The sequence below is a fragment of the Vigna unguiculata genome, chromosome 3 (genome assembly GCF_037176805.1).
Source record: "Vigna unguiculata cultivar grain cowpea cultivar isolate G323 ecotype 2 chromosome 3, ASM3717680v1, whole genome shotgun sequence".
NCBI classification, from domain to species: domain Eukaryota; kingdom Viridiplantae; phylum Streptophyta; class Magnoliopsida; order Fabales; family Fabaceae; genus Vigna; species Vigna unguiculata.
Window position 1 is genome coordinate 42,256,944 of NC_140794.1, and position 72,089 is coordinate 42,329,032.

Here is a 72,089-nt window from a genome sequence, read left to right on the forward strand (position 1 = left end):
GAAAAAAATCACTCTTGATATCATCCATACTATGAGAAAAAAAATAATTCATCAAATTGATATATATATATATATATATATATATATATATATATATATATATATATATATATATATATATATTATTTACACAAAATATAGTTATATATAATAGCAAAACATATTAATAAACTAAACAGAAAAAAAACATAATAAATAATTATATATAACATTTATAATATCTAAAATATTTAAAAACTAAATAACTTATTATATTTAAAAACTAAATCACCCACTTGAACGAAAATAAACTCAACATCATTTGAGTTTCCTTTTGTACTTGTTTGACATATAATATTATCATCAAACATCTTCTATTCTCTTAACCAATTACCATATGTTCAATTGTAGCTTTTGGCAGAAGAAAATATGTGAAATAAAGTCAAAATCCTATCAAATTTTTAATAAAAAAATTAAGAAAATTCTAAAGTTTTGGATTGAATTGAATAACTAAAATTGAAGTAATAACTGGTAATGAGACCCGTGCCTACGCACGGGTATATGTGTATTTTTTTTAATTATGTTTTTGGATATGTATTTGTTTGTGTCATTATATAATTTATATAAATGTATAGAAAAATAATAGTGTTATATGATTAAAATTTATAATTAAATTTTTAAGATATATATCATATTAAAATGAAAGCATGCAAGTAAATTATGTAATTTGATCATGTAGAAAATAAATGTATGAAATTAAATTATGATATGATCATGTAAAAAATAAATGTATGAAATTGATGTTAAAATATTTTTAAATAGAAACACAATTCAATATATACAACTTGAAAGATAAAGGAATATTCACATGTATTTACTAGTGTAGAAATGCATTTTTACCTCGCCTTATAGGTCTCGGTTGGCGAGGAACCGAAGCATATAATGGCGTGACAATTTTGCAATTATAGGCAACTTTTATGTCTCGGTTCACATAAAACCCGAAGCCAAAAGCGGTTATAGGCCTCGGTTCAAAAAAAACCAGTGCCAAAAGAAGTTATAGGCCTCGGTTAAGGAGGCCCGAAGCCAAAAAGGTTGCCAGAAATTTCAAAAATGTCATTGACGTTCAGACTTATAGGCTTCGGTTGGGGAAAAGCCAATGCCAAAAGGGGTTTTAGGCCTCGGGTGTTAGGGAACCGGGGCCAAAAGGGGTTATATGCCTCGGTTCTAAATTGAACTGAGGCCATATAGTTTAATTAGGGCTAAAGATGCTACGTTGCAGAAAGCTTCGGAGTACAAGGATTATACTGCTGAGAAGGCTAAGGAAGGGAAGGACACTGCAACGGGGAAGGTTGGGGAGTTGAAGGACTCTGCTGCTGATGCTGCTAAAAGAGCTATGGGCTACTTCTCCGGCACCAGAGATGAAACAAAGGTTAACTTCAACTTCCAAGAGCTGTTCTGTTGAGTTATTTAGTTGGTTACTATTTTTTCATTGTTTCTTCCTTGAACAGGTGAGTGGAACGACACGCTCATGTGCCCACGCCACCGGCACTTTCCCTCTGCGTAACGCCGTCGGCACCCCCGTTCTCCACTCCCTGCTCTCCCTCCGTAATGCCGTAATCCGCAACCGTTTCGAATGGAACAACAAAACGAACCCTCTCCTTCGTGCCCCCAATGACATTACCCTTTCAAAGCCCCTCTCTAAACGCAGACTCCAAGCCGCTATCAAATCCGACGCGTCCTGCTTCCAGGACCGCGTTGTTCAGGAGGTGCTACTCATGATTCTCGAACCGGTTTTTGAACCCCGGTTCTCCCCCAAATCGCACGCTTTTCGACCTGGTCGAAATGCCCACACGGTTATTCGCACCATTCGGAGTAACTTCGCAGGGTACTTGTGGTTCCTCAAAGGGGATTTGTCTGAGATTTTGAACCACGTGGATCCAGAAGTTGTAATGTGCTCCCTTGAAAAGGGTACTAGGGATAACAAAATTCTGGCGCGGTGGTGAAAGTGGAGGAGAGTTTGTTTCCCGTTCCCTTTCTCTTTCCCTTCACCTCCACGGTGGCGCTCGCAACCACGGGAGGCAGCGTAAGCCATTTCTCCTCCCATTTCTCTGTAGAAGCCTCTCGAGGAAGCTGTTGAGTAGAAGCTTCTGGAGAAAAGCAGCAGCGGTGAGGGAAGAGGGAAGCCAAGGCGTGTCATGGTGCTGCTGCCATGAGTGGTGCCGCAAAAAATTTAATTAAAAAAAATATTTTTACCCTATGGCTCCGGTTCATTTAGAACTGAGGCATAAAATGGACTCTATGACTTCGGGTAACAACCGAGGCCAAAAGGTACCTTTTGACCTCACCCCAATATGCCTCGGTTCCAGACCCGAGACAAAATGAAAAAAATAACCGGGGCAAGAAGCCCTTACTGCATTGGTGATTGACATATGAAATAAAGAAAATAAGTTAAACTTAAAATATTTGTTTTTAAACAAATAGTAACATACATATATGAATAAATGCAAATAAGTTGTGATTTGTAGTAAAAGAATATTGTTATATATATATATATATATATATATATATATATATATATATATATATATATATATATATATATATATATATTAAACATATTTTAAATTTTTTAGTTGGCATTTCTTTTAAAGAAACCATCTTTTCTCATCTTTAAAATTTGATTCTCAATGACTCTATTATATTTGATATTTTCATTTTTTTAAATTTAAATTTAAGTAATGTAAAAATAATGTTAGTATTTTTTTTCTTGAATGTCATAAACGTGCTTTCTTACAAGAATAAGTATTTTTAGATGTAGTATTTGTGCTATTATAAGATGTAATAAAATTACAATTATTTATTTTATAAAAAAGTCAAAGGATACAACAAACAAAATTCTTTAATAAGATTACCACCAACAATCTTCAAGTGAAACATCTTTTATATAAAAAATTGATGTTTAAGAAAAGTGATCAATAAATCACAGTAGACCAATGAACATTGGAGTAAGAGAAATTTATACAAGGCCAATAACTATTATAAATGTTAAGAATTGGATTAAGTCTAATTCAATTTCACAAAATCAACTTATAATATAAAATTTGCAATCCACTTATATATTATAAATTCACTTTATCTCTAATCCTAATCAATGTGGGATCTCCAACAAAAAATAACAAAATGATCGGATATCAGAAATGTTTTATCAGTAATATATATATATATATATATATATATATATATATATATATATATATATATATATATATATATATATATATAAAGATTGAAAACATAACATAGAGTGATATGAGTCCTCACACAGTAATCAATTCCATTAACCTTTAAAGATGTAATTGATGAAAATAGTAGAAAAAGTCCAAGGACTAGAAAAAAATAATACTAGTATTTAGAATAAACATAATCATACCACTGTTACCAAAAACAATGAGTATTAGAGTTTTCATGACATCCATGAAAGAAAATAAAAAATTATTAGAATGAATGAGAAAAAAAAATCTTAATATCATATTAGGAGAGAAAAAAAAAATAAAACAATTCATTAAATTGAGATATATTATTTACATAAAAATGATAGTTATACATAATAACAAAACATACTAACAAACTAGACAAAATAAAAAAAACCATAATAAATAATTATATATAATATAAAAAATATTTAAAAACTAAATAATCAATTATATATAATATTTATAATATCTTATTTATTTTATTTTATTTTATTAATTTTCATATGAGTTAGATCGATCAACTCGCTTAAAATGAAAGTAAAGTAGAAATGTAACTCCAAAAATGATTCAAATGAAAACTTTAACCTACTCAACATCATTTGAGTTTCCTTATCTACCTGTTTGATGTATAATAATATTATTATCATCAAACATCTTCTATTTGCTCAACCAATTACCATATGTCCAATTGTAGCTTTGGTAGAAGAAAATATATGGAATAAAGTCAAAATCCTATAAAAAAAAATTAAGTTTTTATCTTTACCAATCTTTAAAATTTGATTCTCAAAAGACTCTATTAGATTTGATATTTTCATTTTTAAATTTAAATTAAGTATATAAGGAATGTAAAAATAAAGTTAGAATATTAAATATTATATATATTAATAGGAAAAAAATACTACTATAATTCATTTTATATTTGAATTACTTTGCAAAACTTGCATAATGTATGGATTTCATTTGTTTTACATTCATATTAAATAAAAGTTATGTCAAATTAGTTACCAAAGTAGATTTTATTAATATTGTGTAATTATAAGTCATCGGAAAGAATATTGTTAATACGGTGTTGTACTTGTATTTAAGAGGAAACAAAATAGTAAAAATATGTTCAAAATTGAAAAATAAAATCTAAGGATTATATAAGTAGATCTATTTGATGGTAAGTAAAAGGAGAAACAAAATAAAAAAATAAAAATAATAAGAATGTCTCCTATTTTTTAATGATTTTTTCTCTATTTTTTTCTTAATTTTTATATTTTCTTTCTATCAACATTCAACCAAACATAATAGAATACTACTTTTGTTTTAATACTTCATCTAATTTATAAATAAAATTAACTATTATTTTTATTTAAAAATATGTTGATCCTAAATCTTCAATTGCACCTCATTCAAAAAGGTAATCTTGAGTTGACTATAGGCAAATGCACATAAAGTGAACAAAAAAAACAGCATAGCTATCTAAATAAAAATAAAGAATATAAAAAAATGTGAAGAATATAATAAATTGTAGTTAGATAATGATTTATGTTTTGACATAAAGAAAGACATACAAGCTTTTAGTTTTGAATTGATGAAATAAAACTAAAGAAAGAGGGAGTGATAGTGTGGTAGTAATAATGAATTATTATGAAGATTTATAATATAATGAGTGAGCACAGAAATAGATAAAAAATAGAGATATAATAAAAGCTTAACGGTTGAAACTGTAAGAGAAGAGAGGTTTTGTACGTGTCCTTTACCTCTTCGAGATCCAAAAAAACCCAGGCAAACCCTATCACTCTAAACCATTCTGCCGCCAACCCATCACCAGCAAGTCCCTTCTTCCCTGTTCCGGTCTTCACTGCCTTGTGCAACGCGTGGTCGTACTATCACTGTGCACTCTGCATTTCCCTTTCATTATCATTATCTTTATGTTTATCTGTGATCCCATGAGGTGACATCCACCTTCTTCTGCTATTCTCTACGATGCATCTTCTTTCTCTCCACGTAACTCCACTACCTATGCACCTACATCATTCCATTTCTAATGCACCTGTTCTTCATCGAAAATCGTGAAAAGCATCCTAAACTTTTTATGTTTTAACCTTGTCAAATGGTTTCCTTCTGATGTTGTTCGGTGCATATAAAACCAAGAGTGTCGGATTTGATAGAAAACAAAAATCTTTGAGAAGAGACTGGTATTACTGGTATACTATAGTATAGTATAGTATAATATCGCATGTACTACAATATAAAACCAGTCTCATCAAATGTGAATGATGGACTTGCTTTTGCATGTACGTGCACCTTCTGCTACTTTTCCAGCTCATATTCATCGCTACCAAAAATATTCTGCCATACACGTACCCTAGTGAAATGCCTCTCCAACCATACAAATGTGCCACATATGCTATAATACAATCAATGTAGATGCAGTGTGGGAGATCTTTTATTTTTATTTTTTCTGAAAAAAGAAACTAATAAAAACTGTGCATACAAATGATACAATTAGTTATAAGCATGTGTTTGATTCACACGCCTTTAATGTTAATTTTCTTTCAATATTCTGAATATAGGCATAACCTAGGTTGGCAATGCTTTAGATGGTTCAGCTTAAAAACATAAGTTTCCTAAGATTGGTGATCTCAGTTATTGTTAGAATTATGAAATATAAATATAAATTTTAACTGTCTAGTATAAGTAGGTAAATAATAGAGATTAAAAATTAGCTTAAAATGACATGATAACTTGTAAGAGTGATGTTCCTCTAAGTTTTATTATTATCCTTCAGATTTGTATGTCTTATTGACATAATAATATTATTCAAATAGATGTAATGGGGAAGTGGTTCTGAAGAGTAAACAGCACTTTATCTATTATACATATCCTTTAAAATTTTAACATTTAAGAATATAAATAAATTATTACTTGTATTTTTTCGGTATACTTTTAACTTAATTTAATTCCGATCATAAATAAATTCTGGATTTTAAACTTTGACATTAATGAATAATATAAAATGAAAAAGTGTTTTAGAAAATATATTAAAAGTGTCTAACTAATATATAGTATTTATCCATTGAAAAACTAAAATTAAAATAGAATCAGCCATAGAAATTAGAAACATAAAATATTAACCTAAACATGAAGGGATTTGAAAGATAGTTGATTGTATAGAAGGAAGAAGAAATAGAGAGTCTGAAAGAAAGAAGTAGGCTGTGTTGATAGTTGAGTTGATTGGTTTGTGGTTTCAGAGTTTGAACACAAAACAAGTGTTAACTTCGTGCTTCACCCATTTTGAAGTGGCAGAGTTAAAGTGATGAAAAGGTATATGAGCATGTTTTGTAATTACTTAATGCGATGGGACACATTATACCTATTTCAAGAGTACGGACTCATCTTCATTCAAATTTACATTATTACATTTTTTTATCAATTTTGTAAACAAAAATGGACCAGAAAAATTATTAGACACAGGGGCTACTGATATTAATTAAATTAAGATGCTCTATCCTTTTTTATTAAAACAAAAGTCTCGTTATTATTTAGATGGGTATAAATATATTTCTTTTTTTTTTAATTTTAGGAATTAGTTTTTTTTTCCAATTAAATTTATTAATTATTTTTAATCAAATTTAATTTATTTGATATTTTAAATATTTTTTATGATAATATTTAAATTATTTATACCGTTTAATATATTCATAACACTTAAATCATTTATTTAACTTTTTGAATTTATTCGTAATAGTGTTGTTGGAGACTGTAATGATCATAAGTACACATCCAACAAAAGTGTCATAGGACGCATTATTTTTTTATAGAAATAATGAGGTTTCAATAAATAAATATATATATATATATATATATATATATATATATATATATATATATTTATTTATTTATTTATTTATTTATTGATGTCTTGAAGCTTGCATTACGTCGCCAAAAGCTTAACATATCCGTTTTGAAGTCATAGTTTGATTACCTGAATAGTTGTTTATGCTTTAAATAAGTTACTAATTAAAATGTTTGTGACATCATAAATTTCAGATGGGTTGATGCTCAAATATAAGTAAGTAATTACTTTCTGCACCTCCATATTTTCCTCTACATCTCCCTTTACATGAAATAATCATTTTGTCTTTGCAATGTATATATATCTCTTGCGCTTTTTTGGCTTCTTGCTTGTAGATGCATCAATGGTTTAACCATTCCTATTAAACAAAGATTCAACATGCACTTGTATTGAACCATTTCGTTAATCCGGACTAAACAAATATTTCGAATCAAAGAAAATAAACTTTCGAATTCAACAATTAAATGGTAATACATTCCGGATTAATACCCAATTTTGTGTCAACATAATTTATTTATTATCGATTTTTCTTAAAAATAAAATATAAATAATAAATTTCTTCGGGCGCAATAATTGAAAAGAATAAAAGAAAGGGAAAATGAAATAGGCTAACCAAAGCCAATACAGAAGCTCCACTCCAAAAAAAAAGCAGAGTGGAAAAATATTGTTTACTCCTCCACGAAGAAAACATTCGATCCTTCTGTTAAATCATCTACCAAAATCTATAGATTGGTGTAACATTTCACTCAAAATTACATTACTACTAATTAATATAAGATAAATAAATATTTATATTATTTTTTTAAGTTTTTAAATATTATATGCTCTTCGTGTAAAATCATATTATATTTATGTAATTAAAAAAAAACATAAACATGTAACTTCGAAAGAAAAGGAAAACTAAAACGTAAACATGTAACTTCAAAAGAAAGAAAATAAATAAAATATAAACACGCAAAATAAAGTAAACAAGTACTATGTGACAAATAATATATATATATATATATATATATATATATATATATATATATATATATATATATATATATATATATATATATATATATATATATATATATATATATATAGATTCAGTAATTTTTTTTATAAATTTATATGCAAATGATTATAACATTCGTACATTTTTAAGATACTATCTAATGTGAAATCTCTAAAGAAACAAAAAAACAAATGAACATGGGAAAAATATCATTCTTTGTTATTATTTTTGTAATTAATTACAAAGTCTTTTATAGATCGTGAAAAGTAACCTGATCGACTAAACAAATCCTGGTTAACAAACTATCAGTAAAGATAAGAAAGTGATGAGTAAAATATACAATGGTTAACATTCCCCGACATACCGGAATGAATGTTAATTATTCTAAGCTTGTGAACTGATGGAGGACTATCCTAAGATTCCATACAAGAAGAACTTTAAAATGAACTTTTACAATTTAAAGGACCTATAACAAGGGTAGGGAGCAAGAGATTGAAAGATCAAAACTATTCAAGGCTCCTAATGCTATAAACAATCTGAAATTCAAAGAATATAAAGATCATGGCTTGAAGCACATTTGAATATAGTTTTTAGGAAAATTGTTTATGTTTTTAGACTTTGGGTTTCCTCTTAGAAATTAGTTATGTTCTATATTTTTGGGCTTTGGGCTTTCTTTTATAAATTAGTTTATGTTTTGATGTTTTGGGCTTGGGCCATCTTGTAGGGTTCTCAGGTTTCCTTAAACTTATATGTTTATATATAGAGGTACCAAAAACAATGTAGAGACTTTTAGTCATATATTGAATTTGATTTCATTAAAGAGAGGATTCTCTTTGTTCTTGGCTTAGGCTTCCGGGTTCTTATCAAAGATTAACATCTTTGTGGCGAATCTTCACTTGACTTATCAATTTTCTAGATTGTGGCGTCCTCCATATCTGTCTTATCCCGCGCTCTTCTCTGATTTATTCGTGTCGTACCTATTGAGGATTCAAATTCAGAAACGATCATACTTTTTCCTGGATAGGATCATATCATCTAGTATCTAGAGCAAGGTTCTGGTTTGAATTTCTTTTACTATGTTATTTTTCTGTCATATTAAAAAGAAAAAACCTACAATTTTTCAATGTCTGCTTGTTTTGTGTTTTGTTTTAAATTTTGTTTGTTTCATTTGTAAGGATTAAAACCCCTAAGGTTGTTTCCAATTTGGTTGATTTTTTTTATTTGGCGTATTTTTTTTTCTTTTATGTTCTCTGTTTAAATTGTATATTTGTACATTTGATTCATGGAAATTATTTGTTTTTGTGTTTGGGATTTGCAAGTGCACTTACCTTGATTTACATGAGTATGAGGGTTTGAAGGATAAAATTGTTTAGTTTGTTTTTGTGTTGAAGTGGAATATATATATATATATATATATATATATATATATATATATATATATATATATATATATATATATATATATATATATATACACAAAAAATATTGTGGATCAAAGTCAAAAGAAAACAATATATATTGAAAAAAAAAAGGATAAAAAACAGGGGGGGAGTTCAACACAACTTTTTGTTACAATTTTATTTGTGGTTTATTGATATCTACTTGCAATCAGTCTTTCTCTTAGAGTCTCCGTGTTGTCTCCTTTAAATCTCTTTGGTAATCCTATTATTTTCTAATTTTAATTTTTTTGTTTTGTGTCTTTAAAATTCCTTGAAATTTTGTAGAGTTTTGAATTTTCTTTATCCTCTAAAGTCAAGATTTAGATCTCGCAACATTTTTCACATGGTTTGTTCACTATTTGCTTAAGTTACTAGAGTTCTTTGTCAAGCCCTAAAGGGAATTTGAGTGATAAAAGGTAAGAGAGTACATTCAAGAAAAAGCCTCTAAGTGTGATACACGAGTGGAAAATTGAGTGAAACACTTAGCGGAGTGGTGAGGTCCTAAATATATTTTATTATACTAACATTTTCTTGTAGGAATTAACAAATATTGAGTAATGAAACATGTTGTCACAGAAGCATCCTTCTGGAACTGGTTTAACATATGGTTTAAATTATCCTACTCCTAACCAAGATCATTTGGTTTAAGGACTTGAACGTACCAAGAGAGTGGCATGTAGAGATACACCTAGTGTTTATGAGGTCTTGGTAGCAGACGTTAATGCCTTGGAATCCATAATTATAAAGCTAAATGGCAAGATTGCTAGTATTAAACGGAAGAATAATCTTGATAGAAAATCATTGTCAAAGACAAGTACACTAAGATGTTTTAAATGTGAAGGCTATGGGCATGAAACTCATCAATGTCCTAATGGGGATGGAAGTCCCATGACTCATGAAGACCTCAAGAACTACATTTCATACTTGAGAGAGGAGGAAGAAAGGACAATGCAAAAATTAGATATATTGAAAAGAATGCAAGAGCGAAAACTAAAAAGAGCCCATGAGAAGGAAACACTTATAGAAAATGAAGTATAGGAAAAGAGAGAAAGAGACGAGAAAGAAAATAGAGAAAAAGAAGAGAAAGAAAAGAGCGAGAGAGAGGAGAAAGAAGAAGGAGAGAGAAAAGAGAAAGAAGAGCGAGAGAAAGTAAAGAAAGAAGAGAGTAGAAAAATAGAGAAGGAAGAAAAGAGAGAAAAAGAATAGAAAGAAAAAAGCGAGAGAGATGAGAAAGAAGGAGAGAGAAAAGAGAAATAAGAGCGAGAAAAAGTAAAAAAAGAAGAGAGTATAAAAAGAGAGAAGGAAGAAAAGAGAGAAAAAGAAAAAGAAATAAGAGAGTATTATGAATTGTCAATAAAAAAGGTACTAACATTCCTCTTATTGTTTTATTGCCTATGGACGATTTATTCATCAAAAAGCAATGGCATCAATAATGGAAAGATGAAAGGATACTTAGGGAAGACTTATTCATCAAGCAACAAGGAGATGAACAATGGGAAGACGAAATGATGATAAAAAAATACACAAGTTTAGAAATATATGCTCATGAATTAGCTTGCTTACCCATTTCTAATAAACCTATAGGTGATCAAAGTCATACCTATAATTGGGTTGTTTGTTTGAGCAATATTCTTTTTCTTTTCTTTGAGCATTTTATCTTTAATTTAAAATTGTTTGATGATTGGTGCAAGTGGGTATTTGATCTTGGAGGCAGAACTCCAAAATCTCTTATAATAAGAGATTGACCTCTTTCAGGATCCAAATATCATTTTAGTAGAATTTCTATTATTTTATTTTCGATTTGTGTCTTTGATTTATGTTTGTGTTTGTGCATAGGACCTTCTAGAATTCGGGTCAAATTCTTTCCAAACAGGAGAGAATGATAAAGAATCTTCAAGTGAGACAAATTTGAGGACAAATTCTCTTCAAGAAGGAGGGAATGATAGAGGACTATCCCAAGATTTCATACAAGAAGAACTTGAAGATGAACCTTTACAATTTAAAGGACCTATGACAAGGGCAAGGGGCAAGAGATTGAAAGATCAAAACTATTCAAGGCTCCTAATGCTACAAGCAATCTGAAATTCAAATAATATGAAGATCATGGCTTAAAGCACATTTGAAGATAGTTTTTAGGAAAATTAGTTTATGTTTTTAGACTTTGTGTTTCCTCTTAGAAATTAGTTATGTTCTATGTTTTTGGGCTTTGGGCTTTCTTTTATAAATTAGTTTATGTTTTGATGTTTTGGGCTTGGGCCATCTAGTAGGGTTCTCAGGTTTCCCTTAAACTTTTGTGCCTATATATAGAGGTACCAAAAACAATGTAGGGACTTTTAGTCATATATTGAATTTGATTTCAATAAAGAGAGGATTCTCTTTGTTCTTGGCTTAGGCTTCCAGGTTCTTATCAAAGATTAACATCTTTGTGGCGAATCTTCACTTTACTTATCAACCTGTTAGATTGTGGCGTCTTCCATCTTTGTCTTATTTTGCGTTCTTCTCTGATTTATTCGTGTCGTGCCTATTGAGTATTCAAATTCAAAAACGATCATACTCTTTTCTAGATAGGATCGTATCATCAACTAGATATTGAAAAGGTCCCATGCGAGTGATTTAGTGAATAAATTTACACTTTGATCTTTAGTGACAGATATTCGTGTATCAAGACATGCTCCCCAATTTGAATTAGAAAAATAGTATAGATGAAATGAAGATTGGGTAGAAAGAAAAAACTGTTTTGCAGGATTGCCTTTGATGTAATGAAGAGTGCGAAGAGTTGCTTGCAAGTGAATAGAGGTAAGATGGTTGGGAAACTGACTAAGCTTGTTTACGACAAGGCTAATGTCAGTTCTGAAATTTGTTAGATAAATCAGCCTGCCAATCAGTCTTCTATAACCAAAAGCATAGGAAGAGGTTTCTCAGTAGATTTGGACACCTTAAGGGAATATTTAATTGGTGTTGAAAAATGTTTGGATGCCAATACTCCAGCATCTTGCAAGAGATCTAAAGAATATTTTCTTTGATTAAGTAAAATACCTCTAGAAGACCCAGATATTTCAAATCCTAAGAAGAACTGTAGAGAATGAAGATCCTTAATGCCAAAATGTTGATTCAACAAAGATTTGACTTGAGTAATTTCATAAATCATCAATCAAGCACAATAGTAAAGCCATTGAGAGATTTCTTGGTGAATAAGAAATAATCAAACTTTTATTAAATAAAACCAGCGACAACAAGGGTTTAAGAAAGATTGAAACTTTATTGTCTACTAGCTTGGCAAAGGCCATATAAGGATTTGCCTAATTTCCAAACCAAGGTAGGATCAGAAAGATGCAACCCAACTGGTGGTTTCATATAAACTTCCTTATCCAAGTCCCCATGTAAAGTAGTTGTATTGACATCAAGTTGTTCTAGGTGCCAATGTTGAATAAAAGCAATTGAAAGAAGCGTTATGATGGTGGGCATCTTAACAACCAAACTAAAAGTATCAAAAAGATCAATGTCTTTGGTTTGAGTAAAGCCCTTTGCAACTAAATGGTCCTTATGCCTTTTGATAGACCCATCTGCTTTGTGTTTGACTTTAAACACCCATTTACAACCTGTGGTTTTCTTTCCCCTAGGAAGGTGCACCAACGTTCAAGTACGATTCTTATCCAAAGGATGTAATTCAATCCTAATTGCTTATTTCCAACAATCAAACTTAATGGCCTCTTGGTAGGTTGAGGGTTCAGAGACACAAGAAATAGATAAACATGAATGTTTGTAAGAATAAGAAAGACGATCATAAGAAAGATAATTGGAAACAACTCCTTCTTCCTCTTTGTATCTCCTTTCTCTTCCATTCTCCCCTTTGTAAGCTTGTGTTGTCCATGACAATGGAGAGCTAAACCCATTTTTGTTGGGGTTAGATGTAGCCACTAAACTCTTGTGTATTTCCAAATGTTTTGAATATATATATATATATATATATATATATATATATATATATATATATATATATATATATATATATATATATATATGTCTCTTTCATTAAATGCTAGTACTCTTATTTCTTCATTTAATGTTTGCATTGATTTGACTATTCATTGCATGATATTTGGTTCATTGGGTGTGAAAATATCTTTTGAAACCTTGATTTGGAACAAGAAAACTCAATGAAGCTTGTATCTATGAATGAGGCTTGACCTATTGGTTGTCTTAAACCCTAGCGCATAAAGCGGGTTTACTTATTAAGAGTTCAAGGATTGACTCTTAATAAGTAAACTTAGGCTCATTCCACTATGGAATTAGGGTTTGAGTAGATTTGTGGGTTGACATTAGCATATTGATGTAGAAGATGTAAAATTATATATGCATGAGAGCAAAGTAGGTGAATTCTAACCCCCGACAATACCAATTCATATAATTTCTAATCTCTTCCATTGTCTAAGTACCTTTAACTTCCAAAGTTTATCTTTAATCATTTATGCACAAATTTACTTTCTTATATGAAACTCAAAATTATGAATTCATTCTTTAGTTTAAATTAGTTATTAATTGTATGATTAATTAGTATTACACAAGTCTCTTGAAAAATGATATCTCGGTCTTATCGGTTACTTTTTGCTCGACCTGGTATGCTTGCCAAAGTCATAAGAAACCCTCGAGGAAAGAATTTTAGTCTTTTTCAATTAGTATTGGGTGTCTGTTAAAAATAATGAAGGTGCAGGAAGAAAACAATCACAAAAAGCCTACCGTTATTCCCTTTTGGGTCTACGAGGCCCATCTTTGATAGATATTGGTAATTTAAAGGTCAGTGTTCTGTTTACACCCTTTATTTTTAATTAGACTTAATAGTGTTTTTTTACTCAGTTATAGTTTTGTTTAACTTCATTATACTATTTGTCAACTTTCAATTTCATTCATAATTTTTTTTAAAACAAGTTAGAAAGTTATTTTTATCAAATTGATCATGACAACGCTAATATAATAACAAGTGACATGTATGTGATAATTTTAATAATGATGTGTTATTTGCTCTTAACAACATACATTACTGTGACAATATCTTTACCATGGTAAATTTGATACGAGAAACTTTGTTGAATCGTTTTTTAAAAATAGTGAAACTAAGTTAAGAATGTTCAAAATTGTAAAAAAAAAGTTTAATAAAATATGATAACAGCAGAGAAAGAGTTATTAGGACTTTTAATTACTAAATATAACTTATCATCTCTAGCCTTAATGAATTTAGTTAATAAAATTACAATAGACGTTCATCGTTACTGTAAGTTTATAAACTCAGTTTCTTTAATACTAATACAAAAATTATATTCCAATCAATTTTAGACTTAATTTAGGTTTTTTAATTAAATTTATAAATTTAGATTGATTTTGTAAGTAAGAAATTTGATTCTTTTTCTTTCATTTTAGCCGGCGAACCAGGCAATATGGCTCATGTGGAGTGGGTCAAGATTTATACCCATCATTAATTGGTCGGTTAACCTATTTTTAGTTGATTGGTATATTCAGATAAAACTCATTAAAATACAAAAATAATATTTTCAAAGAATTGTATTTCAATTTCAATAAATTAAGGGAAAAAAATACTCTTTAATGAATTTGTTGGACACCATTTCATTAAATTAGTTTTACTCTATTGTAATTGTTGGGTTTTAATAAAAAAATATTTATTTGTATATGTTATTGTTTATGTTTCGGGAAATGTTTTCTTTTTCAATAATACCCTTAATTTAATTAATATGAAAAAGAAATATCAGTCATATTAACATAATGAGAAAATGTAATAACACCTAGATATATACTAAACTAGAAAAAAAAATGATCCAAGAATAATATTATAATTACATTGAAATTAGAAAAGATAAATAAATTAAAAGAGACTAAATGGAATCACTAAACTGCAAAACAGAGCATGGTCTTAAGTGAATAAATTATGAGTTTTAATCTTAGAATATATTATTTGAAATTAGTTTTGTAACCATTTTATATTATTTGAAATAAATGATAACCGTTTGAGGGAAAAGTGTGGTTGCTTATGTCTTCATTGCCAACGTTGAATAATGAATATTGTAGAGACAATGCATCTTATCTATCAAGTTGTGAATACTTAACATGCATTCTAAAATGCAAGTTGAGTCCCACATCGAAGGTAAGATAATCCACCTCCACTCGAATGTCTGCCATCATGTGTGGGACCAGAAACCACTGGTGTGCATTGTTTAAAGGCCTAATTTCGCGTCACCATTCAATGCAACTCCCCAATAAAAAGAGAAACTCCATGACGGTGCATCTCTCTTACATGATCTCATGTTGCCACTGCTTCAAGCACATAACTATACCAAATCCTAAAGAGATCGAAATGTAGGTGGGGTCATTAATGCAATTAATTAACAAACCCGTGATATACAAACAAAAGCGTTGCATATTCATCCATATTTTATATCACATCTACTCCTTTCTCAGAAATTTCTTCCTCAGACTTCCCCTGCGATCTCTTCAACATCCTTCTCAAGCTGTGGTAACCAAATACATGTATTTGCTACATCTTATCTCACTAATTGGAACAGTCACCAACTTGGTCTGTAACAACAAATATTGTACCTTTTTTTTATGTTAGGTACGTAGTGAAGGAAATTGAAGAGCATGGAAAGTGACCAGGTGACAACCAAGGACATGAGAGTTCAAACGCCACCATCTAGGATTGAGGTCGTGTCAGGTGCTGCGGTGGAGCTTCAAGGCGCTTCTAATTTCGGACAAGCTGGCCTTCAGAGACAACCTAGCATGACCAAGACCAATTGTCTATGTTCTCCAACCACACATGCCGGTTCCTTTCGTTGCAGACTTCACCGCACCCCTAGTCTTCCCAGGACCAAAAGCATGGAATCAGAGGCATCCGCGGTTCATTCTGTTGCTGATGCTAACAAGGATCCACTTCATTGACTGTTCAATATTATTAATCTGTTATATACATATATATAGTTACTTGTTTGTTTGTGTTTACCTGAGTCATGTATTTTGCCACGCTATCTATTTATGATCGCCAATGTAAAGATGTTTGTCGTGGAAATGTATAATTAATTTTACTCTATTTAAATGTCATGTCAACGAGTTGGGATCATTTTCGTTCATGCTTCAATGTCCTTTCAAGTTCATGCTATTCTTCTAAGTTGAAATACCCTTTGTCAGTCACCTTTCTTACTTTAATCATCAAGTTTAGACTTTAGACTTTTAGGAAGTGCAGTAACTGAAGATTATTTGAATTCTGTCATTTCTCTTGTCTTTCTGCTATTTATAAAGCATGATAGCCTTGCGAAGATCCACACGCTTCGCTAATCGATGACAACAGGGGATGGTATAGTTTCTCAACTGGTCCTTCATCAACGAGAATCACTTTATTGATTCTGAAACTGAAATTTTGTAATTAAAATTGAAGTTTCTTTTCCCCTCAACAATTAGTACTGATTTTCATGCCAGTGAATTTTTTTATGCAGCAAATCACAGGTTAATGACGTTATGGACACCATTAAAAATCCTTAATACAAAAATTTAATCTATGGACATGTAACAGATGTAGCCAATTGAGTTAAACATGTACCGCAGTCTAGCAACACAAGTTTTACCCTGAGATCGTGATGATATATGAAATTTGAGTTATAACTACATAGAAGATACAACATTGTGAATCAATGAAACAACCACATACAAACATATATCTGTCACTTGCAGTTGATCAATGTAGGAACCAGTAAAATATTGAATTGCTTGTACAGAGAGACTAATGGTGTTGAGGTGTGTTATTTGAAGCAGGGAAGAAGCAAAGAAAATGAAAAGGAATGCATGAAACAGTAATGGGTGAAGTAAATTGTAGCAAAATATTTTGGTAATGCTAATCATAGGTAGTAGTGTGAGTGATTGGTGTCAGGAATATTCATGTAGGCATGCTCTTAAAATAGTTAGTCAAGGTCAAAGAAACTATGATGACTAGTGATCATGATTGCAACAATGATGATGACCACCACAAACACTCCGCCACTAAATGATTCCCATATGCTTTATGACTTCTTTTGAAACTATAAAATTATAATTCTTTCACCGCCTCCAAAACAGTGAGAGGTCCATATCAGTTTCTGAGATTGAATTGAAGTAAGTGGTTAGTTCTCTAGGGACACAACTCATCCTATCAATCCTACAAAATCCAAATTACTCGTAATAATTACAAATCTGAGAATAAAGGCGGTTGAAAGTGACTTCCATCAAAACCATCTACAGCAACTTACAAGTCAACTCAATAGCTGATGTTAAAGAAGTATATGAAAAAACTTGTTAGACATATTTCTGAGTTATGCTGAAAAGGTTTCGCTTTAAATGGAATACCCTTCGTCTGCTCTCGTTGATTTTTTGCTTCGAATAGTAAATGTGGATGCACGGAGTTTACGTAGGGATGGAACAAAGCTGAGTCATGGGTATTAAACACACCAAGTGGTTTTTAGTTCAACAGTTGTCGTTGTTTCAATAATACCATTTGGAAGCAAACATATCTTAGCGATGCTGGATCTTATTCTTTCTTGTTTATTTCTGCTACTTTTTGGTCGGCTACACATTACACATCATTTTGTTAATCGTACTAACACACTAGATTGTTCCAGCGCACGATACATTAATGACAAATCTGTGCTCACAAAACACCAAATGTCGACCCTTAATTATTTCCCACACCTCCTATCTATGATACTCTTCAATAAGGACGAGATTATCCGCGTGGATACAAATAGATGTGAGGAACATAATCTGATATTACAGTATTAATTGCTTTTTGTCAGATGCTTCAAAATGCCAATAATTACTTTTGTCAAAAAAATCAGGACCCGTTGAAGTGAACCTTCAAAGATGAACACAGCCACGTGTTACAGATTCGTGGAGAGACACGGCACCATTGGCCCTACAATTCGTCACTAACACCAAATATTCCTCATCCAGTTTTCACAAATGTGATGATCTACCAAAGAGATTTCCCCTCATGTGAAAAATCTCATTTCTTATTATTATAAGGTTACACGAACAATGCACATTTGGATTCGCTGATTTTCCCTACATGTTATAACTTACAGGACCTTATGCAAAAGAGAAAAATATAGTATATGTTACCCCCTAAATTTCCCTCCCCATCATGAAAAATCGAAAAAATTTACTCAATTCTTTTCCGTGGCAGTTCTGTTGGTAGGCCACAACTTGCTAAACATGCGTTTGGGCTGAGCAGGAAGAGCAAGTAGACCCTTAAATCTAGAAGTTCTCCCGATTTCATCACGAGGCACAACATTTGCATCCAAGTCATCCTCAGCTAGCTTCATTCTGAGAGTTGTGTTCTTTGTTGACTTTGGTGACTTGAATCCAGAAACACTCCAATTGTCATCAGCATGGATACTTGTTGTGGTGCTCAATGGTGCTGTGTGTTTTGATGGGTCAATGCCATGAGCGGTGAGTAATGCCTTGATGTTGCTTGGCATGTCAGTCACTTTGCCACCAGCTGCTGCTGCTCGTGCTTGCTCAAAGAAGAGAACTTGCACAACCACCCTTAGGGGAAGTAACTCATTCTGTGCTGCATGCATGCAAGCTTCCACAGACAACTTTTTGCAGTCTAGAATTCGACATAATCTCTTCCTTTCGTTCTTATTCAGCTCTGGATGTGCCTACATTTTCCAGTTAAGCAAAATACAGATTTGGTGAAATTCTAGCTTAGTGAAATGAACGCTTATATCATGTGAAGGGCTAAAGAACATTTGTCTCATTTTCTTTAATCCCTGTCTAATGAACAAACAGGTTGCAACAGAAACTCACTAAGGTAAGTCTAGTAGGGAGGTTTTATGTATTCTGTACGACACGCTAAGTTCAAACTTGTTGGTGCCAAAAAAACAAAAAGAAACTAGTGGCAATAAAACAAAACTCTTGTGTACAAAAGAAACAAAAAAGTTCTTTCATAGTTTTCACTGGCAATCTTATCTTTCTTGTTCTAACCAAGTGAAATGACTAACTGCCAGAATAGGAATTAGAAACTGCTAGTATGAGTCAGAAAGTGGCCACATTCAGGCCAAATTTCTGGTGGGTCAGCCTACACCTAAACCACGAAAAAATGATGGGTGAGACAAGATTTCAAGGTCGAGTTGTTTATCCACCAATTCTGTCCCACCAATGAAACATTTTCAACTTCAACCAGAGCCCCCCCCCCCCCCCCCCCCCCCCTCTTGGTGATTATTTATTTCTACCATTTACAGAAAACAGTAATTCTGAAAACACAATAGAAGTTGTTTTTCTAAATTTACCTTGAGATAAATGTCAATTGCTCTGTACAGGTCATCATGATCATGTCTTGCAAAATCTGGTATAGTTTCAGCAAGAGCAATGAATTTTGAGAGAGGCAAATTCACATCCCTGGCAACCTCCTGAAGGTACCTATCCACTAGCTTTGCCACCTTCAGTTTTGAGCTATGAGAAGCCGAGGAGGACCTCCTACTCTCTTGGAACTCGAAGTTGATGTTCTCTGCCGAACGAGACCTTCTCCTTTCAATGGTCAACCTTGATCTTGGAGGGCTGGTTGGTGGACTCTGACCTTGCAACATAAACTGTTCCAATATCGTCATAACCAAGTCCACTTCGTACATCATATTATTTGTCTTAGACACCGAGCGTATTAGAAGATCATTAACCGAGGCCTCCTCCAGTTGAAGTCCTACTCTTGTGGCCAATTCCACCTTCGAAGATGCCGAAGCTTTGAGAATATTGGCTGCCTTTAACAGTTTAAGAAGGAAGCTGCAAGAAACAGCACCTTTTTCTGCCGGAAGCAAGCTCACGATTGATTCCAAAAGCAGTCTATGCTTTGAAGTTACTTCACTCGCAGAATCTGAATCTGCATCCGAGTCAGATTCAGTCTCCCTCTTGACATGCACATTCTTCCTGATATTCGGTAGCCATCTAGATGCATAAATCTTCAATGCATCACCAATGAGATTTGAGGGTGTCTTGCCACCAGATTTGATAGCTATCATGGTTCTCCAGTACAGGTCTATACTCAAATCTGCTAAATCCTCAGCCCACCATCCCTTGCTTGATGATTTGTGTCTCAGACTTTCGGTTCCATTGCAGGAAGACACATCATCCCTTACCCTCCGGGAATGACTGTGTGATAAACTCACCTTTGAGGGGTGGCTTAAGACCTTCGAGGCAATGGCCTCAATGCATCTGCTGGTAATTGCCAAGTCCTCTGACCACAAAGGCAATGCTTTGGTGGTTTGTAGAGTCACAATGGAATCCTTCCAGCCATTAAGGATGCAAGAATTGAAGAAAACATCAAGCTTGTAAATCAAATTCCCCTTCTCAACATCCTCAATCATCTGCAAGTATTCCGCGGCGCAACGCGCACTTACAATGTTGTATGCGCTGAGAGTGATGGTTATGCCATAGCAGAACTTGGCACACACCTCAAATGCTTCCACCCCACCAGGAAATTCAGGGAGTTGGACTATTTGGTGCTGAGGAGAATCAGAACTCTCAGAGCACAGCCTTTGCAGGCGCAAACATTTCGACAACAGCGGAAACTGAACAATATCAACATTCGATATGTTACTAAACATTAAAAGAAATGAACAACAGAAGATAGAAAAAGAATTCCTTAAAAATCATAGATGGACAGAGAGTTTCTAACATTGGCAATTTGGTACCCTTAAGCATCAGAGTTTCAAGGAGCAAACCTTGTGAAGAAGATATCTCGTTCCTTTAACTTGAATTATGATGTCACTTGAAACTTCAGAAGAGATTGTCCTGCATAAAAAGAAAAGAAAGAACTCGTGTTACTCATCACCTGAAGCTGTTACATCATCTACGAATATAAACAATCAAATTGATCAATCTATTTTCCTTACCTTACAGACTCGGCAGTGTAAAAGGTATCTGGACGAGATCCCAGTTTCATAAACTTCATGACTGTTTCTCAATTTATTTTATGCTAAACCACTAATTACTCTGGACTAGTTCCTTGCATAATTCAGAACTGCAGAAAACACCAGAAGTTAATACAGCATCTACATGAAATGCTCTTCCATTGTAATCACCTTTGATAGATTTTCCCACTTCCCAAGTGAAAATGAACCAACAAAACTCAGAGTGTGAGGAGCCTGAATAGAAGACTTGAAAAACTCTTTAGACAGAAAGAAAAAGAAAAAAGAGAAGATGAAGAAGTTATGTTGGAGGAGAGAGAGAGTATGAAGTTCCAATGTAAAAGGAAAATCAAGAGGCTTGCTATGGGCAGAAATAATATAAAGCAGTTTAAATAAGTAGATGTCACTACAAATATGGTAAATAGGGACACAACTTTTCTTACATTCATTCAGAAGCAAAATTTTCGTTATTGATTGAAATTTGTAAAAAATATATGAAATTAGTCAAAAAATGATGATACCTACTTAATTTGGTGAGTACGTACAAATTATATTCAATCATTGATAGAAAGTGTATGTGAAAGATTATGCTAAGAAGAGTCTTTCTAAAGCTCTTCAATAACTAATCAACACACAAACCAGGAGCATCTAACACAATAAACAAACTTTTATACGTGAATTCAACCTTTTCTAAAGAAAGAATAAAAGAGAAATGCAATTTCCTCCTGATTTAGGCTAAGATATGAAATTTATATATAACAAGACAAAAATGATAATAAAAAAGAAAAAGGAGTAAAGTTTACTTCTTTCATATCAAATATAAAGAAAAATAATAATTTGAACTTAATAACTGTAAACAAATGTTATACTTTTATTCCAATTAATGATATCATCTCAAAATTACCCTTTAATTAAGTGAAATTCTGTTATTAATGATCTTTTTTTCTTATCCTTGACATCAAGTTCTAATGAAGGGTAATTTTACTTGTGATTAGTATAATTCAATGATATTAACTCATTTTTTTAATTAGCAAAAACAGACTGCTAATGTTACTTATATTTAAATTCCAAAAAAAATATTTATATTCTTAAGATTTTTCAATTACTTTAAATATTTTTCACTCATCTTTTACTTTCATCCAAATGTTGAATCCTCTTATTACATCCTTCCAATTCCTTTATAACATATTAAATGGTTTTTATATTTTTAAGACATTCTTGAGAGAGTGTTGTAAACATGAATTTTATATTAAATTTTATGGAGAATCCATCATAAACTAAACTCTCATTAAAATGTGTTTGGTTTTTGTTTGATATTTTTTAGAAAATAGGATTAAATTTATAAAAAAAATTGTAACAAGAACATAATTGTTCATTTATTAAATAAAGAAATATTTAATATGTAATCTAAAACACCCTTCAGTACTTAACATAAAAGAAAATAAAGTACTTTTTAGTTGAATATTTATCTCGTATTTTGAAGAAAAATAAATAGGGAAATAAACAAGGAAAAAATAGGTAAGAAATAAAATTATACGTATTCTTGATAAAATAAAAATATATTTTCTAGAAAAAAAAATTGTATATTTTGACTATTTTTTTTAGCTCTCATTATAGAGTTAACCATGTATTTTTTTTTTCTAACCAACTGGCTTCATTAACAATAAAGTGATTTTATATAAAAAATGAAAATAAGAAAAATAATATATATATATATTAAATCTTACTTCTTCTACCAAATATACTATTAATTTTCTCATTTTTCATCCTTCTCCCTCTCCTTTATCAACAAATGATTAGAATAATTAAAAAAACTATTAATTATCCGGAAATCCAAAACTAAAAGAAAGAATGGAATTGAGACAGAGAATGTTGCAAGCTGAGGTAAGAGCATGAAACTGAATCATTGATTGAGAAATTTGACCTAGGAAATTCTGCAACTCTATTATTTAAATTTTTTTTTTGTTTTGTGTTTTGTTACTTGGTAGAAGAATAGGGTTATGTAGATAATAATAAAAAGGAACACTGTTTTACTTTTTACTATGGAGACAAGCCATTGCCAGCGTGCAATTTTAAAGCCAATTTCATGTGCTTATCCTGCGCCCACTAGTGCCCTTCCTTCTCATCATTGCTACTGCAAAATTCCAATTTTCTTTTCCTTTCTTTTTTTTTTTTTTTACTTTGAACCACCCACTATTATTTTAGTCAAACATTATTTTATTTTCATCTGCAACACTTTCCAACTTTCTCCATACAAAACAGTTTGTCCATAATAACATATAAGAAGGGTTCTCAAATAGTTTTCTTAAGCTAAATTGAGAAAGAAACACACAACAAAGTTATGATATATGTTTTGAAGTTATGATATATGTTTTGAAATGGAGTTTAAATCTAACTTAATCTCACAAAATAAATGAAATTTAATTCTAATTCAATTTCACAAAATCAATTTGTAAGTAAGAATTTCAAAATCATACTGATATATATATATATATATATATATATATATATATATATATATATATATATATATATATATATATATATATATATATATATATATATATATATATATATATATATATATATATATATATATATATATATATATATATATATATATATATATATATATATATATATATATCGTACGTGAGTCTTATACCATGTTAGTAAGAAGAGTTTAAGACTAACTTAATCTTATGAAATTGACTAATAAGGTATATAATGAGGTTTACACTCACTTATATATTATAAGATTGTTTTATCTCTAATCGATGTAAAAAATTAGAGTTACTAAAATATTAACCAAGCCATTTAAATAATGTAGTTAATTAACTCCTAAAAAAGGAACTACTATTATTCAAGTTATTTGGCAGATACCTCATATTGGATATGATCAAAACTAAAACAGATGTTGTTCCAGTCATGTTGTTTGTGAAGATACTTTTAAAGAGAGAAAGCTGATTCTTTTGACAGTTTCTCTTCTTATTTAATTTTTTTCATATATATAGTAGATATTATAGGTGTTATTTTGGTTATTGAGATCTTTTATTTTGATGATTATAGATTTGGGTTGTGTGTAATTCTCTTTTAGTGTCTCAAACTTTTTCTTCTTCTCATATTATTCTCTGAAATCTTAGGAATAAAGGAAGGAAATGCATAAAGAATTGTGGTCAAATTTAAGATATTTCACTCTTTTTCAAGAAAATTATTATGTGGATAAACTTGTTAATTTTGAAATTGATAAAATATATATTAAATTTTTAAGTGGTTCAATTTTCTTCTTTTTATTATTAGTTTAGAGTTTTTTCTATAACAGATATCAATTTTCTTTATTTTTTTTATTTAAGGGAATTTATTTTGTATGTTTTTAGAGTGTGTTTGGTATTCATATTTTTGTTCTTATTCTTTTTAATGGATTCTTTCATATGATGAAGACATATGTGATTGTTGAAATATGAAATGTTAACTTAAATGTTAACATTTATAATACTGTCTAATTTGAGTTTTTAATAAAAAAAAATTATATAAAATAATTCAGTTTTAACTATAGTTTAATTTATTTTTAACAATATATTTTAATAACCTTTTTATTGTGATGATTTTTTCAATTTTCTTACATCATTTTGAATATTTTCAATTTGGTCACACTTTTACAAAAACAAATTAATATAATATGTTCTATTAAATTTATGTTAATAAACTTCCTGCATATATTACACATGATATTTCTTGTTCCCGTGTTCATTCCGTCAACAAATCAATCAATCGGTGTTATCAATAAATTAAATAAGTTATACAAATTAATTTTTAAAAAATAAATTAAAGAAAATGTTGAACACATAACCATATTAAAGTAACAAAATATCATTATCCTTAAACAATAATATACAGCTTTGTCTAACCAATATTGTTTTATAATAGTTGAGGCATTTTATGGATTGTTTAAAGGAAAGCAAAAGGTATGTGTATGAATAAATGAGGGTTTCTAAATTCTAATGGATATCCTCCATTCATGCAACTAGTGTAATTCATTAACAAATGTAAAAATTATCCCTATGTAATACAAAAATAACCAAATTGCCATTCATTTTTCCCTCTGTTTCTTTGTCTCGTAGATGAGCCTTCATTTTCATTCATTGCAATTGGTCCAGGAGATTGAAACTCACCATAATAATTTTTTTTTAACGGTAGTATTTTTTAGTAAGAAAATTTGAATTCATAACTTCTTTTACCTTTTCTTAAAGTTCATCAAATTAATTTTATATTTTCTAAATGTTAATGAGAACGTTGAATCAATAACCCCTCTGATTCTTTTTTCCAACTTTATCATTAAGTCAATTGTGAAAAATTTTAATTTGTGCAATACTCATTCATATACACATTTTTAATTATTAGGTAAAATTATGCTTGTTGTGTTTTTTTTTTTTCTGGTTGAGAATTTTGGCTGTAAGTAATGAATTGGTTATAGAATGTGTTAATCTCGCAGTTGATGGTTTATGATTTGTTTGGCTAAGTATTGTAATGAATGAGGGAATAACGTGTGATTTTATTTTATTTTATTTTTCTTGAATTCTCTGAGTTAGTTTCACGTCGATGACATAAGTTGATATTATGAAGTATTGAGGAAAGTGGGGCCTTTATTGGTAGGAAACAGAAAAGGAGAAACAGGGTTACGAGGGTATGATATTCATGATTGGTTTCATATAGTGATGTGTCACTATGATTTGTTCAGTGTTAAAATCACTTATACCATTTTTTGTTGCCACAACTTTTATAAAAAGTAACAGTGGACTCAGGGGTCACCTTCTATTTAATTATATGCTTCATCAATTCTACATTTAACAATTTTATGTTAAAAATTTAAGTGTGAATCTAAATTTTATATTAGTTAAAAATAAAAAAGTAAAATATTATATAAAAATAAAGATCCATAAATTTATTGTCTTCAAATTTTGAAATTTTGAGATTTTGAGTTGACAGTGATATCAATAATTTTTATGTGACTGGGTTTAGAGTTATATCTCCCTAACAAGTACAAGCAAAGACGCACAAAACGTGTTGCCTCATTCAGTGTGTCTGGCAGTGCTGGGTGGGTGAATGGCATTTGCGAGATTAAAGGGAAAGGCGAAGGGTAAAATAGTAATCAGAGAGAGAAGTAAGAGAGGAAGAAAGTGTGATGGTGAGAAGTGAGAGAATAGCCACAAACGGCGCTGTGAAGGGGTCTTCATCGGTGTCACCCAACGGGGTAACCAACCGACCGTTGGGACCCTCAATTGCTCCTTTCTTAATCCGTAACGGGACCCTCTCCAACTGCGTACACACAACACAATCAAACTAATAACTTTTCTATAATTCAGGATAGAGGGAACCATTTTCCCCTCACATTTATTGCAAACAAAAATTCCACCTTTCTTCTATATCCAAAATTCATCCATCAAATTTCCTTAACATAAAACACTGAGTTCTGTAGTTAATATTTTCCTAATAAATTTATTATTATTTGTCTTTCAAACCTGTGTTGATTTCTGATTATTAGATCATGCCAGGTTTATATCACTTTCAAACAGAACTCATGGTATGAAATTGTTCTGCATTTTTTTTTTGTTGTTTACGTTTGTGTAAGTATATTTTACTTTGTCTTAGTTGAATTGAAAGTGAGAGTCTAAGGATTTTTTTTTTTTTCTGTTTCGTAATCAAAGTCAGAATCACATGTCTAGGAAATTTGAGTATTTTCTACTCAAACTAATGCCATTAACAGAGACCGTTTATTAATGATCAATGACAGATATTCCTAAAATGTTGTGGCTATGAAGTCTTATTGTTTGCTAAAGACAAATGTTGATAACTACTTCACACTTGTTAAAATTAAGAAATGAAATGTAAGTGTTTTAATTTTAGTTTTAATTACTGTTTTCTCTCTTAATTAATTCTTTGATAAATTTTAAAGGCAAATTTAACAAGTATAAAACATCCAATTATAATAGGAAGAAAAATAGTTATTATATTGATAATACAAATTAATTAATATTTATTTTATTAAATTGTTAAATATGTATTAGTTAGTTAAACACCTTTACGAAGTTTGGACTTCCTTTTATATGCTCAAGTTCAGTTTAAACTCATTGTAGTTCTTGAACTTGTAACGGGTTAAATTTTGTGTTTGATCACTTCCAAGCGTGAATATAAAAAAAGAAGGCAGTATAAATAATTTATATAAAAAAGACTATGTAATCTTATTTATAGAACAAGTAGGTGTATGTTCCTTTAATAAATTTAAAGTGGAGTATAAGTACGATAGATATTTATAGTGATCTTTTATGTTTATTACTTAGCATCACTTCAATTAGTCTTTTCAATATGTTTAGAAAACAACACATAGAACCCTTTATAATGGAAATTACAATTAAGAAAGCTGTAAATATGATTATCTTAAAATTTCTTATGCCTAGAAGCACTATAAAAAATCATTTATTCCTTATTGTATTGGTCCCTATTAGTATATATGGACTTTCCCTGATAAAATAAGTTATTTGTACCTGCATTATGAGTTTGTTGATATATATCGTCAATATACAAATAATATAAATAATTTTATTAGTATAAGATATTAATATATAGCGTCAATAAATGTATAACACATCAATTTTATAACCAGTTTTATAAATATTCTTTATACTCAGTTTGGTAAGGTAAATCATTCCTAAGGTGGTGGAGGAAAAAACATACTTAGACAATTGAAACTTTCCAACGTGAAATTCATCAAGGTCTAGACTTTCTAATGGAATTATTTTGTTTCTATATATGCTTTACAACCTTGTTATAAAATACTTTTCTTATATGTTATTTCACATTTTCCTTATTTCTCACTTTTAAAAATAATAGAAATATATGGAATTTGACCTTAAAAAGAGTAAATAAAGGAAGAGAAATAAATTGATAAAAATTAACGTAAAAGATGAGAAGTGGGTAGAAAAATAAAAAGAAAAGCGGCAAATGAATAGAAGAGATGGAACAATCAATCTTTTGATCTTGTGTACAATATTGGTTCGGATTTCGATAATGAACTACAATGATAAAGGAGAACAAAACGAAAAAAACACAAAGCACGATAAAGATAGGCGATCCGTTCTATGGCTTGAAAAGAAATCATCCCAAGAATATAAAAACATACTATTAATAATATGAGAGAGATGAAAGAGACAGTGTCAAGAGGTAAATGCAATGTTTAACAAACATCATTTGCAAGAAAAGACATTAAAACATTATAAGGTCACAGCACTGGCCAATGCTAATAGGGTGGGGGAGGTTCGGCAACCTTTTTTCTAGCGAGGATAGAGATAAAGTTCTGTTTGCCGGGTCGTGTTGTCTTATTACTAATTTCATCAAAGTGTATCTATATTTATTTGTTAGAGATATTATATGATTAGAGAAAAGACAATTTTATAATATATAAATGAAATATAAATTGTGTAAAATTGAGTAAGACTTAAAATTTACATCTTAAAAGTTTCGAGTTATCCGAGCACGGTGGTCCGTACATCCGACAGAAGCTTTAGTTAGGAAATTGCCAAAAACTAAAACCAGGGAATAGGTTGTAATGTAGTAGGTGGTTGAGAAGATTATAGGGTGTTTTGTCTCATAAAATCCCTTTTGCGGTGCTTTAAATTTTGTAAGCATTAGAGGACAGGAAGAAAGGTAAAGAGCGATGGCGTGAGATGCGTGGTGCATGGTTGATGGTGCATGTGCTACCTGCGTCTTCTTCTGGTCACCACAGCCAAAACCCTTTATTCCATCCTATGAACTGTAGCAATCCTGAGCCACTAAAGGACCATGCTATCGCTGCATAGAGGGAGCAACCACCCATTAAGAGTCTCTTTCACCTTTTTTCTCCATGCACATATATGCCAACTTCTGCATCTCTTCTCCCTCTGTGGGGTACTGTGTTCCTCCTCTCCAACTTGGAGACACCCATTAACGTACACTACACTTACCCCTTGCTTTCTCTTTTCTTTCTTACTTTTTCACTTTTGTTTCTTAGTGCTCCTCATTTATGCCACTCTTTCTGTATTTCTTTTTTAAATATTTTAACTCTTTTTCATCATTCAACCCATTTCTTCTTTGTTTTGTCTCTCCTCCAAACTAGTACTCGTGTTTAAAAACTGAATTTTATGTAGGATACTATTTTCCCTGCGATAAACTTTTTCATGGATATTACTATAACTTCTGAAAAAGTTAAATTTATTTTACGTTTTTTTTTATCGTAAATACATGTAAAAGGCTTCATTGCAACATATTCTAACCTTAGACTTGGTGAGAGTCACTAACTCTTACCATGTTGCATTATGTGTTCGTATCTATTTAATTAAGACCATGATATTTTGATAATCTTTCTTTTCTACAAAATTTGACAAAATTTATTTTTTATCACACACCAAACATTGTTTTTTCAAGTCTCATCAAACATTTCTTTTATTTATTGAGGTGTTAATAAAACTTTGTCAAAAAAATAATTTTCCAAACTAAAATTATTTCTGTCATATCTTTTCATATATATATATATATATATATATATATATATATATATATATATATATATATATATATATATATATATATATATATATATATATATATATAAAAGTTTATTAGGATAAGAAAATACTTTGGTTTTTCAATCCATACAGGGTAATTAGCTTCTAAATTTACAAAAATGGTACAACTTTTTGATAAAAATTCAAAATTGAATATGTCGTATCATATTATGATTTCATATAAAAAAATTGTGCTAACATAACACAATTTTATTAAATTTAACTTGAATTTTATCTATCAAATTTTTTTTTTTTCATAAAATCAAAGAAGTTGTGTTATGTTACTACAATTTTAAATAAAATCTAACGAAATCATTTTAGACCGACATAAAGTTGTGCTAACATAACAAGTCGTATCAACATAGCATAATTTGTCAAACTTTATTCTTTTTTCACAAAAAAATTTACACCATTTTTATGTTTTCAAAATCAAATAAAAGTAATCTGATAAAAAAAAACAAAAATACTCGATACATACCTCCATTTTAAGTTTGATCGGAAGTAAAAAAAAGAAGACAAACACGCTAAGAGAACCCATATCAAATAACTATGTCATTAGTTTAGCTCTGAAAAGGAGATCAACTTGATTCTTCAAAGAAGTTCTATGAATTGTTCAATCATTTTGGTACTCGTTTACACAATCAAAATTAAACCAAACATCGCCCACAATTTAACACTACCATTGTCTACAAGATTTTGCATCTTTTATGGGACATTGAAGATTTAAAAACAAAGCCCAAGAAGTAAACAATGCAATATGACACACAGTTAACAAACAATCTTCAACTTCATGTCTTAGTCATCATCATAGAAACATTCAAGTGAAAAATCAACAAGATAATTAATCACGATACAACGAAACATAAATAAAACTAACAAGCAAATATGTGTGTTTGGACTTTAAACCGAGATAATGGAATATCTAACAAATAGATAGCTTTATAAGTCAAATCGTCCAACTATCAATCACACTATGCTTAACTCCGAAAAAAGGTGACAAAGAAATGCAATTTACATCCGTTCCAGTGGGAAAGGTAAATGAAGTTAAGGCTTTTCAAATGTTAGAATACCATGTGGAGTACCGAAAGGATATTGCGGTTTCGACGAAAGATTTCAACAATTTTAAAATAATTAAATTTTTTGTAATTAAATTATTTTTATTTTTTATTAAATAATTAGTTTGGATAGAGTAATTGAAATATTTTACATTTTAATTTTTTTATTTGGATAAAACAATTTGTTTTCTATTTTACGTCCAACACAATAATACGTTGAAATCTAACTTAATTTAACTCGATCTCAGCTGGTTCGACTTAAGTCAATTCGAATCATTCGACATCGGCATAATTTTCTAATGATGTTCCAACACTCCCAACCAATGTCCCTCACTTAGTCATGATAGGGTTAACCTCACTAACTCCCTAAGTAAAATCCTCTTTCACATCATATCGTCTGTCATGTGAAGTCTCGTTCGATTCACACCACCTAGATGTCATGCTCTATGTAAGTAAGATACTAGTTGAGTCAAGATAGTCTCACTCTCGGAATCCCCTTTCAATACACTTTGACATCTTAAAGAGGTAGTAGTATTTTTTCATGAAAATAACTACCGGACTCAACCACACATCACTACTTCAAGCAAATCTAACTTTTAATCATTTAATAAAAGTTTAGACTCAAAAATGTCGCCTAGTAGGAGTAAGAGGGAGACTGTTCTTCTAAAATTTATTTAACAACGCTCAACTACAGGGGCAGGGGCGCCCAACAGTATCCATTCGCTAAACCAATTTTAAAACAATTTCATATCGGAAGGCTATCACTTGTTGTTACAAGATATCATATTCACTCAAATATATGTATCTACATTACATGCACACAACTCACTCCTATGAAACCTATGACGAAATACTGCTCTTTAGTATAAAATTTCACAAAATCTACTTCAAGCATTAGAAACACCACAACCCATATTTGAACCATACACATTCTTTCTCATCATTACAAACTCTTTCTCAATTATGCATAACAACTTATTTGCATATAGATTCACATATAACATTCACAAATTTGTTTTTTTCACAACCACCCACAATTTACCATATTTTTAATCTCATCGGTCAATCCTTCCATATCCAAATTAAAACACTTACAAAAATCTTGTTTTCACTGTTTCAATCTTCAAAAAACCATGTAGGGTTGGATTCTAGGAGGAGCAGAGCAGAGAAGAGAAGGAACTCATGAAAGAAAATGGATAGAGAGATGTTCTATTTCTTAAAGAAGTCTACTTTTATAAATTTTAACTTTTTAATAAAATTTAAAAACAATCATTTATATATTTATTGGGTTCTCACAATTAACATTCATGAAAAGAAGAAAACAACTCCTAAGTAATTGTAGTAATCACGAGAAAAGAGAACCATATCTTTTTTTGTGATAATGTCAACGATAAAAGAAAAAATAGTTGGCGGTCTATTTAAAAGCAAAAGAAGATAGTGAAAAAAAAAAAATCTAAAGAGTACGTATAACAATATATGGTCACTTTTCAACTGAAAATACAATATTAATTTAATTTTATTAATATAATGTCATTTTGGTAAAATTACTAGGAAACAATTGCTTCTGTAAATTAATTTTCTTGTAGTGATTTATAAGTATAATAGTTTTTTATTTTCATAAATTCCGTTCATAATTATGTAATTGCTCCCAACTAACGAGTTTCCCCACATAAACTAGATCAAAATAATTACAATAATTAATTGATTGTATGAGCATCGATTGCATTCCCATTGTTATATAATTTGAAGCAAGGAAATTGAATTTCTTTCATATAAATAAACCTCAAATACTAGATGACCCCAATGAAAGAAAAAAATATATTATACATGAGAAATAAGAAGAAATTATAGATTTTATTTAGATGTTTAAAAATAAAGAGTGTGAGTAGTTTTTTAGGGCGAGAAGGAGACTTTATAGGTGATATTAAAAATGAAAGCAGTCTTAGATGATTAACTACAATTAATTAATGGTGATGATAAAGTTAATTAGTAGAGATAAATTAATTATCATGTGTAACCTCCATGAGGTTTATTTATTGAATTGTGTTGTTTAGTAGGTACCCCAACCCCACGAGAATATATATATGTGAACTAACATAAAGCTAATTGGGGCCAAGAACAAAGGTAATCTCTCACGTCCAAAACTTGTTTTCCCTAATTCAATAAATGAGTCCCAATCATAAATATGTTGATTCAATCATGAAAAAAATATAAAACTATTACTACTACATTTTTGCTTCTTTTGGCTGCGCAGGTCTTGTAAATCGGTGTTACTTTTTTTTGGATGGGTGGCTAAAAGACAAGAGTGGCTTGAGACAAATGGTCAAAATTAAAGAAGCAGAAAAGGTTGAAAATCACTGGCTAGCTAATTATCGGTTGGTAAATGATGAGGAATATATCAAGAACTTCTTCCCCAAGAACCCAATCTAGCCATTTCCAAAGATTCACCTGTGACGCTTACGTCAATGTTCACATTAATTTTTTTCTTCTCTGTGCTTGCTTGTTAGGGTTGACGTATTAATGACTATTTTGGAAGAATTATCCGAAAAATACAATACTAACGAGACATTAGTTCAATTCATATATGAGAGATGAATATCATTTATAATTTTAAGAGAATAAATGTGTAAATTTTATTTTTATACAATACTCATTTTTTTCATTTTTATTGAATTTTAAACTTATACTTAGTTTTACAACTCATAAAAATGTTAAATGAACATGTGAGTCAGTCGGCTCATCACATGTTTGAGGTGATTTAGTTGAAAAATATTTAATTTTTTTTAAATATGAATCAAATTGGATCCGATTCAATTAATTTCAAAGTTAAATGGGTTTAAGTCGATTTGAAGGTAGATTTGAGCCAGATTGAAGGTGGATTAACCGGTAATCCACCAACAATAACCATTTATTAGTTTTTTTTATCATTTTTCTAAATAATTTTATTATAATTATTAACTACTTTTATCTATATTGATCGATAATTTGATACTTTTAAATATTAAAATATTTCTTAACAATGTTTAACTAGTTTAGATATTTAATTTATTTGTTTATCAAATTGATATTTTAAATTTTAATTATTGTTTTTATAATAATAATAAAAATAAGTGAAGCTTTTGATTGTATTATTATAAACCAACAGTCAAAATAATTTATTTCGATTGTAAAATAATAAATGTATAAAATAAATTGAAAAAACAAAAATATTTTTAAGTAAGTAATTCAATGCCTCGTCAACTTATTATAGATGAAACTAAATTATAAAAATTTTAATTAAAAAATAAATAAAACGAGTTAAATTGAATCTACCCGACCCACATCAACATCCCCAACAACCCGTATGAGAAAATAAATTGGTGACGTGGGATCTGTTTATGATTACTTGATTAATGTACAAAATGTAAGTATGATGCAATGCAGGCTTCTTTTTCTTTTTGAAATGACTGAAAATGTTGTTTGGCATCAAACTTTTTTGCATATCTCTATGCATTCATCATGGAAAGTACTTAGCCAGCCATTGCAATAATCACTCTCCACCGACTCTGCCACAACCTCATCACACTCCAATATCCTTCTACCTACATCATCACTCTCCACAAATCTATAACACAACCATCAAATTTACATGTAAAAATGTAGAATTTACCATTATATTCTCTTTTATTGTTTTAATTCAATAGAAAAACAAAATCAAAATTTCGCATATTTGTCTACTCCCATGATTGGACTCCAACATTCAACATATATCATATCCATATGTATACAGCATAGCTTAGGAAAATGACTGATATGAAATATGATTAGTGAAACATATAGTTTAGAGATTGACTAATATAAAAGATTATTAGCTGAAACAACCACTTGTATTTTTTAAGCATGCAAAAGTTAAACACGTCTTAATATAATAGAAAAGAAAAAGTCTATATATTTGTCATAATTATCAAAATCATTAATTTTCTATAACTTTCAATTTGGAGATGGTTGAGACTAATCAATTTAGTTCCAAGAATTTTTCTTAAAAATAGAGTTATTTATGTGTTTAATGAATGGAAGAGACACCATTAATAAAATAATTTGCATAGTAGATTAACCTAGAGAGTTGTGATTACACCTATATAACCATGTGAGACGAATTAACAGAAAATATAGATAAAATCGATTATATGAATAAAACAAATTATTTTTAATGCAAATTTCGATTAAAAAATTTATCAAATATGTTCAAGTAAAACTATAAGAGAAGTATTGAAATCTTTATATATTTTTAAACTAAATAAATATGACAAAAATATAAATAAATTTTTCATGAACATGAATAAGATTGCTATAAATTTATATAGTTATCTATATTGTCCTAAAGAAATAACAAAAACATCAAACCAATTTTATTGAAATTTTCTTTTTGAAAAGTAAAATATTTGTTCATGTTCATAATAATTCTTTGTTTTATATATATAGTTTTTTTGCATTGGTTTGTATTCATGTTACTATTTCACTCTTATATGTAAGCTTAATCTTTTGAATTAAGTTGTGAACGAATTTGATTTTTATGTTATTTATTCTAAAATATTGAAAACATATAAACAAATTCAAGTTTTTTATCTTTAGTCAAGCTAATTTAAATTAAACTCTTGTCCTGTCGCATGATATAATATATAGACGACATTACATAATCTTAAGTGAGGAGATAATTCACAAATTCATAGAGCGATTTATTGGGTTATATCTCACCATTATTATGATCTCATGTTTGATGTTGCAATGCATACAATGCGAATTCGGCTAGGATGAACACCTTTCTTATAAATTTGTTCATTAGTTATTCCGGTTACATAAATGAGCTAAAAGATTAGGTATTTTTGGATTAGAAAAATATTTTGGAATATGAGAAAATTCAAAATAAATATTTTAGAAAAATATTTTTAAATTAAAAATATTTTTCAAAACACTTTATTCTGAAATATAAAAAAAAAGTTCAAAATAAATATTTCAGGAAATCGGATTCAAAAATATTTTTGCAAACACTTTATTTTTGGAAAATAAAAAAATTGAAGTAAATAATTTAGAAGACATTTTTAATTCAAAAATATATTCTCGGAGAGGTGAACACGAAAGATGTTTTGGGATTGAATTCCTTCTTCCGAATTGACCTCTGTATCATCTTCTTCGTTCATTCCTCACTTATTTCATTGTACACACATTCAAAGGCAGGGGATCACGTTTTTTCATCATCATCAACCTTCGTTAGTTTTCCATTCTCATTCGTGCCTACACTGCTCTCATTTTCTTCACATCTTTCGTTCGCACCCTACTGTTTATTGTTTGGGTTGGTTCGTGTGTAACACTTCTCACAATTTGCTTATTGCACCACGCTTGTTAGTTTCTTTTGTTTTGGGCTGTTTTAATTTCCTGTTTGCATCCCTATATTCATCTCGCACACCAGCACATTTGTTTTTGGGCTAAGCCTCTATTTTCATAATATAAAAATATAAAAATAAATGGGAAAATAACTTTTTGCATTTTTTAAAGAATGTATGAGTACTCCTCTGATAATTGCGTTGTCTTAATAATACTTAATGTCTTTTACATCATTCTAAGACTTTTATTTTTTCCAAATAATTAAAATACATTTTTAAAAGTATAAATGTATGATATCGTCCTAGTACTTAATTCCTTTCTTTACTTTTTCAAAACAACTCAAAAATACGTTTTCATTTCTTTTTTCTAGATTTTTATACCGCCATCGATGTACTTGTGTGATTGTCTATGTCATCTAGTAATTGATACTTTTCTTTCAAAATAATTGAAAAATATGTTTCTTTTGAATGCTTGTATGTGTTCTAGGTGAGATCAATTGTCTCGTGGCAGAGGTCAAGCGGGTTGGGTCACCATCGAACTGTGGCACTTAAGTTGTTACACTCTTAAGGAAAAAGAGTTACGTCCTAGTTAATGGTTATAGCTTTTGGCCTAGTGATAAACGCTCGATCCTAACAATATAGTCCCATAATAAATGTATGAATGATCGTATAACTCTTCACATAGTTCTAGTATTTGATACCTTTTATTTTTTCTGAAATTCAAATAAAATATATATTTTGTTGAACCCAAAAAACAAAAAAAAAAATATTTTGTTTCTTTTGAGTATTCTTTTCTTATTATTTTCAAGAAAAATTAAACATTTTAGAAAATTATATTAATCGTACATTTAATTGAAAGTACAATTGTTGGGAGGATGTTGTAAAATGCTAACATACTTTTTGTGTAATCCATTCTCCAACCCAATATTTTCGCATATCATGTTTTATTTTAAAACTTTTCATAATTTTTCCTAACTCACAATTCAATTTTCGCAAATCATGACTTATTTTAATATTTTCCATAATTTTTTCAAAAAATAAATAATGGTAACAACTTCAACCATTTTTTTCCTATTTCTTTTTTTTCACCATCATATTGAGATTTCGACCGAAATTATCTTTTCTTGTAATTTCACCATCATATATCTAATATATACAATGAGAAAGTTTTGTTTTCGTTGTGCAGTTCTATGTTATAATCATCATAAACAATTTAACGGTGATCATATAAAAGATAAAGTCAATTATCTTATTATATCTCTAATATAATGTTTATCATAACAAATTTACGGAAAAAAAAATATTTTATTATTTTTCATATAACTATTTTTTAAAATCCAGAGTTTTAAAGTTGCATCTTCAATATAGATGTATCATTTCAATTCATACTCACTCTTATATTTTACATTATACTCTTCTTTTTTATCATTAAGCTTCTAGGTCTTAATTGCAAATGAACTTCTATTCTATTCAATTCTCATTTATACGTCCCTGACGAAGAGTTTTTTTTTAATTATAATTTACAAATTGACTTATAAAATTTAAAAATTCTATTTAATTAAGTATTCAATCAAAATGTTTAATATTCTAAAGAATATGATAATATAATTTTAAGATTACTATTAAAAATATTCACTTAAGCTAAAAGTTGAAATATTATTTTGTTTATTAACGTGATATTTAAAACATATCAAATAGAAACCCAAATAAACATAATTATTGTCTTTATGAATAAGAAATTTCAATGAATGGAATAGTAACTCCCCATCAAATATAATTATTGTTTCTATAAATGAAAAGTTTCAATAAATCGACAAAAGATGGTATGATTAAATAAATAATACATTATTGTCATATATCGGTTATGTTTTTTAAATAACACAACGGATAATATTTAAATACTGTGTCTTCACTTGCGAAGACGATTTATATGATTTCTTATTTGATTTTTTGTTTTATATAAAAACTCGTCATGCTAGTAGTAAATACACTACTACTACTAGTATAAATATTTTAAAAATAAAAATATTATTAGAAGATCAATTTCTAACCCGGTAAAATAAGGAGAAATTATGATAAAAGAATATCCAAATAAGATTAAATAAATCTTCTTTTATCTCATAATAAATAAGGCATAATCAGCTATTGTATACAAGGTACAATAAAAAAATTGACCACAATCTTAATTTTAATATTTATATACACTTATTTTCAAGAAAAGTTAACTTGCTATTCAGTGTGAGAATTTGTTTAGAAGGACCCCATTTGTGATTAACCAAAGGGTATTTTGCTAATAAAACCCGACGTGGGATTTGAAAATAATATTTTGATAACCTTATAAAAGTAAAATAACTATTTGATAATATGAATTGGTAATTTAATTAATTTTTTTTGTTTATTGATCTTAGAAAATCAATTTAAATTTAATTAATTCTTAAAAAATTAGTTTATAAAAGGAACATTACTTTTGGTCCTCTTTGAGCATATCCAGTGTGGGTTTCTATTGCAAATGCTCCATTTCACCGAAGGCGCCTTCTCCCTGCACCTCCAAGAAATCTCCTGTACCCCCAAAATTTACGTTTCTGCCCTTATTTAATATCATGTGAGAATGGGTGAAAGTGGGTACGGACGCAGTAAATTTCATTTACTGCGTCAACGTCCCTACACCCCCCAAAACGTTACTATACGTTCCTTGTACTCCGTCTGTTCTCCATCATCCATTCATTTGTGCTTCTTCAGTCCTTCTCTGCAGTGGTCCCTCTCATTCGTGCTTCTTCAGAGTCCTTCATTCTCTGCAGTGGTCCCTCTGTCTTCGTTCGTTCATTCTATCTGTAGTGGTCCCTCGAAGAGGTTTGTATTGTATGACTTTGATTTATTCTGTCTATGCATTTGATTATTGTTTTGTTTATTGTGTGACACTAAGTATGGATTATTGTGATTATTATTGTGATTGAAGGTTGATTCTTTGAAGGAAGTTGTTCTGAGTAACTGCGTTAGCTTCTCCAAGTGGTATTTCCGTCAATCCAGGTTAGCCTTGATACCCATAAGTTTGTAAATGGAATTTGTTTGAAGGGATTGTTTGGAATTCATAATTTATAGGAAACGGAATATAGAATCCGTTTCAAAACTGTATGAAACGGATTCTATATTCCGTTTCATAAAAAAATTTGCAAATTTTTATGAAACGGAATACAGAATCCGTTTCAAAACTGTATGAAACGGATTCTGTATTCCGTTTCATAAAAAGATTTGCAAATTTTTTTAGAAACGGAATACAGAATCCGTTTCATACAGTTTTGAAACGGATTCTGTATTCCGTTTCCTATAAATTATGATTTTCGTATCATTGCATATGTATCATGGTAGAATTGAATAACTTATTTCGTTGAAATTTCCGCTCCTTATTCCGTTTCATAGTATTCCGTTTCATACTTTGATTTTGTGTGTTGGTGTGTATATTGTGTTATTGGTGAATTTTTAATGTGAGTCTCTGTGATTGGTGAATTTTGTAACGTAAATTATGCAATGAATGCAATTAGTTTTCAATTTTTGAATATCAACATGCAATTAGTTTTGATACGTGTTGCATTCACTCGTTTTCTGTGATACGTGTTGCATTCTTTATGCATTTAGATGGGTTATTTACTTATTAAAATTTCTTTTTTTATTATAGTTCATTATGGAAGAGCATCATTTTAGTTATTTGAGTTTCTTGGATTCTCAAGCGGATTCTCAACAAAATTGTAGTCTGATGTCAGAGTTTTCTGATTTTGTTCATGATATCTGCGAACAAGATTATACATCTCATTTTACAACCGATGATATTTTCTCAACACGTGAAGATTTAATTAAATGGGTTAGAGGGGTTGCTTATAATCTTGGGTTTGTCGTTATTATTCTAAGATCGGATAAATACAATGGACAACCAGGAAGAAAGACCCATGTATTATTAGGTTGTGAAAGAGGTGGAAAAGATAGAAAATACAAGTGTGATGCAGAACCCAGTTTATCTGGGACAAGAAAATGTGATTGTCCCTTTAGATTGAGAGGGAGACCCATCTCTCAAGGGGAGGGATGGGTGTTGAACGTAAAATGTGGTTACCATAATCACGATGTCTCTTCTACTCTAGTTGGTCACCCCTATGCGGGTAGGTTGAAGTCTACTGAACAGTCGTTGCTTGTTGATATGACCAAAAGTCAAGTCAAACCTGCAAATATACTTCTCACTTTGAAAGAAAAAGATGATTGTAATGTTACAACTCTGAAGCAAGTGTATAATGCGAGATATAGGTACAAACGTTCAATAAGAGGTTCAAGAACTGAGTTACAACAGTTAATGTTGATGTTGGAACGTGATCACTACATCCATTTTAGTAGATGTCTTGATGAATCTGATGTGGTAAGCGATTTGTTCTGGACCCATCCTGATGCTGTGAAGTTGTTAAATTCATTCAATATTGTGTTCTTAATGGATAATACCTATAAAACCAACAAATATCGGTTGCCATTACTTGAGATTGTTGGTGTGACCTCAACGGGATTAACTTTCTCGGCCGCTTTTGCATTTTTATATAGTGAAAAGCAAAATAATTTCATTTGGGCTCTTGAAAGGCTAAGAGGTCTATTTATGACGTCCGAGGGTGGTCCACAAGTCATTGTAACTGATAGGGATCTTGCTCTAATGAATGCTGTTGGCATGGTGTTCCCTCAGTGTTATCATCTTTTATGTCGTTTCCACATTCAAAAAAATGTGCAGGCAAAGTGCAAAATGTTAGTAAATTTTGTTGATGCATGGGATGTTGTATTGCAAGCCTGGGAGAATGTCATGGACTGTGAAGATGAATTAAAGTTCAACGAGTGTGTTCATCGTCTTGAGCTTGTTTGCCAGCCATGACCTGTATTCTTTGAATATGTTAACGACTCGTGGATCATTCCTTATAAGAAATTCTTTGTGAAGGCATGGACGAACAAAGTTATGCATTTGGGGAATACAACATCAAACAGGTATGTTTGTATTTTGGTATTAATTAAATTTTTTTTTAACGGTTTATATGATTTCCTTGTATAAATTGTACTAGGGTTGAGTCTGCTCACTAGAGTCTGAAGAAAGTTCTTGGAAGTAGTATGGGAGACCTTTGTTCGTGTTGGGATGGAATTCACAACGTTATTATCTTGCAACACAACGAAATTAAGGCGTCTTTTGAAAGAAGTTTAAATCTGATCAGTGACTCTTACAAGGCATTGAGTTATAGAAGATTAGTGGGAAATATTTTTAGATGTGCCTTAGAACTCCTTGCTCCAGAGTTGGAAAGAGTAAAAAAGATTGGATTCGATAGTAGTCTTTGTGGCTGCATTCTCAGACAAACTTATGGTCTACCATGTGCGTGTGAATTAGCACGATATGATCCTGGGATTATTCTTCTCCAAGAAATTCATGTGATGTGGACTAGGTTGAGCTTCTCCAATGTCTCGTCTTCACAATCTGAAGGGCAATTATCTATTCAAAGGGAAGTTGATCTACTGCTTAATCTTTTCAAAGAAGTTGATATTGCAGGAAAAGTGAGCATAAAACATAAATTACTCGACATAGTTTGCCCTTCCATGACATCGATGTTACCACCACCAAGTAAAGTTAAGACGAAAGGTGCAGCTAAAAGTCATAGATCAAAGAAGTCAACCAAACGTGATCCCTCCTATTTTGAGCATGTGGACGCCTTCATTGAGTCCTCAAGACAAGACACATGTGTTGCAAAAACAGAAAACAAGCTGAAGAGCAAACGTGTAATTGAAGAGAAAGTAATACCCATGCTAGAACAGTTCAATCCTGTTTTCCATCCTTATATACTCGATGTTGTCGATGTTGTTGCGGACGGTCATTGTGGATATAGATGCATTGCTGCATTGTTGGGTATGGGTGAGGAGTCGTGGCCTCTAATCAGACATGACCTATACAAAGAACTTAGTCAATGGCGAGATGAATACGCAACATTAGTTGGAGGCTATGATCGTCTGGAAGAACTGAGAAAGTCTTTGCTAGTTCACTCACCATCAGGGGTATGACTTCTACACACCAATGTTGAAATTTATGTATTAAAAGTTGTTTATCATATTGTTTTAGTATAATCTAATTAAATTATATGCAGGCTAATCGAGACAAGTGGATGACTATACCAGACATGGGGTATGCGATTGCTAATCGGTATAATGTAATCCTTGTCTGCTTGTCGTCAGTTCAGAATTTGACGATATTTCCACTTCGTACATCCCCACCTATTTCGCAAAGTCAACATCAACTAATTTGTATTGGACATGTTTACAGTTCTCATTTTGTGCAGGTATATACGTTTATATATATATATATATATATATATATATATATATATATATATATATATATTATTTTGATAAAGAACTTTATATCTCTATTCACTAATTACGTATTTACAGGTTCGTCTACAAGAAGGTTGTCCATTACCAACAGTGGATATCATATCATCTAGCAACTGTTACCCAAAGGCAAAAGGCTGGGCATCATTTTATAGAGATAGGATGCAGGCATTCCTAGATTTACACGTAGTGGATCGTAGTTATGTAGATCTCATGGAAGACTGATATTTGTTGATTGTATTAAGTATTTGACTGTTGTTGTTTGTAATTATTTTACCAATATATTAAATTCTAACTCCTTTGGCCAAGGGACGGATATATTTTGGCCTCATTGCTAACATTAAATAACTTAATATAAAAAACAATATATAGATGAAATATCTTAATATAAAAATTCTAACATCAAATACAAATAAATAGTAAATGGACTATCCAGACGTAGATGGTCGTCGGCCTCGAACTCTACGTCCTCCTCTACTCTCTTCCTCTTCAACGCCTTCTTGAGCCATCTGTAATAACTCACGAGTGCGATCCCAAGCAACTGTGCCCTCAGTAACGTCTCTATAGTCTATCATCCGCTGAAGACCGCCTACAATGCGTTTTACGAGACCCTGTGATAATAACAAGTTAATGTCAAATATTAAAAGTTATTAATAAAACGAACAACTAAATTTATAACATACCAATAAACCACTGGAAGATGATGACGGTGACGTCCTCTGAACTGGTATGTCATCTGGCAAATTCCGACGAAGTCGGGGCACAATGACAAGGCTAGGTCGGTCCGCCTCAGCTCCACGTAAAATGTATGGATGGGAGACTCTCCTAAACCACTGCAAATATCCATCTGCACATGAAAAAGGAGCTGGTGCTTGGACCACTTGATGTACAACAAACTGCTCGTGCTTCTTCCATCGATCATCAATAGCCTCAAAGTCCATCATGGGAAGCGAACTGGGCGGCGGTGGAATAGGCTGCATGAAGCCAAATTGTCGCAACACACGCTCCGACATATGATGGTGTACGAGGGTACCAACCCTCAGGAAGCCAGAAAACATGCCATGTGTTACAAGTTGTCGAGCAGCTCTATGTGCTACATATGGGTTCCAAATCATCCCATCATATGTCAAGCCATCCAACTGGACTCTAACATCAGCTATAGCGGAAATGGCGCGTCCAGTGACATAACGTAGAGCACGGGGTTCGGTCTCCACATATGTATCCCGTACTTGCTTCCTTCCCAATGTAGGGAAGTGCTCGTATATCCAAGCATGTATCAAATAACATTTCATTTAACCATTGTCATATAAAACTAAAAACAAGTGAAATAAAGAATAAAATGTTATATAAATGGGTACCTGCAGAAGAGGTAGATATCCAGCTAATTGCTTTGTATTTGCAAAGCTGGCATCTCCTAGCTGCTCATATAAGTGGATAAGAGCAGCAACTCCCCAACCATATGTACGACATCTGGAGAGATCTCTAAATAGCTCGAGATAATGTGTACGAACATAGGTCGCGCTTTTGTTAGCAAATATCGTGCACCCTACAAGGTGCAAAAGATATGCACGTGCAGCAAACTCCCATAGCTCGTTTTCACAACAGCTGTCATACAACTCTCTCAACCAGCTAAGTCGGACCTGTGCACCCCGACTTTGATTAAGCTCCGCACAAGCCATGGCCCGGTCAACACCAAGAAGTTTCGTCAAAATCTCAACAGACTCTTCATATTCAAGATTTTCAGTGGAGCAAAAGTTTCCACTGATGGAAAGATGGAGAAGTGACCATACGTCATCCAAAGTGATGGTCATCTCCCCAATGGGTAGATGAAAAGTATTAGTCTCGGGATGCCATCTCTCCATGAAACCCAATACTAACCCAAGATCGATATATTCATATAAAATATCGCACAGAGGCGATAATCCAGAAGCTAACACAAAAGGTGCAACAGAAGGATGAGGACGTCCTAATTTCTTCACCTTTTTAATATGAGAGACCACTTTCACAACTCGATCCTAACAAAAGAAACAAAAAAGACTAAAAATACTTAACAACAACAAAATTAAACCTATATAAAAACTTCTTACTGACCTGACCATCCCATATCATGCGTGCAACATGATCCTGGTACCGGGTCAATAAAGATGTATCATATGGACCCCCAGGAAATCCTCCACCATCGTTATCAATGCCGTGCTCGTCCTCCCGAGGAACGTCAGAAACCTCATTCTGAACAATATCATCCTCAATCACATTAGCTTCATGTTGACCCCTTCTACGAGCCGAAGCTGTGGGTCTCTTCCGTGTATCACCCTGTCTAGAACTCTCTGGTGCATCATTTGAACCGCGTCTAGCTAAATTTCCTCGTGTTCTAACCATATCTGTAATTCAAAGTTTGAAACATTAGAATCCAATATAAATTTCCTGGAAAAATAACTAAATGAAATAAACAACATGATTTTAAATTCCGTTACCAAATGCAATTTCTGTCTAATAATAGGAAAGGTAAATTATTGATGCTGATGAAGGCAATTTCCTCTACTGGTTTGTAAATTTTACATGCTAGACTTGGAAGAAATGTTTGTTGAATTTAATGCTTAAATTGGTGACGGACCAGTTTAAAGTTAATCATATAGTTATTAGTACCAACCATGAATCACCTCATTTTAATGCCAGCTACCGTGTGTTCTCTTCTTTATACCTCTCTAACCATTCTTTCTTTTTCCATTTCACACACACATAATCTCCAAAGACTCAGCCTTTAATTACATTCAACAAGTAACTAGATTTCACGAAAAAAACACCAAAAAAAACACAAAACGGATACTAAAATCCGTTTCACCAAAATAAAAAAAAAAAACAAAAAACGGAATGCGTATTCCGTTTCATACGCATCCGACACGGCATTCAAAAGCCGTTTCAATAAAATTGAAAAAAAAAATGAAACGGAATGTGTATTCCGTTTCATGTACTCCCCACACGGTTTACAAAAGTCGTTTCAGTTAAATTTAAAAAAAAAAAAATGCCAAATGGAATGTGTATTCCGTTTCTCCCTTCCCACACGGCTTACAAAAGTCGTTTCACAAACAATTTTAAAAAAAAAATGCCCAAACGGAATGTGTATTCCGTTTCTCACTTCCCACACGGCTTACAAAAGCCGTTTCACAAACAATTGGAAAAAAAAAAACAAAGCAAGTGTGTTCCGTTTCACCATTCTGGAAGTGCACTCCTAAAACGAAACCAAGATGCAAAAATCAATTAAAATAAACCGACAACATTCCTGAAATTAATTATAAATTTCAAAACATTACTTGGAGAAGATGCGGGTGCGTCTGTGGTGTTACGCAAGAGAAGACCAGAAAAGGGAGGGAGCAGAGATGAAGACTGTGTTGTGCACGCTCGAGAGAAGAACTGTGTGGTGGAGGTGGAGGATGTGTGCGACCAAAGTGGGAGAAGACCAAATGGGAGAAAACCAAACGGAGAAGACTGAGGAAGAGTGTGTGGAGGCTGTGTGGGAGAAGAGGACAATGAGGGAGAAGTGGCTAGGTCAAAGATTCCTGATGATGGGTGCAGGGAATCAGATTCTGTCTTGGGGTTTGTTTTGGGCGTGCAATGGTGCAGGGGTATGCGTTCTTGGGGTTTTATTAGGGGGTGCAGCGTCAGGGTTTGGGGGTGCAGGGGTATGGGGTAAAAAACACACAGTAAATTTATATTTAACCATGGGCAATTATGGGAATAAAATTGGTTTTGGGGGTACAGACGAGATTCTTGGAGGTGTAGGGAGAAGCCCCTTCACCGAAGCATGTGGTTTGCCAACTCAAGCATTTAAGATCAACTTGGGCTTACCTTAGTGGACTTAAAATGAAAGTCAAGCCCAATTCAATTTCTGAACTTTGACTTTGTGTTGAGAGCAAAACTAACCTAATGAACACAAAAAAATCTTCTAATACGAATACAATGAGAAAAGGTTATGCAATAATATAAATGATAAAATATAATTATTTTTAACTATTTTTTAATTAAAATATTGAAATTGTTATCACTACCTAAATAGTAACGATTAAGAATAATTAATAAATAATAAATTTTAGAACAGTTCATAGTTAAATTTGACCATAAATAAATTTTGACTTTCATAATTATTATTGTTGCAGTTTTATTCTATTTATAAAATTAAAGTATTTATAAATGTTATACAACATAATTGATAAAATCGAAATATCCAATCAAACTTCAAAGTTCAAAATTAAGACTTGTGATTTTTTTTTCTTTTCAATCCAGCTAGACATAAACAAAAGTAATATAAAAAGTGAAATAAAAATTATCATCCTATTTATCATTCATGCATATTCAAAACAAACAAACAAAATAATAATTTAAAGAAATGACAGAAAATAATATGAAGAAAGGGAAAAAAATTTCATAAAAAAGTGCAATCTTTCTATTACAGGAGAATTTGGAAAAGACTAAAAGTTTCAAATTTTGTTATTTTTTATAAAAAATAAAGATCATACATTTCTAACATTTTAAGCTTCCATCCATAGATGATATTCAAACGATCTTCAAGCCTCAAAAAAATATTTTTTCTTGATTCTTGATAGATTAGAAATTCTAAAGTATTTTTTTTTAAGCAAATATAAGCATTAAATACTATTGACTATTTTTGTTTCTAAAAAAATATATAAATTTAATTATTTTAATTTGTGACTTTCATATTTTAACTAAAGTAGTTGTCCACTACTTAGCATTAGATTTATATTGTAGTATATCTCTTAGGAATCTTTTTAATAAACAGAATTTTAAAAGGTATTTAATAACAATTAATGAACGCAATCAACTGGAATTGAAAATAATGATTTTGAGCGATTTCTTGCAGGAAAGAAGAGAGAATTATGAGAGCAAAAGAATGAAGCGTTTTTACATTGATCTAGATACAGGAATGAGAAGAATCACCGAATCATGTAGCAATGAAGAAAGAAAACACAAACGAAAAAACATAATGAAGCAGAGAAACTCAACAGCTACCAAAGCCGAAATAAATAAAATATTTTCTCTTAATCATAATTAAAAGTTGTAATTAAGCCAAAGTCACGGCAAGGAAGGTTCCCACAAGAGCGGTGGCAGCAATGTAAGCCTTGCTTATGGAGAATGCTGCGGAGGGAGGCTCAGAAGCTGGTTGCTCTGGAGCTGGGCCTGGTGTTGGGCCTGATGGGCTTGGTGCGGGAGGGGATGAGGTGTTTGGGCCGGGGGCCTGTGCGGGAGAAGAAGGAGTTGGTGGAGGAGTTGAAGGAGGTGGCGTTGGTGTTGGTGTTGGTGTTGGTGTGGGTGTGGCTGGTGCTGGTGTAGGTACAGCCGCAGGAGGAGGCGCGTTGGCGGTGGGTGATGGAGCAGGTGCTGACGTGGGTGGTGATGGGGTTGCTGATGGTGGTTGGGTGGGTGCAGGTCCAGGGGCTTGCGCTAAGCATGCGGTGGCCAAAAGCCCAAACACGACAAAAACTTTAACTGCGGTATAACCCATTCTATGTTTATGAGCACAAGAAAGAGGATTGTTTGTTGTTGCTTATGTTGTGTAGGAGTGACCTAATAATAACATGTATTTATAGAGAGAACAAATGTATATTGGCTTGGACGGTGTGGGACGCGTATTTTAAGTTATGGGAACAATAATGAGAAGAAATAAGAAAATAGAGGGAAAATAAGAAATAAATGTATGATTTGGTAATAAAAAATATTGAATAATAGGTCAGAGGTTGTTGTTGTTAAGTACATTTGTCGGTTAGAGGTTGAGGGAGGCATCACTGTCTGTGTGTGGCGGTTTTCCAGCCTACTTCCAACTACTGTTTCTCAATTCCCAGACTGTCTTTACGCGTTCTTAACCTTTCTGCTCTCGAATTTCCACAACTGTTTTATTACAATTTTTCAACGTAACCCTCTCAAGTTCCAATCATTGATTCATTCCTTTGGTTTTATGGATCGGGTCAAACACCCAAACTTCTCCTTCTCAATGAAACTTCTCCGATTGTAATTGCCACACAATTTCAAATTCTTATTAGCTCAACACAAAAAACAATTTTTTTCGTGGATTAAATATATTTTTGGTTAATCAATTTTAAGTAAAATTTAAAGTTATTTTCTCTTTGAAATTTTTCACCTATTTAATTTTTTATCTTTATAAATGTATAAATTTAGTTATTTTTATTAGATTTTATTAATATCATCTGACGTTTTAAGCGTACTTTAAGATAGTATTTGAATTGTTTACGTTACTTCACCTATTTTCATTTTAATCTTAACTCAAAAATTATTATAAAATATATTTAAAATGTTAAGTAAACTTAACAAAATTTGATTAAAAGAACTAACTCTATACATTTTTAAAAATGAATGACTAAATTAATCAAGAACTTTGAAGAGAAAATAATTCTAAATTTCACTAAAGTTTGGACCAAAAATATATTTAACAATTTTTTTATTAGTTAAATTGTCATCATCTATAGTTTATTTTCTAAAATTTACCTCTGAGCTGGGGCATAATTTGAGTTAAGTTGTTTTAAATGTGATCAGATAACCTTTCAAAACTTGAATACATTCGGCTATCATTATGGTGTATAAAAGTTTTACCTCTTACTGTGATTTTTTTATCTTTTAAATTATAAAAAAAATGATAAAATAAGTTATTAATAAAGTAGAATGTTTCTCACATGACATTTTATTCTATTTTAAATTACCAAATTGAGTCTTCTTTTTGAATGCTTTATTTAATATTTAAAGTACAACATCTTTTACATTTCATCTTTTTACTTTTCTTAAAAAAGTATTAATAAAATATGGAAGGTACTATACTAATGCTAGTTTTAACCAAAAAAAAAAGAAAAAAATTTACTTAATTTTTTAGTTCCATTATATGTAAGAAATTGATAGAGATTTTAAGTGCTGTGTATAATTTTATAAAGATTAATAGGAAAAATATTTTTTAGCACAAAAAAAAAATAACACTTTTCAATTGTTCCTATTTTGGTCAAATTATTTTGAATAAATAACATATTCTTAAAAGTACACTAAATCATCAAGTTTGTTATTAAAGAAAAAGTATGTAGTGTATCGCATGTTCGTGACGTGCAACAAAATGATTGAGGAAAGAACTTTATAGACCGGAATCGGTTCTCTCTACTGTTAATTTTTAAATGAACAAAGTCTTCCTATTTAAAACAACATTTTTTTCAATGTTCATCAATGTAAAAAATTACTCAATAAATTAATTAGAAAAGTATTCAATAATTATTAATTTAATAAAAAAAACTTAAAAATAATGCATTTGTCTTAATTTAAGAATTACTTATTATATATTGGTTCATATTCTCTAATTTAGCACCAAACTAAAAATAAGGACAAAAACAAATACTAAAAAACTGTTGGAAATTTAAAATAGCAGTAAAATAGTTTGATAAGACTAAACCAAGATACAAGAATATTCACATAAACTTAAGACATGTTTAAATCTATATTTTCTTCATATAATAATATAGATAATACCCTTTTACTATCCTAAAGTTTATGAACATTTTTTTAAGTCCTTTTATTTTTCTCCATTAATAAGATCACTTAATCTTTTATATATGTGGAGAATTTGATGATTCAATTTCTTTAAAATTGTAACTTTCATTTTATTTATTGTAAGTTATTTAATATCTACAATTTTTTAAACTAAAATAATAGTTGTATAAAGATTGTACACTTTTATTCAATTGTTGTATCTATTATCAATTGTTCTTAATATCTATAATTGTTGTCACTTAAGCAAAAAGACTAAATAATGAACAAAGAAAAATATACAAATTAATAATAGTTCAAAAAGAATTCAGAGAATAAAAAAAATGTTTAGTATATTCATTTTCTTAATTGCAGTGACAGTAATGTCTAGACAATAGGAAACCACCACTCTGTAGCAGTTTAAGGAGGATCGAGTTGGCAAAGGACAAGTAAATATAATCATTATTATTTTGGATTAGATGGTAAAGTCAAAATAAATATAAATATAATCCATTAATTAAATGTAATCTTTGTTCTTTTGGATTGAATTAGAGTTCGTAAAAGAGCTGTCAAAAGCTGGCAAATATTTTTTATGATCTTATTTGTGCAAGCTTCGTTGTAGTTCTGATACCGTTTGTGTTTATACACTAATGTAATTATCTTGTAAAATATATTAAATATTTTTACAAAGCGACATTTTATAATTAAAACAGTTCAAGCGTAACCATTTTCTAAAATTAAAATTAAATAAATATATAGTTTCTCAATTTCCTTAAACACAAATTATGACCTATTAGATTTTTGAACAGAATAATTTTTAATTATTTAAAAAAATTATTCTTTTCTTTTCCTCATGATTTTGTCATTAATATTGACGGATTAGTTGAAAAAAGTAAATATCTCAAATTATTTAAAGTCATACTAAAATTTGGTTGTGTGGATACTTTGTCCTAGGTTCCCAAATTTTGAGAAAGTTTATCTTTGGACTATAACTTTTTCTGAAAGTAGAAACTATAAGTAAAGGGAGTTATTTATGCTTTTTTTTTTTTTTTTTTTATAGAACCTTAGGAGGATATATGATTTGAATGCGAAGGTGAATTAGTAACAAGATTTTGACTTTTATGCAATGATGGTATATTGTTTGAAAACCATGTTTTAAATTAGATGTTATATATTTTGAGCTAATAGATTATTGATTCTAGAATGTTCGAATTGAACACTCTCAATAAACAATTGATTGACTAGATGAATCATTCGTGTTAAAATATGTAAATTATTAGTCTAAGTTTTGAACTAATAAAGTTAATTTTATATTGTTTTTCAAAGGACTAAATAGGTTTTTGGTATCTTAACTTCAAGTGAAAAGTGGAATTAATCCCTCCTTAAAATTTTGGACAATTTTATCCCCAAATTTTAAAAATGTGTAAATTTAGTCCTTTTAACCGAAATTTGTTAAATTTATTAACATTTCAAATGCGTTTTTCAACTAAGATCGAAGTATAAATGTGTCAAACAATTTAAACAACTCAAATACTATTATGAAACACAGTTGAAACATCAATAAAACTTAACAAAATTCGGTTAAAATGACTGAATTCACGAATTTATAAAGTTAGGTGACTAAATTGGGTAAAAGTTTCCAATATGAAATAATTCAAATTTTCACTGAAAGTTAAGGGACCAAAAACATATTTAACCATCTTCCACATATTAGTTGACGTTGATGAATATACATGCACACAAACACATTGGATTTGAATGGTCAAGGTTAAATTGAAATGGATGAAGAATGATGTTTGAGCAAATTATAGATTACAATGATCATTTTGAATTGTTTGAAAGTTGCATTTATTAAAAGGGCTTTGAATAAAATTTTTGAAAATTGATTTGCTCTATAAGAGGTTAATTTTTTAACATTTTCACTCAAGTGAAAGATTTTTGCTTATGAAAAAATAGAGCAAAGTTTCAAACCATGTTTTTGGTCCTATTTTCGCTGAGGCGAAAGTAGTACCACAACTTAACATTTGGTTTAGTTATATTCTCACTCAAGTTAGGAAATTTTCGCTCAAACAGGTCAATTTTTGTTAAGCTAAAAAACAAAATGAAAAAAAAATACTCTTTCTTTTTTTATTCTTCTATTTTTAATGAATTGTGTGATTATTTGTTATAACTGTGAAGTGAATATTAATTTGTATATTTAATTGATTTTTGATTTTGTTTAAATTATGCATATTGCATAATTCAGTGGCAGGTTTGTTGCCAATTGCCACAACAAGGTGCCTTCGAAACGATTTTCGCATGACAAAATGTCGCCACAGAACAACAATAGCGAAAAACATATTTTTGAGTAGAAGAAAAAGTTTGAAAATATTTAGGTAGAAGGCAACCACTTCAATAAATTCTATTGATGATTTAGGAAGCTTGGAATACTAATAATAATGAAGATCAGATTGAATTTTTAATCGCTAGTAATAGAAAGAATGGTGGAAAAAAAGGCAAATAAGTATGTTTGGTAGGAATCTCGTTCTTGTTTAAGAGAAGAGAAAAAAAAAAAAAGAGTTAATATAAAAAAGACAAGTGACAAAAATTTGAATGTTTTAGTTCATTAACATATTGTTTATTTCAGTATAAATTAGGCTTGTTATTCTATCTTATTACATTGAAGAGCTTTCAAAACATGATTGATGGTATTAGAGTTTATGGTCCATATTTCCTAGTTCTTACGTATCATGCCTGATTATAGTTATTCTTACCTTTAAAATGAAAAATCAATCTTATCATTGTTATCGTCTCTAATTTGGTAAGGTATAAAATTTATATTATACCACTTCTTTTTTTATCGAACGGGAAATATATATGTTTGTGTTTTATTTTACTATTAATTAAATAATTTAAAAATAAAAATAAAAATTATTATAAAGAGAAAAAATGATATTATGAATAATTTTAAATAAAAATAATATCTTTTTTCTTTGATGTTAGATCTTAAGAAAATAATATAATTATGTAAATATTAAATAAGTATAAAATAAAGTAAAAAATGATACATAATTAAAATTTTATGACAATTATAGTATCTGTTATTGTTATTTTTATAAATGAGACAAAAAAATATCTCATAACTTAAATTTGGTATAATATTGAACTAGCTGAATCCTTCATAAAAAATACAAATTATAACTCATATGAAATTAATAAGAAAAAAAATATTGTTTTAGTTCGTGTAACATTATACAAATAAATACTTAAGATTCATACATTCTCATATTACAAAAGATAAACAATATTTACATATGGACCTATGCTCGGGAAACACGCATATTCAATTAAAAGTATCACAGTTTTTATTTCTAATAATTACCCTATTAACATATAAATAAAATAAAAACAAGATGAATACAATATACAAGAATATAACCTGGAAATTTCAATACGAAAAAAAATCACAATCACATAGAATAACACTAATTGTAAATTTATATAACATACAGAAAACACTTTCAACTCTTTGATTCCAACCACACACACTCTTTAGAACAAGTATTTAAATACACCTAACACTACAATAATATAATAAAAGTCAAATATTAGCTCAAAGTGTATTTTAGTTGAGACAAGAAATATCATAAACTTAGAACCTATTATATAATTGCTAACATCCACGTCTAAATTATTCTAGACGATGTAAGATTTTTGAAGACGTGTTATTTTCATACGTTTAACACCTATGAACAATTCAATATGATAAAAATTCAAGTTTATGTTTCTTCAAATACAATATATCTTTTAATGGAATGCAAATGAGATTATTATGAGATACAAATTCCGTATGAGTTGAAGTGAATTTGGTGTAAATCAAACAAGTAGAACAATTAAAGAGGGAATTGAGAAAATGTATAGTTCTTCAAATAAAATAAAATAGGAGACAAAAAGGTAATAATTAAAAATAAATTTTGTAAGTGATCTAATAACTAATGATATTTTAACAATTTACCAAAAAACTATATAAATAAGTAGATATAACATATATATCTCTTTTAAAATTATGGTGAATTCAAATAGTACTTACAAGTTAAATTTATCTTTTGTCCAGGACTAATATATTTTTAAATTAATTCGATTTTATATAACTATAAAAATCTCAAATAAAATTGAGAGATGATGTTATTTGAACAGCCGAATTGAAAACTATTATCAACTCAATTGTGTCAATTAATTTATTAAGTTACAGATAAATTAAAATATTAATATTATATTTCTATCATGCAAATATTCATTCTATGAAAATGAAACACAAAGAGTTAACTGTCTTTTTAAAAATAAAAAAATATGATAAACTTGTAAACTTTTAAAAAATGACTACCTCATCTCATATTAATGTGACATTTCATAACTTGAGTAGTTTTCTTTTATAATCGAACAATTTGAAAATAAACATTTCATTAGGATGTTAAATCTTCATTATTTTTATTACAATGTTGTAAATTAATAAAAAATGGAGAAAAAAAAAGGAAAAAGAAAAAGAAAAAAAGAGAGAGCAGAAGATGTGAAATTCCTATGAACATCCCGGAACTTTTATGAAAATTCCTCCCCTGTCCTCGACCATCGAAAGGTTGAACTTGGTGGAGGAAAAGCGCCCTCCATGGTCCGCGCGCTAAAAAAAGCGATCGCATTCAACCAAATTACCACCCTCTCGTTCCCTTCGCCTCCAAAATTCCGTTTCACAATCCTAGCTCCCAACCTAATCCCAAAATCCAAACCAACCAACCCCCACAATGGAACCCCCCAAGCCCGAAGCGGAATCCCAATCCCATGTCTCCAACGGCCACTCCACCACCACCCCTAACGGATCGGGATCGGAACAGCAGGTTCCCAAGGAGAAACGCACCACGTCATCCACCGGTACCACCAAAAAATCCGTCCACTGGAGCCCCGAATTGGTCACCGAATCCACCTTCGCCTCTTCCCCTAATGAATCGCACTCCAATCCATATTTTTCCTCCTCCTACTCTCAACAACCTGCTCCCAATTTCATGGGTTAGTTTTATTTTCGATTTTCTATCTTTCAAATTCCTCTTTTCCATTTCATGCGTATTTTTTTGGTTTTGTCTGTGTCCAGAGACGATGGTTACCGTTCGCAATGTGCTGGGGAGATGGGGTAGGAAGGTGGGAGAGGCTACAAGGAAGGCTGAGAGTCTCGCTGGAAACACGTGGCAGCACTGTAAGTTTTCTGTTTTTCTTTTCTTTTCTTTTCTTTTATTGTCGTGTATCGGTTACAACTCTAAAGTGGGTGCACATGGAGTGGTGCTGGTGGTGCCTTGAGTTACCAGATATGGGAATTTAATAGGAATTTTGTTTTTAAGGAAACTGGTGCTAGAGTTGTATAAAATTAAGTGGGAATTCGATTGTTATGTATTTGTCAGACATGGGAATGGATTCAGTTACTTTGCAGGATTATAAGCCATTAAATTAAACTAACGATTGAAATGGTGCCATTGCCATAACACATTTACGTTGGATAAAATAGGACAGTGTGATGCATACTGTATGAAGAGATTCATTAAATGAGAAAATGTAACCCACCAAAAATTCATTGTTTCTGATACCTTTCAACCAAGAATAGAAAGTGTGTTATAGTGTGTGTCGCTAACGGTTCTCTCTTAAATGTCCCATAAAGGCTTTATTATCTATTTAAGTTGGTTTAGCAACAGGGTCTACCAAACTAACCCTTGGTGTGTCTGGCATGTACCTTGGATGCTCTTTTTCTGATATGTATACTTTATTAAGCATTTCCTGTGTTTCATCATCATCATGTCAACTGGTTGTTGGACTATCAAACATCATGGATTTGTTCATTGTGTTATAATGATTAGTGTACTTGATGATTTGATGGATCTTCTGTTTCTTGTTATTTTCTCCCCTTGGATCATGCTAATGACAATGAACCTTTTACATTCCGCAATTAAAATTTACTTCTTTTGTTACATTGTGCTTAAGTGAAAACAAGTCCTAGCTTTGCTGAAGCTGCTATGGGGAGAATTGCCCAGGGAACAAAAGTTCTGGCCGAAGGCGGATATGAGAAGATTTTCCTGAACACGTTTGAAACAGGACCAGAGGAACGGCTTCAAAATTCTTTTGCATGTTATTTGTCCACATCAGCTGGTCCAGTGATGGGAGTTTTGTATATATCCACTGCAAAGATTGCATATTCTAGTGACAATCCTATTTCCTATAAAAATAACAACCAAACAGAATGGAGCTATTATAAGGTACTTATTCTAATTAGAACTTGTTTACTGAATTGCTAGTGGAAAATAACCTCAGCATTATTATATATAAAATTTGCAATTACTAATGAACTGAGAAATTGACAGCTCCTAACTCGGTTATATTCTCCCAAAATAAGAAATACTTTCCAACACTCTCCCTCATGTTGAAGCATACAAATCATATTCACCAAGCTTGTTAATATGGACCTGAAGTTCAATAATTAACAAACTCAATGGTAGTTTCCCTGGAGAGGACTTTTTCTCTAATAAAGTGATAAATGGTTCTCTTTGCTTGGTTTTCTCATGAAGTATTGTGTTTGATGCGATACAAAAAGCAACTTTATTATCACTACATTTTTATCTTATCAACACTTGCAAATTTCAACTCCCCAAGTAATTGTTTTGCCCCCACAAGTTCACAAGTAACCATTCCCTAGCCTGATAGTTATCATCTGCATTAGACTAGGCAACCAAATATTGGCTTCTAGGGATACAAGATTACTAAAAATAAATCTTGTATCCCTAAGTAGATTGCCTACCCATACGTGAACCATATAAGTCTTTGATTTGGCAATGAATAAACTAACATTTCTTCATCCTTAATTATATCATCCATATAAACTACCAAATAAAGTGACCAACACATGGTATGCTGGCAGAAAACTAAATGATTAGATTTCCCTTGAGTCATACCAAATTCTAGCTCAACAATACTAGATTTTGCTCAATGAGATTTTAAACCGTAAAGAGAACGATTTCAACTTGTAACCTAAGCTTGACTTCATCTTGTTATAAAACCAAGTGTGTGTTTGAGTCCCACATTGAGTAAAAATTAAGTAAGTTGAACAACATATAAAGAAGATGACCCATAAAATCATTGTCTTAAGGTTTTTGGATCGAAGGTCCTTGTGTCCCTCAACCTCCATGAACATCTTCATCACATGTTCTAGGTTTAGGTCCATGCTACTAGGCATTGGGCACAACTTGTCAGAGATGAATTACGCCAACATGTTGCTCTTGTGACCCAGGTTGGGTTTGCTCGTGCTCTCGTAGATATTATCTGCCCTTATACCAGAGTCTTTCTAGTGAACGGGGTCTGTTGTATAATCCCATGCCAACTTGACAAATTAGCATGGTTCTCTACTGACGGGACCCCGTCCATCTGTCCTTTAGGATAAGCTCCTAACCAAGTAAGACCTCCACTCCTTCCCTAAGGGCAAGGTGACCTGTGTATGACCTTGTGTACGTATTAATGATTTCAGTTCTCAACTTTTTCTTAAACGTAGCATGATTTTTCGTGTCCACAACATTTCCGTTGCCAATTTGTGCTATCATGTCCATCATCATGGTGGCTAGGGACATGTTGATAGTAGGGAAAATCTTGAAGACCATAGATGCATTTAGTGAGCTTGCAATGTACTTGCCCCCAAGGTAAAGACAAAAAGCCTGCCACAACCAAGATCCTTGGCGTTGTCTTCTCCTATACCTCCTTGACCAACTATCGAAACTCCTGAGTGATAATGGCCTGACCAGTCTAGCTAGGTTGGTAATGTATGGTCTCTGATACCCCTTGCACACTAGACCTTGTCCCCATGTGCCATGCGCCTACTCGACTCAACCATACAACCTATGTTGACCTTTTGCTTGGTCATGCTCACTCATTCTTACGCAAACCCTGACCATGGTTGATGCCACAAACATGACCTACTAGTGTGGCCTCTCCATGTTACTTTTCTAGTGTGTACCTTTGACATTTTCTTTAGCAGAACCACCTTGGCTCTCCACCTTCTCACAGACAAAGAGAGCATTCCAATGATAGTCATGGTCATCTCCTTGCCATTAACCCTTAAAGGATTAAGTGAGTGTTCTTGTACCACTCCCAATAAGTGTCTAACAATAAGTAGATGTGTGCCCTTTCATTGAACTCAGTTGCTCTGGTGTATAGGTGCCCCTCATAGAGCTCTGCTCAAATGGCATGATTGATGCGTTATGGCTTGGTTGGCATCTTCAAAGGCCACCTTGAAATGTCAAAGCTATAATAAAGTGTCATCATGTTGACACCCTTTGAGGTCTTGTTAGCTTGACAACTCTAGTTGTACAAATCTTGATCTCCTGACCAATCATGTTGGACAAGTGCCTCCATGCCACCTGTCCCATGCTACGCTCTATTCATGATCGTGCTTGTGTGGTTGTCTAGTTGGACAAAAGGATTGCCTGCCTTGGACGTGTCCTCATCTACTACGAAGGTGAACTAGATAACACAAATTGTTAAAGAGAATACTGTGGACCAGAAAGTCATGTTAGAGTTTTAGGAAAAGTTGAGGACCCAAATCCTTAGGTTGTAGATAAGGTCATGCATACACAGGCCACCTTGCCCTTAAGGTACAAGTGGAGTGTCCCTGTCAGTTTAGGAGTAAAGATAGACACAATCCCCTCGACAAAGATCCATGGCAATTGGGCATGGGAGGGTACAAGCGAGATGTTGGAGGTGTCCCCATATGACCTCATTCACCGGAAGGACCTTGGTGTTGGGGTAGACAATATTTGGGAGAGCATGAGCAAGTCCAACTTGGGTCACAAGTGCAACATGTTGACACGACTCATCTTTGATGAGTGCTTAATGTCTGTTAGCATGAACTTAAACCTAAAATATGTGATCAAGATGTTAGTGAATGCCAAGGGGCACAAGGATCTTGCCATGGCAATTTGCTCACCGCCCAAACACGTGACTGGCAACTCCTGACTAACCCTCAAAGTAACTGAAGCTACCTGAGCTGTTGTGAATTGGATTGTTGCCCTCAAATCAAATATCCCAATCCTCCCTCTAAGTTTGTGGAACGGCCCACTTCTTCTCTAGAAGACCCATGCTTTGAGACTTCTTCCTCACTTCCATCGACCCCATCAACTTCACTAGAGTCTTCACTTGAAGCACTGCTTGCAGATTACCTGACACCTTGCTTGACTTGAGCATCCTTATGCACTCTAGCCTTTTTGCCTCTATTGTGAGCATGTGTATGAAGTTGGGTGTGTAACATCCTATCATCAATTTACAGTAGTAGGCCTCCGATCCATTTCACTCCGGTCTGGGGTTTCTGAAGGATCTACTATCCACCTCTAGATAACTTTCTCAGCAGTGGTCCACATGTGTTCATAATCGTTCTATATATGCTGTAAGATCAGCTACGTATATTTCTGGGGTCCAACTGCCGTGGTTTTTAATTCACTTGAAGAGTGCATTATTCTCTATAAATAATTAACATATTTGATCGCACTGAGGAAGTTTGAGAATGCATATTTTTATCTTTCTCTATAAGATAATTACCATAGTTTTCACATATGCCTGTTAAAGCCAGCTTTTTGTTTATTCAAATGAAAAACTTCTCTAGGGGAAGAAAAAACAGCTGGATAGTAACTTTGGGAGAACCACAGCACAAAAAATAACAGTTGGAGTTGGAGAGCTCAAAGCTTTAGAAATTCCACATTAGAATGACATTGACATACGTCCTATGTGGAACGAGTCCCATTCCTTGCAATTTGATCCTAACGTCCCATCACGTCCCAAGCCTCAGCCGTGTGGCTGTGCACTAGCCCTTTGACCAGTTATGAGCAAATATTACAATGCTGACAGACCACCCATGCTGCTTGTTTGCAACCGAGACATGATGGAAGGCTATAATACCAATTGAAGAACTCTTTGGAGAGCAACACCACAAAACCTAGCTATTGTAGTTGGAGAGTCCAAATCCTTACAAATCCCACACTACAATCTCATAACTAATGTGGTGCTCCAGTCCCATACTTTGCAACTAGATCCTAACATTGAGTATTACTATATCTGATCTCGTATTGAATTAACTCTGGGGTAGGCTGTATGGTGCATTTTGTAAAGGGATTGCATCCACTTTCATGTAGTTAGCGAGTAGATATGTTCTAGAAAGGGATAGTTATTTTGACTAAAATTAGGTTGGTTCATTTCTGTTAACTGATGTATACGCCTACAAGCTGCTAGAGAGTGGGTACTAATATTTTTGCTACATCTTTAATTGAGAACATTTTGCTACGCAAAGCATGTGACCAGCTCAAGTGTGAGACTTGAATTAAACTAAATAATTATCTTTTGTATAAGGAACGAAAGGCAAATAACATTGCCATGTCAGCTTTAGTTTTGCATTTATGGAATTCAATATTCCAATTTGCTTAAACTATTCTCTTTTCTGCAATTTCTTGTCTGCAAAATAGTTGCTTTAACGCCATTCTTTTCTTTGTGAATCTTTCAAATCGTACTTTCCGTTTTCACTTCTTAGCTCTTTTTTTCTCCTGTTCTCTTACCTTATTTAATTAAGTTGTCTGATCTTGAATAATATTGTATCCAATTGTTATATTTGTCCTTGATATGGGAAATTATGCTGCGTGTAGGTGATCATCCCATTACACGAGCTAAAAGCAGTGCATCCTTCATCAAACACAACCAATCCTGCTGAAAAGTACGTCCAGGTGATTTCCGTTGACAATCATGAATTTTGGTTTATGGGCTTCTTGAACTATGAGGGTGCTCTGGAGTGCCTGCAAGAAGCTCTTGAAGCTGGCAGACATATACAATCAGAAGCATAGTCTGTCCAATGGATCTAAAGAAAAAGAAGTATAGTCTGTTCATACGTTAGAGTTTCAAACCCCCAATTATATTTTTCCCTTCCACAAAAGGTTTGTTTGTAGATGTGATAGATATGGTCTTGGAACTGTTGATAAATATTCAGCCAACTTTTGGCTATTTTGTGGATATGAATTTACAGTAGGGGATCCATTAGAATAGTGCAAAAGAGTTATTCAGGGAAACTAGTTTGCAACTCTAATGAACAAATACTTTAAAATCAAGACGTACACTGCATATTACCTTTAACTGTTAAACTTTTACTTACTGCATCGATCTTTTTCTCTTTACTAATACCTATTGTTTATCTCAATACTTGAGTTTTTTTGTGAAAGTTTCCAGAACATGGCATCTGATGTTCTTATATTTGGCTATCTGGAAATACTTTATCCTGAACGTTTTTCCAAAACATTTTGTTCAGTTTGGAAGTACAAATGTGTATGAACATTTCCCTCTTTGATGTAGTTCAACAAAAATTTACAAATTTAATGGTTCAAAACATCCAGCTCGAAACAAATTAATTGATCAACAAGCAAGACATTATGTAGTGAAAGATTAATAATGGATTTTTAATGGTAAATACATTTTTATATCGAGGGGGTGAAGGTAAAGAGATAATCTACGAATATTTAATATCCTATCTAATTAAATTACAGAATTGGCCTTGAGAAAAAATGAGTAAAAACAATTTCAAGAAACTGTTAAAAAACCAGTACAACTAATAAAAAGTTATTTCAGAAACAGTTAATAAAAACACACTTACATTATGTTATTTTGATTATCTTTCGAAAGTGAAAAATAAATTAACAGTTGTTGTTAGTTATTAAAAGAAAAAAATTACAAGGGTTAATGGAATCAATGTAATAATAAAAAATATTTTCAATTAAGGTACCTTAAGTGTTTACCATTGTCAAAACTTGGACGAAAACAATTTGGAGTATCAAACCACACGTTATGATTTGAACAAATGAAGAGGAACAATCTCCATCATAGGGCATTTAGTTAAAGACTCAAACTAGATTGGAAAAAAGCATTCCAGAAGATTTTAAATTTTTTTTTCCAGGACCAACATTTCATAATTTGTTTTTTTTTTCCTGAAAATGTTATAAAAAATGTATTCAAAAGTATTATAAATATATCTATATATATTCCGAATAATTTTTTTTTAAAATGTGTAATGCATAATTAGTTTTTAATTATTTCAATTTTTTTTTCACAATATCTCGCAATAAGATTTATTGCACGGTGACAATGTTGGTTTGGTCCAACGAGCCAGCTCGTAGGTATGTCAAAAAAATATGCGAGGTGGGTCAACATATTGAGCATGCTGGCCTGCAAATTTCTGTCTGCATAACTCGCAATCCATGCGGGCCAAAGGCGGGATGGGACAGGTTGGCCTGCACATGCAGAAAAATAAATAAATAAAACTTTCACTTGTGTATGATGATTACTTTTCTTCTATATTTTTGCATTGACATTCCAAATTCCTGTATGAGTTGAAAAACAAGTGTTATTTATTTTTGAATATGCTAAAATTTGAAGAATTCATCGTTCATGTCAGAGTATAAATATGAATATGATGAAAACATTATATTTATCAATTTATCATTCAACTTTCCAAAATCTTTGTTTAATTTTGTGAACTTGTTAAAGTTTTTCAATTTGTTAACATAAAAGTTTTATCATGAGAATTTTTTTTTTAAAAAAGAAAAGAAAAACATACCAGTCCACAGATCCACAAACCAAAACATACATGGAATAACTCAGACTTTTGAGTCTACATTTTCAAAACGGAACAAACCAACTCAACTCACAATTTACGGAACGAACATAAAGGAACCGAACCGACCTCCATTGCCACAATAATTTATTACTAAATTAACCAACTCTTTGAATGTTTAAACATTAAAAATTTTCAAATTTTCAAATTAATTTTCCAAAAATACAGAATAACTAACTTTAATATATTTAAAAAACAAACCTCTGAAATGCATCGTATGATATGTACGGAGGCAAACACTATATGAAACACGACATAAATACTGCCAACACAATTGTAAATACTGACACTTGACACGAATGGTAAGACTCTTACAATTTTCAAAATTAGAATATATAATTATGAGTTGTTTAAACTCACAATCAACATTTAATATATTCAAACCCATCTATTAAAAATTCACTTAAATATAACAATATGTATGTATTTTTGATGTTATAGTTTCAGTTTATAAAAATCATTGTATATGTATGAACTTTTTCAAGAACTTTCTTTGCATTCTTTTAAATTTTTTGGAAAAAGATTGTTTGACATCATTTGACGACCATTTGACAATTTGTATAAGGGTAAAATAGTCTTAACAAAAGTTAACTTTTATATTTTTAGAAGAAAGAGAAAGTAAATAGTTATGAGAGGTGGTGTCAAATGATAGTAAAAAAAAGAATGGTGTCAACATGAGTGTCCAAATTTTTTAGTTTATTTTTCATTTGTTTTTTTGATCAAAGATCACTAATGAACTCAAGGCGAAGAAATCTACAACATTAACCAATCAAAATCTTAAACAAAATTAATTGTTTGTCAATTTTTTTTTGTCTTTTAAGAATTTTGTTGCATATGAGGTGTTTTGGACTTGCATGTAGCATTTAAGGGTTCAAGATAAATCTTTGTTCAAGTAGGATTGTTAGGGTGTGTTCTGATAATTGATTAGAGTTTTCTATGTGTAGGTAGAGCAATCTATGTGAGGTAGAGTTTGTGTGGAACATTTTTTTTTTAATTAGGAGTGTCTATCCAGTTAAGGAAAGTTAGTTTATTTATAATGATTGTTTTGTTTTAAATTGATGAATTGAAGATGATTAATTTAAATTGTTGTTATTACTTTGAAATGTGATTTTGGTTAATTGGAATTGTTGTTTGTGGAGCTAATTTAATTTGGTTAGGATGATCCAATTTACTCTACCTAAGGGCCATTTTGAACTAAACCAAGTATTTTAAAGTAAGAAAGAGCCCGTCTCGACCATAGCCCTAGGTTGGACTATCTTGTTCGTCGGTCTCGACCGATTTGTCTCGTCAGTTGGCCTGACAGGGTCTTCTCGGTTGTCTATCGGAGTAGTTTCGGCTCGTCTTGTTCGTTGATCCGGGACGACTCATTTCGGCCTTCAACCCGACCCAACATGTCTCACTATTTGGTTCGACCCGACCTGGTCGCCCAATCTCGACCTTCGGTCCGACTTGGTCTGAGACGACTCTACTTAATTTTTAACTCAGACTCAGAATATTATTTTTAAAAGTTAATTAAAATATTTTAGTGAACTAAACCCACGTCGACTCTCGCTCTATTCCACTTAAGAGGAGGCTTTGGAAACTTTTAGATTTTTTTTTACCCTCTCATTTGGGATTTCCTTAAAGGGCGCTTAACAAAAAAAATCTAGAACTGACCATAGATCATTGGCCAAATTGACACCTCTATAAACAAATATTTTTTAACTTTTACACTTTTTCAAAACAAGTGTTTGATATATGAGTATCTAAGTGTGTTAATCTTAAATATGTGTGAAACAGGTGAATATATATGAACTTAGAAAATATAAGAATTTTAAAAATGATTAGAATATAATTAGGAGATAGAAGGGTTAACCAAAAGTAAAAGTGAAAGCAGAGAGGTCTGTAACAGTGATTGTTCAACTCTTGTTTCTTAAAACAGTAGCATTTTTTTGCTCTTTCGGCATGGAAGTGTTTTGGCACTAATCATTATTAGAGTGCCATCATTATTCACTCTGTAATGTCCTAATCAACATATCCACTTAATTATGCACAAACCACCCTTCCATGGCCCACTTAGATCTTTCTTCTGCACGCGCCAATGTCATTTCATTTTAGATTACCATTCACTTTTCTTTATAAATTAATTCAACTCCTAACCCCACACCATGCAAACAAATATTTTAGGAAGCATATGTTTTTTTTTTCTTTTATCTATACCATTCAATTACCAAACTTTTTTAGCTTATGCTACTCTATCCCTAAAACATCATTGCACAAAACGATAATCTCATCATTACTTCTTAAAGTCCATCTTAAATATTTTAAAATAACACATTGCATCACTCACACGCATAATTTCATTTGCGTATTTAACTTTTAATTATGTTTCTGATTTTTCTTTTTGCTTTCAAATAGTAGTACCCATTGAAGCTGAAATGGGAGGGTAAATGATTACATTCTAATTATATTCTTCTAGAGTAGGTAGGGGCTGTCTTAGGTTAATAAACTGTCATATTAGTTCCAGAATTATTTAACGTATGCATTGAATTTCATTGGTTTAATAACTTTATTATAGTGCAAAACAACAAATATATGTTTTAATGATCTTGATGTAGAAGTAGTATTTGGAGAAGGTACGTGAGAATGATTACCATGTTAGTGTAAGTTGAACATGGTTTATTTTATGGTACCAAAACAGTGATCAGAACCACTAAACCAATTCATAATGTTTAGAATTGTCAAACACTAAAACTAAAAGTATGCATTTCAACTGTTTGATTAAATAACACTTCATTAAAGTTGTGTCATTGAATGATTATCTGCTTTAATTTCCTGGCATTCTTAACAAGAAGTTCGTGGAAAGGCATATATGTGTCGGTGTGCTCAACCTATAGGGATTATTATGGACCTTAATATTGTAGGCTATCATTAGTTCTCGTTTTAGCCTCAAGATTGGTCTAATCTTGCTTTAATTTCTGGATCTTTTTTGAAATATTTTATCCTTAGAATGCTTTTGAATCTTCCATAAATTGTGTGTATATGCTCTCAAAAGCAATATTTGCCAATAACAATTTTATGTTGTGAACAATCCAAGAATTTTAAAGGCGCATTATTGTTCATACATAAATAAATTTGTAATATTAAAAATAAATTTTATTAAATTTCAAGTGTTCATAAATTTAACTATTTTAATTGAATTTCTATTAATTTAAAAAAGTGATTATTTAATTTTGGGTTAAATATGTTTTTGGTTCCTTAACTCTCAATTAATTTTGAAATTAACTCATTTTGAAACTTTGGACCAATTTAGTATTTCATAATTCGAAATATGTGGATTTAGTCTTTTTAATCAAATTTTGTTAATTTTTTTTGATATTTCAAGCGCGTCTCATAATAGTATTTGACTTAATATTAAAGCAAAAAGTGTGTCAAACATTATAAATTCACGTATTCCGAAAAATGAAAGACTAAATTGATCCAAAATTTTGAAATGAATTAATTCCAAAATTCACTTAAAGTTAAAGAATCAAAAACATGTTTAACCCTTTAATTTTTTATACTTTTTTGAATAAATTTTAACTATTTTTTTCATTAACTGTGTAATATGATTGTTAGTTTGTTTCCTTATTTATCTATGTAGTAGAAGGTGTGAGATTTTATGATTAATATAGAAGAATAATATTATTAAAATAAAATTAAAATAAAATTGCAAATGAATCTATTGTTTTAATTGAAAATGGATTAATTAGTGAAACTTTTTATACTTTTTCAATGTTTTTTCGTGACACATACTAACAAAAAAAATATTGTTATCCAAACATATTTTTAATTAAATCATATTTATCATTTTATATTACATGCAATATCATTTTATATTGATACAACTTTTATAAAATGATTAAATAAGATAGTAGAATAAACTAAAAATCACGTCCCTCAATTAATAAAAGATTTATATAATACTCATGTTAGTTTTCTAAACCTATATTAGCTTGTTAGTTTTAGTATAATCTCAAATAAAACAGAAATAATTTAGTCTTAAACTCATATTCTTTTTTAAATGATTAAAAAGATACTTAATCTTTAAAAGTAATTAATAACTCAACTTTGAGAGCTATCTTTAATTAGTTAAAGAAGTGTAAAAAATATGATAAAACACTACATATATAAAACAACAAAGAAAAATGATGATATATTTTTTTAAATGACGTCTATTTTTTAAATTATTGATGAAGATTAGACAATAGTGAAGTTAGAACCGTCATGTGTTATTTTATAGATGACAATTCTTTTAATGAAAAATCACTTATGTTGTGTTTGGATTGGGATGTGGATTTGGGAAGAGTGAATTTGCATTGATTTGAGTTGATTGGTAGGTAAATATGAAAATGTTTGAATTAAGAAAAATATAATATGATTTGAGTGAGTATGAGTGGAAAATGTATAATGTGATTGATAAAATTTAATAAATTATAATTTTTAATAGAGTAAATTGTATGATTACCATTTTAAATAAATTATTATTATTGTCAATGATAACTTCAAATAATTTATAATATAGACTACTTAATTTATATTTCCACATTTATTTAAATTTATTTTATTTTATATATAATTAATTCATTTACAAAAGATATTTATTTGAATAATAATAATATTATTATATATATATATATATATATATATGTAGACACACACGGTGAATTCTTAAAATTATGTATATGTGAAAAAGAAGAAAGACAAGTTACAATTAACTACATCATTATTAAATACATTTAAGGGGAATTTTTAAATAACTCATTGTTACAATGAAGTAAGTTTGATGAAGACCGAAATTGTATTAAAGGTTTATTAAGAATATTTGGTGGTATTCATATGATTCTTTATATTTGTAATCGTTAGAGCAGAATTATACTATTCTAAAAGTGATTTTTAATTTATAAAATAACTTGAATATGCAAATAAATGTTAACAAAGAAGAAGAAAAAAAGAGAAATATACAAAAAGACATACAATCAAAATGTCAATTCAATAATCAAATTACCATTCTCTCTTGTAGAGATGGCAAATAAACCCGTCTCTGTGGGTATTGCCCGAACCCGTCCCCGTTTTGACAGGGAATCTTCGCATTGACTGGGTATGGGTATGGGTATGGAGAATCCCCGACTTTTTCAATTGGATATGGGGATGGGTATGGGGATGTACATATCACCGCCATAATACCCGTCCCCGCCATATCTCCGTCTCCGTTTAAATTATTAAAATATTCATAATTAATTAAGTAACTCTCTCTCTCTCTATATATATATATATACTTTCTATTTTTTATTTCTTTTAATTATTTGGTTTGTCATGAAATTAATTCGCATCTCCAATATATTTTTTATCTTATCATAACCTTTATGTAATTATGTTAAAATGATGTATGTTAATTAAAATTTTTTTATGCCTTACATTTGAATATTTCTATTATTTTTTAATATTTTTTTTATTATATATTTTCCTTTCACATAAGAATGTTTATACTCTCAATTTAAGGTAATATAAAAAAAATTCTTTACTTATTATTATTAATTTTTGTTTAATTTGAAGAACTCTTTTGTTTCATTAAAATAATTTTCGTTATTTTTCAACTATTGAGTATATATGTTGATATTTGAAAATTTTTCTTAGTTCTCTAAGGTATTTTTCATCTTATCATACCTTAATTATACATTTGATTTCCTTTGTGCGATTTCTTTCGATAGTCTCTCAAATTATTTCTAAAACACACATTTGTTAGTTTTTTAATATTTTTATTTATTGTTTATTTTCATCATGTAGAATAATATTTCGATATATTCTATCTAATTATTTTTTATTTTATAACTCATTATTAATCATACTGTAATTTTTTCACTTTAAATTATGTTTGAAGTGGTTAAAATTATATATATATATATATATATATATATATATAATGATATTTAGGAATAATATATGATAATTCACTACAAGAAAAACATGAAATAGTGACTAATTTAGTCATTAACCCATATCAATCACTATTTTTCGTCATTGGTGGTAGTAGTTGATTTATTGTCTGAATCAGTGATTAAATTAGTGACTGATTCAATGATCGAATCGGTACTTGATTTAGTGACCAATTTAATTACTAATTTATTTGTAATTTAGTGACAAATTTTTTGGGCACTAATGATATTTCTTTTTAATTTTAACCACTTCAAACATAATTTAATAATTTGTTCTCTAAGGTATTTTTCATCTTATCATACCTTAATTATACATTTGATTTCCTTTGTGCGATTTCTTTCGATAGTCTCTTAAATTATTTCTAAAACACACATTTGTTAGTTTTTTAATATTTTTATTTATTGTTCATTTCATCATGTAGAATAATATTTCGATATATTCTATCTATTTTTTTATAACTCATTATTAATCATACTGTAATTTTTTTACTTTAATTTTATAAATAACTTTTATTTACTACAATATAAAAATTTAATGTAATTGCTATGAATATTTTTTTGTCACTATCCAACATATATTGAAGTTCAAAAGATACAAAATCTATGTCAAAATTTTATTATTGTGTTTATTATTTGTTCTTTGTGTCATTTTGATCAAGTGATGTATTATAACTTTTATTAGTGTACTAGCGTAAACACAGGCGCTATCGCGCCTATGTGTATGCATTTTTTAAACTAAAATGTTATTAAGTTAATATATAAACTAAAATTATAATATTAGTAGATGATAATATTGTAATGTTATTAAGTTTATATATAAACTAAAATTATATTTATTAAAAATAAAGTGAAGTATATCAGAACAGATGAAAAAATAACCATTGATAAATAAAGAAGAAGAGAAGAAGCAGAGATAGTCGATTTTATAAAAAACTTATAAAAGTAATGGTCAATTTTTAAAAATTTAATAAACTATTATATTTAAAGGGTAAAATTGGTATTTTGAAATGTGGACATAAAAAGAAGAATCTCCTTTATATATTGTTATAGATAAAAAAGAGATTCATTAGAATTTAAAAAATTGAAGTAAACAAACATTTAAAATATATTTTAATTTGAATATTTGTTTTCCTTTTATATTTTTTTGAAATATTTTTTAATATTATCAACTAAGTTTCATTAATGTTGTAGTTTGCAAATTTAATAAATGTTTTGGTTCTCATGAAATTTTATTTGGTATTCTAATATAAAATGTAGACAATTATAATTTATTTCAAAGTATTTGATATGGAAGAAAGAATCATCCTCCTAATATTGAATATTTGATAATATCATATTTTCTTTACCGTAATTTTTTTCTCTTATAAAAATTAATATTGAAGTTGTTAGAACACGGGTACGGGTATGGATACGAGATTATACCCGTTACCCGGTAGGGATGGGGATGGGACAAAAGTTTAATACCCGTTGGGTTTGGGTATGGGGATGAGGATGAATTTTTTCTGCGAAGATGGATATGGAATAGTGAAACCCGTCCTCGCCCCGCCCCGTTGCTATCCCTACTCTCTTGTCCTAAATTCCAGACAGCAAAATATTAAGCGTTTAAAATACCACCTACAAAAGGCGATAAAGATGTGAAAATATATATTTATTCAAATTATATTTTATTATAGCTTAAATGTAAGAAAACGTATTTTTTGTCTCTTCATTCAAATAATAAATAAAGTCTTAATTTTTGATTTTATTTTGTGGCTTTATTCTCTGGAAAAAAACCATTGGGGTAGTGACAAAACAGATGTAGCAAATGATAGGAGACAAAAGTGAGTGGGGACAGAGATGAAAGGAAGAGAAAGCCTAAAAGCGTAAGTAAAAATCACTTAAATTGAGAAGATGATGCAATCGTGATAGATTTGAAATTAGACAGAAGAAGTGATGGAATATTGCATTTAGGTAGAAAGTGGAGTAAGCACTTGGCAGTGTCAGCCCAAATGTAGCATAAGAAACGAGTGATCAACAAAAAAACAACACAACCTATGTACCTACATACTAATAATAATACACCCTCTTCCTCTTCCACTGCTCTTTTTGCTCCCCCATCAAACCTTTCCTTTCTCCTACATCCAAACAACCTTCAATATTTCATCTTTCTCTGTCCCTTTTTTCCTCATAAATGTTTATTTTCTTCCTCTTGTCTTCTTCCCCTATCTCTTCTACTCTGTCTCGGCTCCTTAGTACCTCTGCTTCTTTTTGTAAAGCCTGAGAAACACTGCCATGTCGCTTCAATCACTCCTCTTGGATTAACTTAATCATCTTACTTTGAATCATTTTTCATTATTAATATGTGAAGTCTGAATATGTTTGAGCTATAGTTGGAAAAGTAGTTTGTTATGATATGAAGTGAGAAAGCATGGTTGTGGTAGTGATGAAAGGGTGAAGGGAAGCTTTAAGCAGATGATGATTACAATTTACAGTAGTGTTGAAATTGAAAACAAAAAGTTGGTGCCGTGGGTTAGTTATGGGTCTTTCTGTTGGCACTTAAAAATAAAAGTGGTTATTCTAATTATGGTTGTGTTAAGAGACGACCAGATTGCAGTTATGTTCGTAGGTAATCATTCTCGTTGGCTTCTTTGTATCTTGTTTTGGTTTGCGTCTACAGTGTTGGGATTCATATACTGCACGAAACACCCAATTTCATGATAAAATGGAAAACGCTTCAGAGATGAAAAGGAAAGAGCGAGCATTCCTTTGTCCCTGCTTCTTGTTTCAATAGCATGCTGTAGAATCTCTCGTATATATATGTATGATGAGTTTAAAACAGTGAAAAGTAGAAAGCAGAGGAAGGAGAGTGGTTTTTGTTGGTGGGTGAAGCTCGGATATGTCTGGGCCACATTTTGACTGAATACTATATGTAATAATAATGTTAATCTATGCGTACAATTTGTGTGTTTGTTTCCTTATTTATTTATGTTTTATTGAAAATTTTCTTACTGTTATTATCGAAAATGAGCACAACCTTGTGTAATGATGTTAGACCGATGATCAACAATATAAATAACTAAA

The 72,089-nt window shown here is 30.8% G+C and overlaps 6 protein-coding genes across 7 annotated transcripts; 4 read left to right on the top strand and 2 right to left on the bottom strand.

Annotated features, from left to right (window-relative positions):
- Positions 1-15,808: 15,808 nt before the first annotated feature.
- Positions 15,809-16,639, top strand: LOC114178991 (uncharacterized). Of its 2 annotated transcripts, none has more exons than XM_028065168.2 (2): positions 15,809-16,039; positions 16,139-16,639. In XM_028065168.2, exon 2 carries the CDS (start codon positions 16,165-16,167, stop codon positions 16,459-16,461), a length of 297 nt encoding a protein of 98 aa, XP_027920969.1. In that variant the 5' UTR covers positions 15,809-16,039; positions 16,139-16,164; the 3' UTR covers positions 16,462-16,639. The 2 variants fall into 2 exon arrangements, with proteins under 2 accessions (XP_027920969.1, XP_027920967.1); XM_028065166.2 differs by having other exon boundaries at positions 15,815-16,053.
- A 1,879-nt stretch (positions 16,640-18,518) lies between these two features.
- LOC114179518 (BTB/POZ domain-containing protein At1g67900) lies at positions 18,519-21,817 on the bottom strand. Its single transcript, XM_028065885.2, has 4 exons — positions 21,435-21,817; positions 21,264-21,333; positions 19,839-21,110; positions 18,519-19,208 (listed from the first exon to the last, which is right to left on the bottom strand). Exons 1-4 carry the CDS (start codon positions 21,491-21,493, stop codon positions 18,711-18,713), a joined length of 1,899 nt encoding a protein of 632 aa, XP_027921686.1. The 5' UTR covers positions 21,494-21,817; the 3' UTR covers positions 18,519-18,710.
- Positions 21,818-40,140: 18,323 nt separating this feature from the next.
- On the top strand, positions 40,141-41,355 carry LOC114175422 (protein FAR1-RELATED SEQUENCE 3-like). Its single transcript, XM_028060187.1, has one exon. It carries the CDS (start codon positions 40,141-40,143, stop codon positions 41,353-41,355), a length of 1,215 nt encoding a protein of 404 aa, XP_027915988.1.
- Positions 41,356-42,071: 716 nt separating this feature from the next.
- LOC114175421 (uncharacterized) lies at positions 42,072-43,073 on the top strand. The gene is made up of 3 exons (XM_028060186.2): positions 42,072-42,515; positions 42,605-42,796; positions 42,909-43,073. Exons 1-3 carry the CDS (start codon positions 42,072-42,074, stop codon positions 43,071-43,073), a joined length of 801 nt encoding a protein of 266 aa, XP_027915987.2.
- A 4,665-nt stretch (positions 43,074-47,738) lies between these two features.
- Positions 47,739-48,429, bottom strand: LOC114176921 (uncharacterized). The gene has a single exon (XM_028062124.2). The coding sequence runs from the start codon at positions 48,364-48,366 to the stop codon at positions 47,926-47,928; it is 441 nt and encodes a 146-aa protein (XP_027917925.1). The 5' UTR covers positions 48,367-48,429; the 3' UTR covers positions 47,739-47,925.
- Positions 48,430-54,965: 6,536 nt separating this feature from the next.
- LOC114179131 (GLABRA2 expression modulator-like) lies at positions 54,966-61,544 on the top strand. The gene is made up of 4 exons (XM_028065355.2): positions 54,966-55,415; positions 55,498-55,599; positions 56,376-56,647; positions 61,064-61,544. Exons 1-4 carry the CDS (start codon positions 55,154-55,156, stop codon positions 61,256-61,258), a joined length of 831 nt encoding a protein of 276 aa, XP_027921156.1. The 5' UTR covers positions 54,966-55,153; the 3' UTR covers positions 61,259-61,544.
- The last annotated feature ends 10,545 nt before the right edge of the window (positions 61,545-72,089 follow it).

Excerpts from the sequence above, each read along its gene's own strand:
- LOC114178991 (XM_028065168.2), top strand. The coding sequence starts at position 16,165 with ATGGAAAGTGACCAGGTGACAACCAAGGACATGAGAGTTCAAACGCCA.
- LOC114179518 (XM_028065885.2), bottom strand. The coding sequence starts at position 21,493 with ATGAAGTTTATGAAACTGGGATCTCGTCCAGATACCTTTTACACTGCC. Across the intron at positions 21,111-21,263 it reads CGAGATATCTTCTTCACAAG|TTTCCGCTGTTGTCGAAATG; the intron begins GTTTGCTCCTTG and ends GATATTGTTCAG. Across the intron at positions 19,209-19,838 it reads CAATTGACATTTATCTCAAG|GCACATCCAGAGCTGAATAA; the intron begins GTAAATTTAGAA and ends TGGAAAATGTAG.
- LOC114175422 (XM_028060187.1), top strand. The coding sequence starts at position 40,141 with ATGGAAGAGCATCATTTTAGTTATTTGAGTTTCTTGGATTCTCAAGCG.
- LOC114175421 (XM_028060186.2), top strand. The coding sequence starts at position 42,072 with ATGTTACCACCACCAAGTAAAGTTAAGACGAAAGGTGCAGCTAAAAGT. Across the intron at positions 42,516-42,604 it reads TAGTTCACTCACCATCAGGG|GCTAATCGAGACAAGTGGAT; the intron begins GTATGACTTCTA and ends AATTATATGCAG. Across the intron at positions 42,797-42,908 it reads ACAGTTCTCATTTTGTGCAG|GTTCGTCTACAAGAAGGTTG; the intron begins GTATATACGTTT and ends ACGTATTTACAG.
- LOC114176921 (XM_028062124.2), bottom strand. The coding sequence starts at position 48,366 with ATGGGTTATACCGCAGTTAAAGTTTTTGTCGTGTTTGGGCTTTTGGCC.
- LOC114179131 (XM_028065355.2), top strand. The coding sequence starts at position 55,154 with ATGGAACCCCCCAAGCCCGAAGCGGAATCCCAATCCCATGTCTCCAAC. Across the intron at positions 55,416-55,497 it reads ACCTGCTCCCAATTTCATGG|AGACGATGGTTACCGTTCGC; the intron begins GTTAGTTTTATT and ends GTCTGTGTCCAG. Across the intron at positions 55,600-56,375 it reads TGGAAACACGTGGCAGCACT|TGAAAACAAGTCCTAGCTTT; the intron begins GTAAGTTTTCTG and ends ATTGTGCTTAAG.